Source organism: Anabrus simplex, chromosome 1, assembly GCF_040414725.1.
Source record: "Anabrus simplex isolate iqAnaSimp1 chromosome 1, ASM4041472v1, whole genome shotgun sequence".
In the NCBI taxonomy this organism is placed as follows: domain Eukaryota; kingdom Metazoa; phylum Arthropoda; class Insecta; order Orthoptera; family Tettigoniidae; genus Anabrus; species Anabrus simplex.
This window is the reverse complement of record NC_090265.1, coordinates 612422112-612494200: the sequence shown is the minus strand read 5'-3', so window position 1 is coordinate 612494200 and position 72089 is coordinate 612422112.

Genomic DNA, 72089 nt, shown 5'->3' with positions numbered 1-72089 from the left:
GAGTAACTAAAGCCAGTTTCTGATAATCCGTACGAAGAACGGGTACTTCTGCTATTCACTAATATTTCATCGGATTTATTTGCATGAATTAGTATATAAGATCCAATAACTCAACTGCGTGTGAAGCATACATTTCGAGGGAGAACAGTCTTCAGCTGATTTATAATTTCTTCCTAATTTTACCAACTGGTATGGATCTTCATAATGATTTGAATATACATTACGTATTCGCTTCACATGGTAATGCATGCATTTTTATAAATCTCATAATAATTAAGACTATAATAATTGAAGATGTTCAAGCCCGAGGTGCAATTCATGAATTACATAGATGCGCAAGTGAGATGGTATTACTTAAATGACCTGTAGGAATAGAGTCTTCCTTATAAATGAATAGGGTGGATTTGAGATGCAGTAGCGTGACAATGAGGAAGGTGAGACTTGTGAAATGATCGAGATGAGGGAATGATAAAGAATTAGAATAATGATGGTTGTCGCGACATAATGAGTTAGGCTTTATATGGCCCGAACAGTAAAAAATAAGAAATGGCGGCTCTTGAATAATAGTGTACTTGAGAACGAGCGAAATGAGAAGAAAGAAAGAAAGAAAGAAAATAGAAAGTGTCTTTGTGGCCACAAGGTAGAACACTGACTACAACAAGAGAGACAGATTTATGATGAAAGGGATGGCTCCAGGTGCGGACAGTGTCGTCTTTAATGGCCTTCAGAAGTTCAGCCCTCGTAAGTTCCCTTCACTCACCACTGCATTAACAATCCCATGCTATTGATATATTATGACTAACGTTGAGAATTTTATGATTCTGTGAAGGACGTATTCCTCCCCATTTTTATTTATTAAATTAGCTCGTGATAGGAGTTTCAGATTTTTGCACCTTGGAAGCTGGAGAACGTGAGTTTGACCCGCGTCAGAACGATGGATTTGAGCCTACATCATATGGCTTGACTAGGCCATATCTTCAAGATGTATTGTTGCTAATGTGTTTAATATGTCTTCGTGCAATACATTCATGTATTTATGTTGTTATTAAATGTTTATGGTGATGGGTAAGAAACCAACGTTGTGTTGATCCGCTTCGTTTATAATATGGTCAGGTAAACCCAGAAGAACGTGTGAGTGTGTGTGTGTTCAGTATAATATGTAATTGATGTGGTCAAATAGACTATGTGTTCGATATGTGGTGATGTGATCTCGTGGGTGTGAAATGAACCCGGTTATCTTCTTCAATGCCATAACCATGACGGCCGACTAATAGTATGGCTTAATGAGATAGTGTCATTAGACCTTATAGTGAATTCATTCATTGAATAGATACCATCGAGTATCATTGTTCAGTGATAAATAAAACCCGAGTTTATGTAAAGTGAATATAGTATTACACTCGCTAATAAGGTGATTCAAAGAATGACAAGCGATAGCCAAAACAGTGACAATGATGTTGAAGCATACTGTATACAAATGATTTCACTTACTATTGTTTATTTTATGTGTAATAATATGGCATTATCTCGTGTAATTTATCGTGTGGTTTTCTCAGTTTTATAAAAATTTTAATAATTATTGGGTACAAAACTCTTCTCATTAATATATTAGTGTATTCCTCGTACATTGTAGAGAACCCTACTTTCGTTATATTTGATGTAGTGCCCATTCTATTTTACGAACATACCATTACCCGTATTCTTCTGAGATTTAGCCGTTGACGCAATGAAAGTAGGGAGGATGGAACTTCGAGCCCGGGAAGTAACTTCAGAATATTCTCATCCAACGAACTCCATTTATTTATTTATTTATTTATTTATTTATTTATTTATTTATTTATTTATTTATTTTTTATTTGTGAAGCCGAATTATTTGAATGGTGCCCTGATATGGCCGGGACGGGTACAATATATGCGTATGTTCCTAAATAGCTCTCAACGAAACTTTTTACACATTTGAGGTACTACCAGAGAAAACACTGTTGTGGGGAGAAAACATCCCCAGTAATCTTAGTGGAGGGGGTGAAATATAGAATACAAGAAAACGGCTGACATTAGTGCTGAATCCACTTTTACGAGGTCGCTGAGTTGAACTGTGGCATTCTGGATGCTAGTTAAGCCATACTTCGGCCGAAATCAGAATGAAGTTTGAGAAGGGGTTGAAATAAATGTAAAAATGACCGGTATTATGGATGCATGTGGTTTGTTACATAATGGCTCTGAACGAAACTTGGTACATATATGACTACCATCCGAAAAATAACTATGGTGATGAAACATCCAAACCCCCGCTAAGGGAGGGAAATGTGAGTGTATGGCATGTAAAAATAATAGATAAAAACCTTTTTAATATAGAATGCATTGTTTATTTGTCGCCGAGATGAACTGTGACGCTCTGGATACCATTTAAGTCCACGTTCAGCCGCAATTGAGACGGGGGTCTGAGATGGGCTTAAAAGTAAATAGTCTAAAATAACCGGGAATAGTGTTGAACCCACTGCTTTTGGGGTCGCAAGTCTGATTTCTGACATTATCAATGACAATTGAAACCATGTACGTCGTATCTATAGCAAGACAGGATCAAATACTTCCCAGTCAATTTGAGTTTTACTCGAAAATTAAATAATGTAAAACTTGAAATCATACACATCTAAATAACTCTAAAACTACATAATAGATGGCAAAATATTAATCAACATCTCAAAAAGGATTTCCATAAAAATTGACTTCACACAAAACTAACTGGTAATACAGGTTTTAAAGGTAAAATTTCAAGAACTTTCCGGACAACGCCGGGGACTATAGCTAGTATATATATACCAGGCGGCCCAAGAGCGCTATACTTTCTACTTACAAATGGCCCGCATGCAATTATTTTCGAAGGAGCGATACAACATGCTGTGTTTCGGATGCTGTGAAAGAAACAGGAGTCATTTTACTGCACACGTTCCATAACAGTGTGCATTTGCAAATATGCCAAGGATGCAGAAAATCTAATAACGTATTAATTTATACACGTGCAGACATTCCACTCTATTAAAGAGTGTTTGTCTGAAGCAAAAACTAACGCTGTTCGGCGAAATACGTGTGTATAAAGCAGACGTCTGTTTGGAAACTCCTGTGCAAACAGTCTGCGAGCTTCGCCTTCATTCCGACCAGATTCTTCCTAATTGGAATGATGTCTGTGTATTCGTCATTGCTGAACACACTAGCCTTAGCTGATATGCAGGAAGCAAATGTGCTTCTGTACCATACACCAGCCTAGTACTATGCGGTCGAAAACGAGATGTACTAATGCAAGGTGTTGTATTAGATGGGTAGCGCTGAGGAACATAGTGCGAGCGACCGTTGGGTTGTTATCCCTTCATATTCTGACGTAACCCGACTACTGGTAATGGTGCCTCTATTATAATCAGTTAGTAGGCATCCCATTCGTCATTCGTGTATGCAGGGCATTTATAAGTAGAAAGTACGGCGCTTGCGGGCCGTCTGGTATATAATCACAATGATTGCCGTCCAATACAGATGTTCCGAATGGATAGACCTGGAAGTTTATTTGTCAGAACGATACTGTTTATTGTAAAAACTCAAGAAGTTACCTTTGTACTTGCCTGGCATGCGGCTATGATCGTGAGATATTGTTTACTTATCGCAAAGAGTACAAGTGAAGATTTGCAATATTACGGGAACGGATCAGTACTGAAGATGCAATTGCCTGGATCATGTTATCGGAGATATTCAGTGTTTTTAGGAACTTCAGCATTTCGGAAAGGATAGTGCCTTTCGTATTAAACATCAACCCAACAACTTCCCGTCGATTTCTGTCATACTTCGCTCCCAGACCTTGGTAAGTTTCTAGCTTCTCTTCGCACAGCTCGCACAGCTCGCGCAGCTGATGATCGCTGACCTCGAAGCGGAATCAGATAAAGTTGTAACACATCACCGGTGTTTTAGACTTTTCTGTGGAATGAAGTTATTCGGAATTGACATCCATTGTATGAAATAAGCTAACAACATTGCACTATTGATTGACATACTGAAACTTTTTTATAAATGTTTGTCTACTTTGAGAACATTTTTTCAATAAGAATAAAATTAAAATGATGACGTTAGCAGATCACAACAAATACGCGGACTCAAAACTGGGAGAAATACGATAGAAAAAGTTGACAAATCTTCCTGTATAAGTAGATTAATTAAAAGTTAATGTATGAAAATGAAAAGAAGCATACCAATGGCATAAAGAACTTGAACATATGGAAAAACTCCATTAGTTAGGAGCATGAAAAGAAAGAAGCAATTTATAAAGACGTTTATTTGGAAAACTGTGGTCAATTCTTCGGTCACTATAGTTTTACAAGAAATATCTTTGAAGGGAACGTAATGGATAACAGAGGAAAAGGAAAATCACGCAAAAGGATGAAAACATTATGTAGCCTACTGAACGTCATCCGGTCACATAAACACCATGAAATCAAGAGCACATCAGAGAGCGCAGAAGAATTATTTGGAGTGACAAGGCACATTGTTAAGAAGATAATGTAAATCAACAAATTATTGTTGCTAATATATTTTTATTAATTTGAATGTTTCATAGTCTTCTTCGAAGTTTGTTTATTCGCAACGTACATCTGTCCTTGATAAAGCCATGTACTTTAGTATATTTGAATTCATTCTTGCGTATTGTAACGAGAGTTCGACCTGTTCCATTCTGTTCTGTTATTAAGTCAAGACGGCAATGGATAATGTTTCTGCTTGGTATGCTGACGATTGATCTCCTGATGTCGCACGAGCATTTAATATCAGCAGCGGAGATCCAATTTCGTCTCATTTCACTCTGTCTCCCTCAAGTGATTCAGCATCTCCTTACCCGACACAGCAAGGCCTCGGATTACCGCTTTGAAATCTGCAAGTTGCCTTTGAAGTGCTCTCTAATTTTACGTAAAATATCACAAGTTCTCCACGAACTTTGGTAATCGATTCAAACATTCTTCATTGTAGGTATGGTATCTCTTTGAATTACTTTGGATGTCTCCTCTCACTGCATGCATAGGGTGTTTCTTTAAAATTGAAGGTAAAATCAGGGAATATATGCATACGAGTGAAAGATTTATTTCAGAATTCATCATACCTCTACACGCCTTCAACACAATCCTCCGCAATATGCTGCACTGATGTGAAGAAGTGCCGAGCCTGTTCATGTCCGCGACGGAGCACCCTACCACTTGAAGTACGGTGCCTCATGCACGTAAACCCTCCCCTCGGAGCAGTTCCTTTAGTTTGGGGAGCAGATCCAAGTAGCAGGGAATCATGCCCTGTAATAATAATATAAGTAATGGTGTGTGGCCAGCGAAGAGGACTGGTGCAGTACTTTCGAGTTGACGCCGTGCAGGTGACCGTATCATCTATGAGGCTGGGGCCTACCGAAGATGAATTCTAATAATGGCACACACACACACACAGCCCCCCTAGGCATCGGAGTTAGCCACTGAAGGGTAAAATCCCATACCCGGACGGAAATCGAACCCAGGACCGCATGGACCAAAGGCCGGCACGCTATTTAGCCCTGGAGCCGGTCATGTCCGGTGAATAGGGCGGATGTTCCCGGACTTCCCACCTCCACCATGTTAATAATTCCCTCACAGAACGAGCGTTGTGACAGCCACCAGACGTGCAAGACAAGAGCTGCTCTTACGTCGAATACTCGAACGTACATTTCTCTATTAATTTATCTAATATAAGGGACAAGAATGGCAGTGCTATTGGTTCCTAGACAATCGGCAGCCTAGATAACCTCGGATGACAAGCTCGATTACTGTAAGTGGTATAGCGAGGCGGTAGATATGATATGAGTACACGAATAAACTTCAATGGTGATTTGGAAAGTAGAAATGACCATATTATGAAGATAACGTTAGAATTTTGAGGACAAATTGTGGCAAATATTCATTTGTAAGAACAGTAATTAGAGATTGAAACAATTTAAGAGAACACCTTACCTTAGATATATTTCTGTAATTCAGAATATATAGAGAGTTGATGTTTTACACCCAATCAATACCATTTTTATTACCCGTAGCGATTAATTATATTTAAAAAATATGCAGTGCATGCTTCATCTCCAATGAGACATCTTCAGTTGCTTCATACAGTTTAATTTAAAATAAACATAACAAACACAGACAACGATCTACTATATTTACAACCTTTTAAAGTCTTAGTATGAAAATAATGAGTATATACGAGTACGTTTTAAAAGATGCCTAGAAAAAAAATCTCAGTTATAAAAATAGAGTCTGAAAAATAGAAAAAAATCATCCACTGATTCTTCAAGTTACAATAATGACACTTTAAAGACATTAAAGATATGAAAGATTTGAAAGTGTGAATATTGTAACTTTAAGAAACAGTGGATGTTTTTCTATTTTTAAGACTCTGACTCGGATTATGTTCAAGCATCTTTTACAATGCACTCCTCTGACAAGTCTCGACTGAGCAAGGAGGTAGGAGTGTGAAGCCCACTCCATGAAAACAAAAAGGAAAAGAAAGTCAACTCTGTACAAGACGAACAGCCTCTAAAGGGGCGAAACTCCTGTAGTAATTAGGGTAGACTGGTTAGTTCTATATTCGGCCGCCTTTGCCTCCAGCAGTGTTATCTAGACATATAAAATTTCTTTCTGTTTGCACTTTTGAACATTAACCTGATACTTGGTTTTTATACCGGAGAGGGCAAATAATTATCTATTTCAGGTTCAGTTTAATTTTTTCGTCTGCCTATTTGTTTTTGTTTTTAATTTTACAATTTGCTTTATGTCGCGCCGACACAGACAGGTTTTACGGCGACAATGGGATGAGAAAGGCCTAGGAGTAGGAAGAAAGCGGCCGTGGCCTTAATTAAGGTACAGCCACAGCATTTGCCTGGTGTGGAAATGGGAAACAACGGATAACTATCTTCAAGGCTGCCGACAGTGGGGTTCGAACCCACTACCTTCCGGTTGATTCATGCGAAAACGGATACTTGGATATTCAAGTTCAAGGAAATAACGAGTAGGATATTAAGTATATGTTTCAGATGGGCGTTGAAGCAAGGACATATTTGTAGGTACATTTTCAGCAAAAGTATTAATTAAAAATGACAAAATTACGAAAAATACAATAATGACAAAAATTACAAAAATGGCAGAAATAGAATTTCATGAAATTTCACTAAAAATGTTTTGTTTTGTACCTCTTTCCGATACACGTACCCCTAGAGAAGGATATGTAATTTGGTTTATGAGGAAGCTCTGAATTAGAAGAATTTTAATAGGATCCAATTATGATAGCAATTGGGCTATAAATTCTGGTTGTTCTGCGAGTGCCATATTGTTTTTATTCTTAGCTTTTTATATTGCTGAGGAGTAACGTTACATTTAAGTATATTCAGTCCTGGGATGTGTTTTCCGAACTCTTCCTGGTTGTTCCTAACTAAATTCCGTATAGAATGTGTTTCAAAAGCTAGTTCACTGACGTTTACATCTACAAGCTCCATGTCAGAGAATTTAAAAGCAAATACCTGATGAGCTGCCTAGCTGGAAGAGAAATGGCTAGAACAGGAAATGTAATGGATGGTGAAACAAATAAGGTACGGCTTCGTTATTTGCCTGATGTGGCTTGGGTACCACGGAAGAGGATCTTAAGGAATGGCGATCGTAAAGTACGAACCCACTAACCTGTGAATGCAAACTTAGAGATACACAACCTGTACTGCACATTCACATTTCCCGAAATGGAAAATTCTTTGTGTGGATTTATTGTGGAGGCAACAATTTTTGAAGACCCGTTTGATATCTCCCTGTAGCATATAGCAGAGTGTAGGCCTATGTCTGTTGCGATCTAATCCCGAAGGATGGTTGTATCCCAAATAGCTCCACCATCAGCTATCATATTGCCGTTGAAGATGTGTTACTAAGGAATTGACTAGTGAAGCAATTTCTCGTGGCATTTCTCACTGAGCCAGGAGCTGCTAATATATACTTAGACGTCTGCCAAACCCACTGAAATCCACGCGCCATACAACCCTATAAATGACAGCTCCGTACCATTTATATCAGGGACTGTCAATTATAAGGAATAGAGTTATTAACTTTGATCATACACCAGTCACTTACATAAGCCAAGTATGGGAGCGAAACCGGTCAATGAAAGTAAAGCACCTCTTCTAGTACGTACCATAAACACTATGGCTCATCAGAAAAGGCAGATAACAGAGAGGTACAGGTGGTAATCTAGAAAACATTACAACAGTGATGATGATCGATTCTGATTGTTGTGAAAAGTGAGAGATAGTGGGATATCTTTCGTTTCCATAATCATTTAAAGTAGGCAGTATTCATTTGACATGTAGGCTATTCAAGCCTTGTGTTTGTCTACGAGGTTCGACTGAGACGTTCGAGGACTTAACACATAAAGCCTTACAGTGAATACTTTAAAGTGTCGATGTTGTAGATGTTTCCTAACTGTATGACTAATTTTACAAACATATAAATCTGCATTTAACTTGAAAAATCTGAATATCTGCATTTATAATGGAAAATCTGAAAATTAACATTCATTAAATAAAATACACACTCGTCGAACCCTGTACTCACACTTACTTGTTACCTGCTTACTTACACATACGTTATTTGTAGGGCGCCAGCTGTCACTCAGTACAGCAATAATAGAATGAGACTCTTGACCATCTCTAGGGTGTGGGGTAATAAGCTTACTTTTGACAACATACCATATAAGTTCAGGGAAAAGGAGATTGGCGTTCGGTTTCCCCATTAATTTTGAGGTTAAGATATTTTACTGTCAATGAAATGAAACTATGAATTCGTTTGATAGAACAATATATATTCTTTAAATAATATATCAAAAAATAGTGAGTCTTGTTGCGATAAAACAGATGAGAATGTGAAATTATGACATTGCAACTGAAAGAAACTAGGCATGAATTTGAATTCTTCTTGACCGGACATTTAACAATTTATACGAAATATTTCCCTCACTGATTCACTTGACTGTACCTTTAACACTTTGAGTGTAATTACGACGTAATCCATTGCTCTGGTGTTTACTGTAGATGTGTCACGCCTAACGTGGTAATACATCCTTGAGACTGCTTCTTCTCCATATCATCTGACTTCTTTGTAAGTCAATATGGTATGACCTCTTGGCAGGTCCAGGGTTGCCCTCTCTGACTCCTTGGTAAGCCTTGCGTCCGCGTCTTCCACTAAGTGACGGACCAACCATTTGGTCTCTCTCTCTCAATGATCAATAATGGCTCACTGAGTCTTCACCATCTCTCGTTCACACTGGTTGACTGTCCAACTAAGGCCTCTTGATCTAGTAGACTACTTCACTGTACTGCATCCGTATAAGTAATGACTGACGCTACAATGTGCATCCACCTTATATAGACGTTGGTTGACACAACTACGTAATCTCCAGAAATAACAATGACATACTCCCACCTACGCGACAGATATTACATACAGTGGTGAAATAGCCCTGCGGCGATCGACTCCGTGCGCGCATTGCTAAATAAATACGATGACGTAGCCAAGGCGCGGCGATGACTTGGCAGAATCGCCAGTGGTGTCGCAATATATCAACGTCACTTCCAATCTCTGATATATACAACAATTCTCACTGTACAGGTGTTTAATGATAATCTACACATACGTATATGTGTATACATCTAAGTGCAATCTTGCAAGCAACAGGCAATTGCAAAATTGAATAAAACGGATAATTACAATAATAGTAACAATATCACAGATAAAATAATAATAATACTGACATAATAATAATAATAATAATAATAATAATAATAATAATACAGATAAAATCATACAATAATAAAAATACAGATATCATCTTGTAACGGGATTTGAACCGTTACAATGTACAGCCACTTCAGAGTCACTTTATGTCTAGAGCTCTGCGCGGATGTACAAAATAATATCCGCATCCACTCCGCATCCGTACTTCCTTAATCTTCATCTGCATCCCCATGAGCGAATGGTTATCCGCGGATATTGTAAATATTTAACTATATTGCACCCAAATTATTTAAACGCATAGATCTGTTAACATAATACAACAGACCTGATACCTCACACCAGACCCCCTAGAGTGACAGGTATATGAGGGATTTCCTGTTGCGACAACTACCGATAAACTGAGCGGTTCCCTTTTGGAACCTTTGTTCCTTTCTTCCATTAATTGCGGGTATGAGGCAGTTAGACTTAGGTCAGATTCACGGCCTTATGGCCTCGCAGCTCTTTATATATTACGAACCTCCCATACCAATGTCATGGGTCACCTAACCACAAGCAAATATAAGAGTATACCTGAGTGAAAATCAATAAACATCATTATTTAGAAAGTATCAGCGAAATGATCCGCACTACCGTAGAGTTAGCATCCGCCAAGACATAAATTTTGCGGATATCCATATATGGACTAGGCCTTTATATACTACACTCGTATTTTTTCCAGAGGTGGCGAACCTTCTGTTACCACAGCTGGGAGCCTTCTCTTGCAATTTCTTGTGATGATGCTCATATATATTATTCATTAATATAACTTAATGTAAATTCTGAAGCCATTTTTTCATCCATACAATGAGGCATGCGTTGCAGGAGCCTACGTCAGTTTGGTCGTTGGGACCGAGCTCGAGTCGCTTAAGTGGTGACAGTATCCAGTATTCGAGAGATAGTGGGTTCTAGCACTGAATATGGATTTCTGTAGTTTTCCATTTTCAAACCAGGAAAATATGGCTTTTCCGTGCTCCAACGTTTCATTTTTTACGAGTTTCTTTACAGTACTTGAACCGACACAGATAGGTCTTACGGAGACCAGAATTCCATGAATTTGGAAATGAGTTTTCCGACTCCTCAGCTGAATGGTCAGTATTAAGGACTTCGGTTCAGAGGGTTCTGCGTTCGATTCCTAGTCGGTTCGTAGACTTTAATTCAGTCCGATTAATTCTCCCTTGTGCCAAAACTCTCTTCGTCATATTCATACAACATATCACATTACCATCCACTACAGAAACACGCAACAGTGATTACATCCCTCCACATATGGTTGGTATCAGGAAGGGCATCCGGTGACACAGTTCGCACCCGCGACCCCACAGATGTGGGGATGGGAATAGCGGTAGAAAAACACTTTTGACACTTTTTATTCTACGAGTAATATCACAACGGAGGCTTCAGTGGCATTCCATAATAACTAACCTGAAGTTTCGTTTACAGAATGGATAACGTGCAAGAACATCCTGCACCAAATATGAACTATAAGATTTAGTTAAAAGGTCCTGAAATTGAGGCTGGAAATATCGCTTGGCACCGCGGCTTGCCAGCAGCAATGGACGAACTTATCATCCTGGTGACTGAAAGTGGTGCAGCAGAGAGGTGTGTTAACATTCAGCTGAGGTCTTCTGTTTACTCTCCGTTGTATCTTCTGGGACAAACATCTGACGAATTCGGTGAATCATGCCATTTGTCTATCATGTGCGCATTGCACACCGTCCGGCCCTCATAGGGGCTGCCCAACCCGAACGTAATTCTTACTCTACGTTTGTCCACATATTCTAATGCATATTTCGGGAACTTTCAGTTACTGTAACACTCTCAGCTAAGTTTTGCAGGTATCTATTTAATTGTACGTAGATTATGCAAGTGAATTTTCTGGTAAGTCGAAATATGGTGTTACTGAAACTCTCCCGGCCGCTTCCAGTCTCAAACAAACAAGCACGGATATATTAAATCATTGATTTCCGTTCATCTGAAATACCTGTTAGAATGTTTGACTAGTATTTCCCTGCGTTATCAACTGACATGTACGACAAGATAAAGAATCCTTACAGGGAGTACCCAGATATATTAGAATATATTATTTATTCAGCCTGAAAGAATAACAGCAGTTTGATGAACTGCAATGTGATTGGAAACTAACATTCAAATTCAAGGAACAGCCTTATGATGTATTTTGGTTATCAGTCAATAAAGATCATCCTGATTACTGGCATAAAACTTAATACTCCACTTCTCCACATCTTATTTATGCAAACAAGCGTTTCAATTATATGTGATAAAATTTTGTTTTTTGTTCGGTATTGACTTGAATATAGACTACTTAAAAATTCTTAATAAGAATTTACATATATATAGTTCACCTTCCAATACAATATTACCACTTCAATGAAATGGTAAATTTATACATTGTGTTAAGGTCATCTTCATGTTGAGTTACAAGAAATAAGATGTAGGCCTACACATAAAACGGTATTACATAATAATAAAACATAAAAAAGGAAGAATTTTACAGTACACAATAAAAACTCAATTTTATTTAAAATATTAATAATTTTCCAGTCTTACTGTAATTAAAATTAGTGCTGATTTGACTATAAATAAAATCGAGAGTTAATAAAAAAACCGAGTGTCCTGGAGGAGTACCTCTGAAATCAGGTAGATTATTTACAATTATTTACAACGGAAATGTCGTCAACGGCGGAATAGAGTGAAATATTTTAGTTCTGTTTCACTTCAATGAAGAATAAAATTGTTGAGCAGATACATATGTAAAGGGAAATCAAAAATTATTTCTTTCTTATTAGTTTTATTCTTATGTACTGCTGTTTTATACCATGCGGCTCGCGAGTGACGTAGGTACGTTCTGATTACAACTGTCCCGCACGTACTGTTGATGCATGGGATGCCTAATTACCTGTTTCTGAAGGAGTGCTACAACGTACTGCATTATGGATGTTGTGAAACAAATAGCAATCATTTTACTGAACACGTTCCGTAACAGAGTGCGTTTGTAAATACGCCAAAGGTGCAAAAAAAAAGAAAAAAACGAACGAACATTGAATGAACTATTTTATAGGCGTGCAAACATTCCACTCCATAAAAGCGTTGGTGTATGAAGCAAAATATTGTTCGGCGAAATACGTGTATAGAGGCAGACGTATGTTTGAAGCTTCGGCTGCATTCTCAACAGATTCTCCACAGATTAAAATGATGTCTGCTTATACGTCTTTGCTGAACACACTATCCACTGCCACTGCCAATATGCAGACTATTCCAAGGGGTTGCATTAGACGGGTAGCGCTGAGGAAAATACTGCGTGCCTCTGTGAAAATTAATTGATTGATTGATTGATTGATTGATTGATTGATTGATTGATTGATTGATTGATTGATTGATTGATTGATTGATGTCAAGTTAAAAGGATAAGCTCAGTGCAAGATTCTGAACTCGGGCAATCAGTTCTATTATACTTTTCTTCGATCTCTTTGAAAACACCATAGTTCATGATGAATGACGTGACTAAAAAGAAGGACTTCTGAGAAATGGATAAATCAGATTAACTACGAGAGTACTCGCTCATTTCATGGTTATATATTCTCAACTATTCCAATCATGTGTGAGACATAATTTCGATGATGACCAGTGATCAGATCAACTATTGCCTATTAAGAAAATGCTCATATGAAGTCTCTTTTTTTTTTTTTGCTAGGGGCTTTACGTCGCACCGACACAGATAGGTCTTATGGCGACGATGGGATAGGAAAGGCCTAGGAGTTGGAAGGAAGCGGCCGTGGCCTTAATTAAGGTACAGCCCCAGCATTTGCCTGGTGTGAAAATGGGAAACCACGGAAAACCATTTTCAGGGCTGCCGATAGTGGGATTCGAACCTACTATCTCCCGGATGCAAGCTCACAGCCGCGCGCCTCTACGCGCACGGCCAACTCGCCCGGTATATGAAGTCTCCTATCAGCTCGACCAGCAATTGGCTTTTTTATAGTAGATTTACGTAATTGCATCGTTCAATTGACTTCCAACACCTTTTAATATTATGAATCCAATTTTTTTTCAATTATCCTTACTTTATCCGTACTAAAAGCCACATACCAGCTATGAAAACCCATCTTGGATTCAACGTGGATAATGGTGAATTATCATGAATGTATTCCAAGATTGCCAGCAATACTTATGGATCCGATGTATTGATATTTCCAGGGTAATGTTTGAACATGAGGGAATTAAAGCGTTACTAAACCTATATCATCCAAACGCTTCGCGCTTCCCTCGTGCAGAACGGCAAAATGTATATATTTTATGTTTGTTTAATATCTACGGATGGCTATGTGTTTCAAAATGAGAATGAGAATATCAACGGAATGAATAGGCTACATCATTTCAACAAAGCCGTAATAAAAATGTAGCAGACGTGTGAATAAGGTAAAACTGGTGAATGGCTGCCATAAAAAGAAATGGCCTTGCTCATGGGATATGAATTTTAGCATACGGCGAGTCTCCCCGAACGGCAGAGTTACGGGTCTTAGCTAACAAGCTAGTGAAACTATTGGTGACATTTATCGCCACACTGTTTAGCTTAATCAATGCGCGTAGCAAGTGGTGCGTAGGATATTCGAGGTCATGATTCTTACAAACCGTAATGGCGTACTGGAAGTTAATGAACTGTAAAATGAGTAAGCCTATAAGATATTTAGCTTCTCTAGCTGGTATATATTTTTTCGACAATCATGACTATTGAAATATTAACAAGAAGAAATAAGAGCATTTAAACTCAGGATTCTATTGAAGAACTGTAAAGGGAAAACGGTTAAAATCACACAGAAAATCTTCCAGATATACATCAATCTACATTTTTATTCACATTCCAAGAAATTTTGGAAAAAGTTTCTCTTTCATAATCCACCGCATACTGCAAATTACAGATGTTTATTCAAGATGATATTATAGGTTGGCAAACTATAAATAAGAATGAAGCAGGTAGTAACCTTACATAATATATTGGAAAGTGCCTCAGGGTACAGCCACTTTGAAAGCTGGCGTTGCACCATGATAGCATGTAAAAGATCTACGGTGACACATGTCGTGTTTAAGAGATAAAGTATACAAAAGAATCCACAGGTCACCCGAACATAATTACGGCTTCTCTGTCATTTCGTAGAGTAAAACTGAAAACCGAAATTGACACGCACGCAGATAAAAATACTTGCACACAGTAGATAAGTACATATGAGTATTATTTGTGAGAGCAAAATGAACACTTTTAGAGGTATAACATAGTGGAGTATCTCCGTTATAGATATTCGCAGTGTGTCCAATTCCTTTCTGGGTGATGGCTCAAACAATTTCTTTAAACATTTCTCCATTACAACCCACGCTCAGGCTTTTTTTGATCAAAAAGACATATTATCACGTTAGCACAAATGCGATAACCAACTCGTTCAGTGAACGGGAATAGTCACTATTTAATACTGGCACTATTACAATCAACACTTTATTTCAACAGATTACATTTTTCAAATTTCTGTCCCCTTCAAAGTATCCATTCAATCACTTGTTCCACCGCTTTTGCCATTCCTGGAAGGCGTTTAAGAAACCATGCACCGATATCTGTTTCAGAACCGTCTCGAAAGCTGTCACTGGCTGCGTTTCACTGTCGAACCGACGCCTCTTAATTTTTTTTCGTCATCATTTAGAGGAGAAATTCACATTGGGCCAGGCCAAGGCTATAAGGCAGATGGGCTACTGTGGAAATGTCTTTTCTTTTCAGGAACTCAGGAACTGCAGTAGTGGCCCAAGGTCTGGTGTTATGCAATGGAGCCTCCATCGCTCAACAAGGTTCCTCCCTTTTGGAGGGATGTGATCCTACATCATTTGTTGCATGACGTCCTTGCAGTACAGTACTTTCCGGTGATTGTAGTGTGTCCTGAAATCGTGTGAGATTTCACCATTCCTTCGTAATCGAAGTAAGTGATTCCATGGCATTATTCACCGACTTATTTACCGACTTCTCTAAACGTACTACTGTTCGGCCACGTTCCACCCAATTTCTGCTGCCCCACTTGGTCGCAGGATCGTAAGAGTACACCAACGGTCCAACTGCAGTGATGATATTTTGCCACCAAGGAACACCTTCATGTCAACACATTTTTTCGGAAGAGGTATACATCAACGCAAGCCTACTTCTCCACAGGAGTAAACAGTCGTGGTATCCATCGCACAAAAGTACGGGATATTTGGGAATTATGAGTTGTTTGAGTTATGTGTGCAAGCTGCTTAATAGTGAGTTCTGATTGAGTACAAATAATGACAGTCGCAGTGTTGATCGTTGTTTCTGTTAAGGCTGTGACAGGTGCTCTTTCCCCTCGCTGCAGTTCAGCACTTTCTAGGCCAAATTTGAAAGTTTTATTCCCTCGTAAGCAAGCTCAGTGAGACATTACAGAGTCTCCCATAAGTTCCCTTCAATACTCCCTATGTTGGCGAAGCGTTTGTCTCTAAGCGAAAACTAAAATTTGTTGAGTAACGCTGCTCATGATAATAAGCCATTGTGGATGTTCAGAGGCGACTAACATACACACCTGTTTTTAACGGCTGTCCCAGCTTGACTGCCTGAGATGCTGTTACGGAAGGATATTCTTCTTTATTCCACTGGATCACTCCCGCAGTCACTTATACAAAAGAAATACGGAGAGTGCTACTGTTAAGTTAACATTCTACAGCTTACCACTTCGATTAACTCCGCATGTTTAGAAAATTTGGATGACGGGGCGAGTTGGCCGTGCGAATAGGGGGTGCGCGGCTGTGAGCTTGCATCCGGAGATAGTGGGTTCGAACCCCACTGTCAGCAGCTCTGAAGTAGGTTTTCCGTGGTTTCCAATTTTAACACCAGGCAAATGCTGGAGCTGTACTTTAATAAAGGCCACGGCCGCTTCCTTCCCACTCCTAGACCTTTCCTATCCCATCGTCGCCGTAAGACCTATCTGTGTCGGTGCGACGTAAAGCAAATAGCAAAAGAAAATCGGATGTGATGGAAGGGAAGTGCAACAACATGGGGGAACTCGACGCTACCCATTTACAAACTGATATTATTTAAAACAAATATCTCTACCTTTATTAACCGTCAGCCTTCGTAAATATCGGTTCATAACATACAGTTTTTATCAATCAATCAATCAATCAATCAATCAATCAATCAATCAATCAATCAATCAATCAATCAATCAATCAATCAATCAATCAATCAATCAATCAATCAATCAATCAATCAATCAATCAATCAATCAATCAATCAATCAATCAATCAATCAATCAATCAATCAATCAATCAATCAATCAATCAATCAATCAATCAATCAATCAATCAATCAATCAATCAATCAATCAATCAATCAATCAATCAATCAATCAATCAATCAATCAATCAATCAATCAGTTGATCAATCAATACTGATCTGCATATAGGGCAGTCGCCCAGATGGCAGATTCTCTATCTGTTGTTTTCCTAGCCCTTTCTTGAATGATTTCGAAGAAATTGGAAATTTTTTGAACATCTCCCTTAGTAAGTTATTCCAATCCCTAATTCCCTTCCTTATAAACGAATATTTGCTCCAATTTTTCCTCTTGAATTCCAACTTTATCTTCATGTTGCGATCTTTGCTACTTTTAAAGACACCACTCAAACTTATTCGTCTACTAATCTCACTCCACGCCATCTCTCCACTGACAGCTCGGAACAAACAACTTAGTCGTGCAGCTCGTCTTCTTTCTGCCAAGTCTTCTCAGCCCAAACATTGAAACGGCTTTGTAACGCTACTCCTTTGTCGGAAATCACCCAGAAAAATCGAGCTGCTATTCTTTGGATTGTTTCCAGTCCTCAAATCTAGAAATCCTGGTGAGGGTCCCATACATTGAAACCATACTCTTCTTGAGGTCTTACCAGAGACTTGTATTCCCTCTCCTTTACATCAATACTACAACCCCTAAACACCCTCAAACCATGTGCAGAGATCTGTACCCTTTATTAACAATCCAATTTATGTGATTACCCTAATGAAGATCGTTCCTTATATGAACACCTAGGTACTTACAGTGATCCCCATTCACCCCATTAACGCAGTAATTAAAACTTAGAAGACTTTTTCTATTTGTGAAACTCACAACCTGGCTATTAATCCGCTTATCACCACACCATTGCCTGCTGTCAGACTCACAGCATTATTGAGGTCATTCTGAAGTTGCTCACAATCTTGTGCGATACAGTCCATTTGACTTCCTGAATCCAAGATATCTGCTATATCTTGCTGGAAACGTATAAGTTGAGCTTCCTAAATTCGAACTGCCTTCTATCGAACCAGTTATTAATTTCGGAAATGGTTGTTCAATTGACACAAACTGAGTTCATAATACTGAAAATAACTGACAGGAGAGCTAATAGGTGGCATCACCACGTTGTTTGGAGAGTTTGAGGTATTACTAAAGTGTCGCCAGTCAGAGACACGCGTCCGCTAATTAGAGCAAAGCATTGATCCAACTTTCGTGTTTAATGATTATACCCAAATGAATGTGGAATTATTTAGTTCTTGCACAAAGAAGGTGATTTCACCAGGGAACTATCACGAATTTTGTTGAAATGAAATGAAATGAAATGAAATGAAATGAAATGAAATGAAATGAAATGAAATGGCGTATGGGTTTTAGTGCCGGGAGATCCCAGGACGGGTTCAGCTCGCCAGGTGCAGGTCTTTTGATTTAACTTCCGTAGGCGACTTGCGCATCGTGATGAGGATGACATGAGGATGAAGACTACACATACACCCAGCCGCCGTGCCAGGGAAATCAACCAATGATGGTTAAATTCCCGAACCTGCCGGGAATCTAATCCATGACCCCTGAGATCAAAAGCCAGCACGCTAACCATTTAGCTATGGAGCCAGACACGAATTGTGTTTATGCTCCACAGTAACGCACGACAACAGACTGTCAACGCACTAATGGGCAGTCGGTGCTGTTTTCTCCGGGGTCGTATGTATCACCCACATTAGAGCCAAGATCTCTCCCCTTGCGACTGTCACATCTTCGGTCTGCTGAACACCCTGAAGAGTAAACGTTTCACCACTGATCAAGTGGTTACTGCTGATCAGGAAGACTGATTTCATTGTAATAGTCATAAAGGAACTAGTTGATTGTTGGTACAGATGCCTGAATGGTGAGGATGTTTATTTTGATGTAGTGTATGTTGTTCAACACATGTTGGGTAAATTTTTAAACACCAGTCTATATTTCAATTGAATAATTAGAATTATATTATTCAGCAATGGCGCACAATTTGGCAGCGTGAGCTGATGACCGGAAAGTGCAACTCAGTCCAGCATTGCATTCACTTGCTATTGCCTGTCCCCTGAATATCAGTTTCACCGAGCGAGTTTGTCGTGTTCTTTCGTGCTTTCTGCTCATCACGCTAGAAAAAAAGGGGCTATTATCTTACATAAAGTCACAGCCGCTTCCATCCTACTCCTAGCTCTTTCCTATCCCATCCTCGCCATAAGACCTATCTGTGTTGGTGTGACGTAAAGCAAATTGTAAAACAAGAGAAACTTGCATCTTCAGTAGCCGACCTCAGTCAGTCAACACTTATCTATCTACAGAACGCTATTATGATTACAAGGCCAAGAGATTCACTTTCACGCCATTGGTGGCTGCTTCCTTCTTGCGGATACCCTCAATATTCGAATCGTCGAAAACCTTTTGTTCTCTTCTGATAAATATTGGGAGGCGATGGTTATCTATTTTTAATTCCCTTTCAAACGATAATCACCGCACCTATACTGAATGGAATAGAAATTACGTGTAGATTAATTTGGTTTTTTTAGCAACAAAGGGAGATTTTGTTAATAATATGAGAAACCATAATACTAGTTGGTCACTACAACTTTCGGTTTACTTCAGTGGCTGAGTCTCTTTGTTATTGTTCACTTCTTAAACATGATGTCGACTTCGATCCCGACTGAAGTCAGTGCCCTTTTAGGGTGTTTAAATACAATTCCTCATTATATACTGTTGATTCATTAATGAAATCCTACGGGACATAATTTCTACACTTCACCGTCTCTCAAAATCGATAGAAGTCGAACATTAAACAAGAATATAATATTGAAGTTTGGAGACGAACATAAAATGGTATAAGAAAAAGGGTTAATGGATTAAGACGGCGCAGCTTGGAATTCCTCTTAATTTTTTTAAATATTTTTTTCTTTTCCCGTGACAGAAAGCTCCCGCGATACACCCCGTCTGTCTTAACCCTTTGTTGCCTCACGGTACTTTAAAGTACCATCCCATATTTTATGGCTTTGTAAGTATGCTTCTGTAATCCAATAAAATACTCAAATTGATGAAATTTGCAACTGGTGTGGATATATAGCTAGTAAATAGCGAAGTACTTAGAAGTACCGTCAGGCCATACGTAGGGTCTCATGTTTAATCACATCCAAAACCGAAAGTAATGCTTTACTGATGCAAAATATTCGGCATTTATGAAGTTTTCTTCAATAATTTAAGAATATTTCTCCAAATATTAAGACGTACCGCATCTCAAATAAAAGTACTAGTATCTACTTTGCAATATGTGTGACAAAGCAGCCGGGTTGACTGATGATGATATCTGTAAGATAATAATAGAGGACTTGCCAGAAGGTGATTTTGAAAATACTGATATAGAGGAGGAAGAAGATGACGAGGTGCAGTCACGACCAATAATTCTACTTTATTTGATGCCATTTTCGATAATGAAGTGGATGCAATAACTTGTGAAGCTGAGGGCGGAAATGTTGGAAACTTCCCCCGAGAATCGGACGTAGATGTGTATCCAGTCGCGTCTACCTCAAAAGCCTTTCCGATAATTAATATTGACAGGAAATGGAGAAAATTATATTTGGAAACCAGAAGTCCACAGTACAGTATGAATGAAGGTTTGTACATTATTGTGAGCTACCAATGAACTGTATTGTTACTTACTGTTGCTTGTATGCTAATAATACGTATTTCTTCCCCCAGGTCCAACAGAGGATGTATTTTCTCCATGTAAAACAGCAACAGATGTCATAATAGCCGTGCTTGAAGCGGTAATTGAAAATATGATGTTTCAGAGTAATTTGTATGCCAACGCAGAAGGGTAAGACCCTAAACTTAAAAAAAGAGGAACTATTAGCATTTTTAGGCATTAATTTCTTTGTGGGTTATCATAAGCTTCCTTCACGGAAAAACTACTGGCCAACAAGTGAAGACTTAGGAATCCCGCTAATTAGAAGAACAATGAGTCGTGACAGGTTTGATACCATACTCACCATGTTACACATCAATGACAATTCTAAAATTCCGGAAAATAACAAAGACAAGCTTTACAAGGCCATTGGTAACAGCATTCATTGGTCATTTTCCAGATATTTACAAGGGAACAAGGGAACTTAGCATCGATGAGTCAGTGATTTTGTTCAAGGGAAGGAGTAGAATCAAGCAGTACAATCCCATGAGACCAATAAAAAGGGGGTTATAAACTGTAGTGCATTGCAGATCAGTGGGGGTACATTCTGAAATTTGACATCTATTAAGGGAAGAATCAGGACCTAGAACAAGAATTCCAGAATTATGGTCTTGGGGAAAGAGTTGTGCTGAGCCTGCGAAAGCCATTCGTGGGACAACACAGAAAATTGTACTTTGATAACTATTTTACTCCACTTCTTGAAAGGTTGAAAGAAGAAAATACTCGAGCAGGTGGAACCATTAGGATGACTAGAAAGGGAATCCCATAGAATGTTATGCCTGAAAAAAAATGAAAAGGGAGTGTTCTGACCATAGAATTTCTTCGATGGACATCAGTGTTTTTCTATGGAAAGACAGTAAAGGTGTGTACTTAGCATCTAATTTCCATGGAACAGAAGCCACAACTGTTTCTAGGAAACTGAAGGTTGGAAGTAATGTCACTGTTGATTGCCCGGTTGTTGTGCAAGACTGCAATGCCCACATGGGTGGAGTGGACCTAGGACTGATGAACCAGAAAGAAATTCCTCTTCCAGGAAAACTTTCACGTGATATGAAGTTACCAAAGTCACCACAGCCAACTTCTCTACCAAAAGGATGAAAACAGAAGATTCTGTGCCCAAGTGATGTCAGACTAAGTAATTTTGGAAATCATTTTGTTGCTTTTGTAGAAAACCGTGGTCGATGTGAGGTGTGTTCGAGAAAGAAGATGCAGTCAAGACCGCATTCAAAGTGTACTACATGTAGTGCTTTTCTTTGTTGCAGTGTACAAAAAACTGCTTTGCAGAGTATCATGATGTGTCTGATGTACAGGATGTATGCAAGATGTTCTACACATGAACAATAATATTAGGAAACGTCACTCTTATTACACATATTTGCTTTAAATTTTGCTTTTACATTTTTGTAATATTTTTAGGTGTGAAAAACATGTTCTACTAATATGTTGAGACAATAAATGTGATATAATTAAAAAATGTGAACGTTCTTATCTACCGAAATATAAAGCCTTCTATGTGCCCGACGGTACTTAAAAGTACCAGGCCCCAAAAACATACCAAAATTTAAATTATGATTTGAAAGTATTAGCATTTACTATTTGAAAATATTCCATTAGAATAAGATGAAAAAATCAAGTATACTTATTATATTTCACTATTCAGGCAACAAAGGGTTAAGATGTGACTATGAGGTTTCCCTTCCCTGGATTAAATTTTGGAATCCTGACAGACGACCACAACTCCTTCATTTACCGAGTGGGTTAGCCGTGCAGTTAGGGGCGCACAGCTGTGAGCTTGCATCCGAGAAATAGTGGGTTCGAACCCCACTGTCAGCAGCCTTGAAGATGGTTTTGCGTGTTTCCCAAATGCTGGGGCTGTACTTCCATTAAGGCCACGGCCGCATCGTTCCTACTCCTAGGCCTTTCCTCTCCCATCGTCGCCGTAAGATCTATCTGCGTCAGTTTGATGTAAAGCCAATTGAAAAAAACTTCTTCACTTGACGCTAATATTGTTTCCGTTTACCTGTCCAGGCTCATCACTTTCATTCTTATAATGCGAATGATATTGTTAAACTCGGGTTCTCTTCCGACTCAAAAAGTATTGGATTTCCATTGCCTTAGGAAGCGTTCATTTTGCGCTCTTTGTTGCATCTTACTTTCTTTGGTCAATACTTCCATTCTACGGAGGGAGGGGGCGACATACTGCTTCCTATTTCCCTTCTGATTAGAAACCAGAGGGGATGTACACGCAGATATTTTTAATGCTATTTATTCGGGGCGTCGACCTAGAAAGATCTTTTGCCCCTACTTGCACCATATGTTATGAAGCTGCATGTATTTGGAAATCACGGAAGTGTAAAGTGATGAATGTGAGGAAAGGAACGTTGAGGACGACACAAACACACAGTCCCCAGGCCAGGGATATTAATACTTTCCAGTTACAAACCCCTAATCCTGCCGTGATTCAAACCCGGTGCCACCAGGTGATAGGTGGACGCGTTGCTCCCCACACCGTGGGGCCGCACACACGCAGATATACTTCCATATAAAACAAAATACACCACTAATGGCTGCCGCATTCCAAGTCTTAGCCCTCACCTTATATCACTACTGCCAAAACTTTTACATGATAGTGCCGCGAAGAGAAAAAGAAGAAATATAGTTAATTTTAAAGATGTGAAAACGTACAAAATGTATTATTTTCCATTTGCTTTATTTCATCGTACATTTATATTTGTTCTTTTTCGTTTTTTTCGATATTTAGTCATCTTATAAATGGCTGAGTATTCTGACATTTTCGCTTGCTCTATTGTGGTATAAAATTATACATTGTAAAAATTTGTGAAATAAATCACACAAAAAAGGTAATTAAACGGACGTTCGCCGATAATGGCTTCAGAGACAAAAATTATTCTTCAGTCATTTGGTAGGTTTTTATATCGGCTTCCAAACGATAATTTGTTTTTCGAAATCGAACATATGACTCCGATGTTTTAATGATTGCCTCAAGCCTAGTACCGCCTGAATGGGGCCATATTTGGTGGCCATCTAGTTTAGACGGGTGAAGTCAAGGAAATACTTTTGGCTTCATATTTTAGTTTAAGAGTTCATCTTAATAATAATGTTATTTCTTTGTCCCACTTACTACTTTTACGGTTTTCTGAGACGCCGAGGTGTCGGAATTCAGTCCCGCAGGGGTCCTTTTACGTGCCATTAAATCAATCAACACGAGGATGACGTATTTGAACGCCTTTGAATACCACCGAAGTGAGCCAGGTTTGAACCTGCCAAATTGGGCTCAGAAGGCGAGAGCCTCAACCGTCCGAGACACTCAGCCCGGCAGAAGATGTTCTTTGCAACAATATAATTATAATGACGACATGGTGAATAGATATGGAGGTATGTACGTTGCAAAATAGCATCACGTTTTGTGACGGGCGTTTCAGGGCTAGTATACGCCCAGCGCCGTACCAAAAAGAAAGACGTTTTTCTCATCAAAGTAATCTATATTTAAACGAAGTAAATTCTTAATTATTTGTCCTATCAGTAGGAATAATAATTTTTTTTAATAAAGCTGAATTTCTATATTGTTGTGTGCTGTGTTTGTGACAATTGAATATCTCTGAGCAAATGTAATACAACATAAACTTACGGAAACTTGGCGCGGTATCCTCTCACAGCCCCGTGATGAGTATTGTTTATGCAGCTAGTTCTACCGTATTGTACTGCTGGTTGCATACAGGACGTTGTTGTGAGTCTGAATGCTTTACTTGTAACTCATGGAATGTTCCACAGCTTGTACGGAGTAGACAACATTGTCTCGTGTCCTATTCCTGTACAGACAATATGTAAGCATGCAGCCACATTCCTCACTCTACGTTAGAGTTGAAATCTTACGTACATTAAGCTTCTAAGAATTAGAATATTGCTTACGCATGAGGTACGTGTATTGTACATACATAAAGCTGAATTTTTGTAGGTCAAGCGTGTGATCAAGATATGATCATTTAAAGTGGGGGCGGGGGAGGGGGTGTAAATTAAATTAATGGTATTCGCTGTTTGTTGGACGAGGTGACTAAGTGGGTGGGGCAGGTAAAACGGGTTTTGAACTTTAGAGCCTGGGACAATAATCACAAGACCCCTCGTTGAATTATGACTTTCTTTATTGCTTGTGCCTGGGGGTCCTCACTTCAATCATTCTCATCTGAATTCCCCTGTTCAACTCTTGCGCTCTTCTGACCTCATCTGTATTACTGTATATTCGAGAGGCCTTAGAGTGTCTTTCAATTTCATGCCCTTCACGACATTTCCGTTTCCTCAAGCCGATATCCCCGTTACTCTCCTTCCTAGGTTAGTGTTAGGAGAGGAAGGTTGCCAGTTGCACTTCCTCTTAAAACAATAATCACTATCTCTATATTTATAAATAGAATAACTATAAATTTAATGTATTTACTGTTTTAAAATAATGCTGAATAATATTATTGTTAATTGTGTCCTCAGCCCAGGGATGTCATAGAAGTTGGTCTACCAAATCTACTGAAATATGTACAATAACTGACCCCAGAAGACAATTTTCACACCGTTTATTTCTTCTTTAAAATATGCTTTACGTCACACAGACACAGGTCTTATGGCAACAATGAGGTAGGAAAGGCCCAGGATAGGGAAGGAAGCAGCCGTAGCCTTAATTAAGGTACAGCCCCAGCATTTTCCCAGTGTGAAAATGGTAAGCCACCAAACACCATCTTCATGGCTGCCGACAGTGGGGCTGGAATCCACTATCTCCCGGATTCAAGCTCACAGCCATGCGCCCTTAACCGCACAGCCAACATGCCCGGTACAATTTATTTCAAACACTACCTATACATGGAATGACACAAGCAACATCCATAATGTGTCAGTCAGTTTCATATTATCAAAGCTGAAGGACCCACAGAGACTGGTCAATGAAAGTAACAAACTTATCAGAGCTTTTACCAGGAAACACATTGCACTGTAAACACTATATCTCACTGGACATGAAACTTGGTGTAATTATAAACTGTTATTATGAATTATTAATTTTAATTTGTTTACAATTTCATTTACGCCGCACTGTCATATATATCTTATGGAGACAATGGGATAGGAATCGTAAGGAAGCGGCCGCAGCCTTGATTATGGTGTCGAAATTGGGAAGCCACGGAAAAAATCGGCAGGGTTGTTGAATTTGGGGTTAGAACCCACTATCTCCGGAATGCAAGAAAATATTTTCATGTTATTTATTATTTACAAAACCTGACACACAACGGACTTACCGTAAGGCACAATGCGTGTTACCAAGCATAAAGGTACTTCGTCAGAAAGGGGACTGATCTTCTAATCTCGCATTTAACAAGGTCCTTCTCGTAGAAACCGACATTAGTTGGAGAAATTTGCCATTTTTAAGTCCAAAACTGATTTTTCGATAATCATTTAAATACAGTGTACTTTCAGGTCCACAGTTACAGTACGTCAAGCCATTATATACCTACTTCTAGTCTGGACAGTGTTGTAGTTCTATAATTATAACTTACAAATTGCCAACAGATGCGTACTAATGCAGTGATTTTTTTTTATTTTTATTTAAAATGCTATTTGTTCGGGGCGTCGACCTAGAAAGGTCTTTTGCCCCTACTTGACCATATATGAGGAACCTGCGTGTATTTTCTAAATGGCGGAAGTGTAAAGTGTTGAATGGGACGAAAGGAACGTTAAGGACGACACAAAAACCCAGTCCCCAGGTCAGGGATATAAATAACATATCTAGCTATATCTAGCCGAGTAAGACAGACCCTCCGATGAGGGTGGGTGGCATCTGCCATGTGTAGGGAACTGCGTGTTATTGTGGTGGAGAATAATGTTATGCGTGGTGTGTGAATTGCAGGGTTGTTGGGAACAGCACAAACACCCAGCCCCGGGCCACTGGAATTAACCAATGAAGGTTAAAATCCCCGATCCGGCCAGGAACTGAACCCGGGACCCTCTGAACCGAAGGCCAGTCCGCTGACCATTCAGCCAACGAGTCGGACATGGATATTAATCATTTACAATTAAAAAACACCAACCCGGCCGGAAATCGAACCCGGGGCCGCCGGGTGACAGGCGTACGCGTTGCCCCTTTCACCGCGGGGCCGGACAATGCAGTGATTTAATATCCGGCATTGTTCTAGAGTGTTCCTTGTTCGAATTATTGTGTGATCAATGGTGATATTATCAAAAATCTACAGTTCTAGCCTTCAGGCAAGCAACTCAATGTCGAAAATACCCTAGCGATATGAGATACGAATTTTAGGTAAAAAAAAAAAGTTACGTAAAATATAATAAAATATGATAACATATTCTTTACTTATTCCTCAAGTTACAACCTTTTCCCTAAGTATCGTTATCCCGTCGATTAGATTAGCAGATTCCATTTTTATACCACTACGAGTGCTAATCTGTGTCAATGCATGTTTTCACTTAAGCCCCTAAGAACACATTACAGAAAGAACTATGTAAATATGTTAATTTAGCTAAGATTTGAATCAAAACGCGATTTTAGGCTGTTTCTTCAGAACTGCAGTTAGACCGGAAGTGATTTTTAGAAATTTATTTTTTAATTATGATAGAGCTATCCAAGGCTCACAATCTGAAATCTTTCCGGGTTCTTTAGCATATTAACTTCCGGCACAATTAAGGAAATGGCTTAATTTTACGTTTTTAATGTTATCGGGACATCGCCTGCTAAGAAATATTCTCAAAATTATAACTGAAAGGATCAGAAGCGTGATAACGGGAAGTATGTTCATCCTCAAACACAAGGCGAAGGGTAAAATAGATGCACTTTCGACAAAGCATGAATACTGAAAAGAAAATATACAGATTGTAGATTTGAATTAGACCAAAATGCTTATTTTACTCTGGACTGGCAAATCACTGCCATTATCCAAGATTTTCTGACATTCTCTGTTGTGGAACATTAGGTATATACTAGTACGCTCATAGTTTTCTACTTGGTTAAAAGATTTTCTTTACCGGGCGAGTTGGCCGTGCAGTTAGGGGCGCGCGGCTGTGAGCTTGCACCCGGGAGATAGTGGGTTCGAATCCCACTGTCAGCAGCCCTGAAGATGGTTTTCTGTTGTTTCCCATTTTCACTCCACGCAAATGCTGTGGCTGTATCTTAATTAACGCCACGGTCGCTTCCTTCCAACTCCTATCCCATCGTCGCTATAATACCTATCTGTATCGGTGCGACGTAAAGCCACTAGCAAAAAAGAAAACTTTCCTTGCTCAGTTTCCAAAAGGGGGAAAACAATATTGTAAGGATAGGAATACAACGTCCATCCTGATGATTAGGGTGTACTCTCTGAGAAATATAAAGCGGGCCGTTGTCTCTTTCATGAGTAGCCACAATCTCTCAGCTCGTTCGTTACAATTCAGTCGGGTCTTCGTGTAATTTCGAGGGGATCAGAAGTGTCAGCAAGCTACTTTGTATGTAATGGGAGAGTGGTGGATTAAAGGGCTGTTAGTGGTGCCGTGTTGCATACCAAGTGAAAAATGTTCTTGTTCAACCGGACTCTAGGGACTCATTCATGTTCCCGTCATCCTCCTTACATGTGAGGTAACGCACGTTATTAATATATTACACATTTCTTTTGCTAGTGGCTTTACGTCGCACCGACACAGATAGGTTTTATGGGGACGGTGGGAAAGGAAAAGCCTAGGAGTTGGAAGGAAGTGGCCGTGGCCTTAATTAAGGTACAGCCGCAGTATTTGCCTGGTGTGTATATGGGAAACCACGGAAGAACATTTTCAGGGCTGCCGACAGTGGGGTTCGAACCCGCTATCTCCCGAATACTGGATACTGGCCGCACTTAAGCGACTGCAGCTATCGAGCTCGGTAATTAAGGTACAGCCCCAGCATTTGCCTGGTGTGAAAATGGGAAAACACGGAAAACATCTTCAGGACTGCCGACAGTGGGATTCTAACCCACTGTCTTCTGGATGCAAGCTCACATCCGCGCGCCTCTAACCGCACGGCCAACTCGCCCAGTTATTACACAATTAATAATGTAAATAGTTAAGGGACTTGATTGGTTGCAACTTATAACAGTAGAAGAACTTCGGTTTTTCTATATTTGTCCTCAAATTCGCGGGAGATCTGAAGCCACTATATGACCCCTGTGTGTTTGTATCTAGAATGAACCTGCAGTATTCCATACGAGTCATAAAAGGCGACTGAAAGTAGGCGAGTCTCCATTGATCCCAAATTTGGTGCATTACTGTCCACAGCTTCCTCATAAGGAACTTGCATTGTTTCCACTCATTTGTGCTTGGCTCCGCGTTTTCATCCTTACTGTGTGACCTCCCTTGTTCAACTATGGTTCTCGCCCTACTGCGGTGCTATAAGATTTGGGAATCCTGCGCAGGCTCCAATTATCTAGAATTTTGTTGTTGCACTTCCCATTCTTTCGCTGATACCTTCATTTTTTCAAGATTCAGGCCAGTTTCTTCTCAGATAGAAGTTAAGGGGGGGATAGTTACGAAGTTATACATCTCCTTCAAATAAACCCTGAGTTACAGTTTACAATACATTGAATAGCAACAATATTGTTTTGACGATTTTCAGAAATGCCGAGGTGCGGAAATTCAGTCCCGAAAGAGTTCTTCAATGTGCCATGCCAGTAAATCTATCGACAGCGATGACGTATTTGAGCACCTTAAAGTACCACCGCATTGAATAAGAATCGAACCTGACAAATTGGGGTCAGTAGGTGAGAGCCTCAACGGTGTGTGCCACTCAGCCCGGCATATTACATAAAGTAATATGATTTCCCTCATGAGTAACTTCAATTTTGGTAATAAAGCTACCCGATTACTCACCAAATAACTAGATTTAGAGCCTCAAGAGTGTCATATGTTTGAAAATTAATGAACTACGAAAAGAAAGTTTCTAAACGAGGGTGATTTTTGGAAACAATTTTCATCTATATAAATAAATTTGTAAGTGGTCCACTTCGTCTGTTTTGCCAATTTTTCAGATATATGTCCGTTTTAGGTCAACTCAAGACGTATCAGTGGCTTTTAGTTTTCGTGTCTGTTTGTTCCACCATCATGGCGAAAGGTTTATAGATCTCGAACAATTTTTATATTTGGAGTATACTTATCCCGGGGAAGGTTCTGATATGCATATTTTTGTTAAATCTCTGAACATACGGGGGGGGGGGGGTATAGGGAAACCAGAAAAGTTTTATTCCATTTTCTCTTATATTATTGGTTTGCTGTAAAAGCCGTGACCTATATGTGAAACGTCCATCCATTATAAAGAACTTTTGTTCTGTTCATAATACGCTTACTGTTCAAATGACGGAGAAATTACTATTTTCTGCGGGTATCATGCTCTGCATTGAGTTACCCACAGACCGACAAAGAACTTATAGGTTACCATGGCAAAGTCTGTGACGGTTTTCCAGCAAGGAAGTAACGCACTGACATTTTCCTCATCATTAATGCAAACTCATGCTTGTTCCTTGGGTAGAAAGCAGGATAGACGCCAATTGGCCATTCTGCGGGATATTGGTAGAATACCTTTGGACGTTACAATCCTCCTCGAATAGCGGTAAGGAGCGCTGTTTGAATATTGCCGCGAAGTGCAGCACATTATTTCACGCCGTAAGGTGTTTACTGGCATATGCTATAATTTTTACTGTATTTCTATTCTACTTTTGTTTTCCGCTTTAATTTCTTGCCTCTGACTTGCTTCTTTAGGCTTAAGTAATAGCACTCTAAGTCATCATCTTATTTGTTTACCTAGGAATCCCTACGCCTAAATTTGTCCCCTTTTCCCGCCTTTTTGTATCTCTAACTCATACCATCACAATTTATTGAGGGACATTTTATTATCTAACACATCCTCTTGGTATTTACATATTTGTCCTATCCTGTTGTCCTCAGTTATAATTTTATTTTCTACAATTTCAAATTACCTAACTGTGTTATTTTGTTCTGTAATTACTTCTTATGTATGCGAGTGATAATCCCGAAACCTGGACACTTTTCTTTGAGGAAAAATTCCAAGCTATTCAAATGTGTAACTTTGGTCCCGGAAAATATCGAAATATGGATGCATTTTAATAACGGTGCAGATCTCCGTTTCGGGGTAATTGGTGGCCAAAAGGTAAATATCATTACAAAACAGATAGCACAACCGCCGTTCAATTTGGATCTGCAACTTTGGTCCTATGACTTATTGTTGTGTGCCGATAGTTGATACGTTAGGTAACGCTGTATTCCTAGATTAAAATCAAATCTCTCCAAATTCGCTGTGACTGGCATTAGGAAAAGTGTTCTGTCTTTATAATGAAAACTCTCGATCTCTATTGTGAATGGCAGTTGCCAAGTGAGCCTGCTTTTATAGTAGAAACTCCTGAACTCGACTGTGATTGGAAATTGGAAATGTGTCCTACCATTATACTCAAAACTCCCCCAATGCGTTCCTTAGAACGGAAATAACGTATGGCGTCCACTGTGTTTTTTTCTCGAATGGGGCTGAAAGTCGTGCAAATTAATGTAATCTTACTCGCTGCCTTTACAGTAATTTACGGAGAAATCCATATAAAATGTAGAATACTGTAGCGGAGCATGGGTACATTTACTAGTTCTTAATATTTCAGATAACAGAAATGTGTTGAAAACAGAAAATTATAGTTTTAGTGAAACACTGTTTCCTTATGTATTTTCAGGCAAATCGTACATGGCAAAATCCCGAACGCAGCGCGGCTTGCATCCAGTTCCAGTTCTCACCGGCAGAGCTGGCCAGGCGACCAGCTGACACTCCACGTCACCGCTCGAGACCCTATATAAGCGAGTGGGCCGGGAAAGAAAGCAGTCAGTCGTCCAGCGGCTAGCTGCACTTTACTTCAGGAGTGCAGAGGATGCTCTGTATAAGAAGCTTACTGAACAGGTGGACTGAAGCTAGCTCGTGAGGTTTCTACCTCTGGACTCGCTGACATCTCTCCAAACTTTACATTCTCAAGTATTCAGCTCTTGAATTAACACTTCGACTTTGCAAGTCAGTTTCTATGCCACATTACTCCCTCAGCGAGTCTTCATTTAGTTTGGGTACTGGCAACATTTAAATATAGTATGGACCACAAGTGATATTTTAATTTGTTTATGTGACAAAACCATCTGTTCTACGAAAATAATTTGTCTTCAGCAGAAGCTGGACTTATAGTTTAATGTGCAAGTGGCACATATTTCGCAATACTGTATCAGTGCAATTCTACTTTAATGAAATTTGGTTTAGTGTGTGTGAAATAACTCTCTTAATACACAACAGTCAGTGGACAGGTAAAACGCTATGCCGGGCTGAGTAGCTGAGACGTATGAGCCCCTGGCCTTCTGAATCCAACTTGGTAGGTTCTATCCTGGCTCAGCCCGGTAGTATTTGAAAGTACTCAAATACGTCAGCCTCGTATCGGTAGATTTACTGGCACCTAAAATAACTCTTGCGGGAATAAATTCCGACACCTCAGCGTCTCCAAAAACCGTAGTAGTAGTAGTAGTAGTAGTAGTAGTTAGTGAACTTTAAAAACTTTTTTACAATTAGCTTTACGTCTTATGGCGACGACATTTTAAAACTATTATCATTACCATGTAAGCCATTATGTAACCATACGTTGCACCGACACAGATACGTCTTATGGCGATGATATTTAAAACAATTATCATTATCATGTAAGCCGTTATGTAACCATACGTTGCACCGACACAGATACGCCTTATGGCAACGATATTTAAAAACAATTATCATTATCATGTAAGCCGTTATGTAACCATACGTTGCACCGACACAGATACGCCTTATGGCGATGATATTTAAAAGCAATTATCATGTAAGCCGTTATCAAACCATACGTTGCACCGACACAGATACGTCTTATGGCGACGATATTTAAAAACAATTATCATTATCATGTAAGCCGTTATGTAACCATACGTTGCACCGACACAGATACGCCTTATGGCGACGATATTTAAAAACAATTATCATTATCATGTAAGCCGTTATGTAACCATACGTTGCACCGACACAGATACGTCTTATGGCGACGATATTTAAAAACAATTGAAGGGTACAGAGAAAGAACGCACAGAGTCAGGGAAACCACATTTTCAAGGAGAGCATTTTTAAACTTTGAAACGCTTTTATGATTGTAGTTTTGAATATATCACAGTTTTAAACATATTGTTGGGTGTGTGAACTTGTTGGTGATAAGCTTTTAGTAAAACACATCATTATTGGAAGTTCATACTGTACAAAATAATTTTTTTTGTCCACCTCTACATTGACTCTGATCGTTCTTTCTCTGTATCACTAGGCATAGAGATTGTAGATCACTCAAAATACTAGCAATAATTTCTGTTATTATGTTAATGATAGCAGTTATAAACTGAGGATTTAACTACATATATATTATAATTTGAATGTTAAATTTTCCTTGAATGTCCAGTTTTCTTTCTTTCTTACTACTGTTTTAGAAGAGACGTCTTCATTTTTGTGTCTGAAATGGAAACAAAAATTAATATTACTTTTTATTATCTGAGAAGTTCCGAGTGATGAAGAAGTGAAGAGTGACGTAAAATTTCATACCTCTAGTAATCGCTGTCCCTCTCCTCTGGGTGGTTCTTCTCGGTTCCGACTACTGGAAGTGTGTCGAAAAAATGTTGTGCTTCCTGTCTGCAGAATTTCTTCAAGGATTGAATGTCTCTGTATTTTGCTGCATTCAAAGGAATACGTTCTTTATATAATATTTCGGGTTCTATGTGCCGTAGGTGATCAGGTTGTTTGTTACTTTGTTTACCTGTTTTCTTTACAATGACTGTTGATCTGTATGCACCACTGTACGTGTCCCGATGCTGAATTGTTTGAGTATTTTCAGCTGTAACCACAATCTGCTTTATAGGGCGTGTAGGAACTGCCAACTTCTTGCTGTAGTTCTGTTGTAAGGCATTTCCCCAAGCTTTGAACATTTCCGAAGAACATTCCACGACCCCAAAGGGTGTTGGTTTGACTCTGGCACTAGAAATTGCGTCCCGCAAGTCTCTTGGAGTTTCGGCTGGCGTCTTTTGGTTAATGAGGGCCATATTTCGGTCACACTCCATATATGAATGCCCTCGCACAGGGTAAGTCACTGTAATTTTGTCAAACCTCTTTAACACAACCGTTGTGTAATGCAGAAACCGAATAATTGTAAAATTATTATTCTGTCCCCTACAGGCATCGCAGAAAATGTGTAATTCACGGACTTCAGGGCTTAGAAAGTTTGTAAAGAAGTGGTGAAGCATAGATACCACATCATCACTTCCCTTTCTGGCAACTGTTTGATCATAAGTGTAAAAAAACAGCTGATCCATTTGAAAGAATGTGTACATTAAAAAGATAAAAAGACAGTTGTCTTTTGTAGTACACATCATTCGTCGTTATATTTGGAACAGGCAAGTTTTTACCAAAGTCTATAGTGATTGCTTCGTATCCTTCAGTCTTCTGTGCATGCTTTCTGGCATTCCGTTTCACACGGTAACACCAGTCAGCATTGCTCTTATGAAGCTGCATCTCATTGTGAAGGGTTTTCAATTGTTGATCAAATTCCTTAATTTTCTCTGGATCTGCAGTGTTACTTTTGGCTTTTTCTATATTAACTTCTTGTGCCTTTTGAACAGCACAGGTGCCACAGGTGTCGGAACGTGGGTACCCGAAGGAAAAGTTGTAATGCGTTACAAAATATTCTCTAAATTTTTCGTATGAATTTTGAATACTAGGGTTACTTTGAAGAAACATTCCCAAAAGCTTTTTGACAGTTAAATCCTCAGGTAGGTATACCTTCGGTGTGTCACTAAGACTGTAGTGTGCTTTACGCCCTTTCGGAGATTTGAAAAATGTGTCCATTGCCTCATAAGTTGATTGAGGTAATTTATTCCCCCCTCGATTCTCATGTTTTCCCCTTTGATCCACTGGAGCTCTTCCAGTCCTTGATAATGATGTTTTAATTGTATGAAGCCGACGGGGTGTTACACGAAATATAGACAAAAAGCCCTTAAAACAAACCGGAATCTCAGCAAGTTCTTCATCTCGGGAAATTCGTACCTTGTAAGTGTAGGAGAAGCTGTTTAAATGGGCATTCTGTTCATCCTGCATAGGTCGCCTTTGTTTAACTGCATTTACACTGATCAAACCTGGTAAGTAAGCATTTTGAGAATTTCTATCTCCAAGTGCATTAAAATCCCTAATGAGGGCATCTCGCTCACATTCTGAAACATTTTTAAAACATTCATAACGCTTACAGCCGCAGTCACTGCCTGTTTCATGCGTTGTGTCTCTTAACTTTTTTGATGCACTAAATAAACAGATACGTCTTATGGCGACGATATTTAAAAACAATTATCATTATCATGTAAGCCGTTATGTAACCATACGTTGCACCGGCACAGATACGCCATATGGCGACGATTTAAAAACGATTATCATTATCATGTAAGCCGTTATGTAACCATACGTTGCACCGACACAGATACGCCTTATGGCGACGATATTTAAAAACGATTATCATTATCATGTAAGCCGTTATGTAACCATACGTTGCACCGACACAGATACGTCTTATGGCAACGACATTTAAAAACAATTATCATTATCATGTAAGCCGTTATGTAACCATACGTTGCACCGACACAGATACGCCTTATGGCGGCGATTTAAAAACGATTATCATTATCATGTAAGCTGTTATGTAACCATACGTTGCACCGACACAGATACGTCTTATGGCGACGATATTTAAAAACGATTATCATTATCATGTAAGCCGTTATGTAACCATACGTTGCACCGACACAGATACGTCTTATGGCAACGTCATTTAAAAACAATTATCATTATCATGTAAGCCGTTATGTAACCATACGTTGCGCTGACACAGATACGTCTTATGGCGACGATATTTAAAAACAATTATCATTATCATGTAAGCCGTTATGTAACCATACGTTGCACCGACACAGATACGCCTTATGGTGACGATATTTAAAAACAATTATCATTACCATGTAAGCCGATATGTAACCATACGTTGCACCGACACAGATACGCCTTATGGCGACGATATTTAAAAACAATTATCATTATCATGTAAGCCGTTATGTAACCATTCGTTGCACCGACACAGATACGTCTTATGGTAACGACATTTAAAAACAATTATCATTATCATGTAAGCCGATATGTAACCATACGTTGCACTGACACAGATACGTCTTATGGCAACGACATTTAAAAACAATTATCATTATCATGTAAGCCGTTATGTAACCATTCGTTGCACCGACACAGATACGTCTTATGGCAACGACATTTAAAAACAATTATCATTATCATGTAAGCCGATATGTAACCATACGTTGCACTGACACAGATACGTCTTATGGCGACGATATTTAAAAACGATTATCATTATCATGTAAGCCGTTATGTAACCATTCGTTGCACCGACACAGATACGTCTTATGGCAACGAAATTTTAAAAACAATTATCATTATCATGTAAGCCGTTATGTAACCATACGTTACACCGACACAGATACGTCTTATGGCGACGATATTTAAAAACAATTATCGTTACCATGTAAGCCGATATGTAACCATACGTTGCACCGACACAGATACGCCTTATGGCGACGATATTTAAAAACGATTATCATTATCATGTAAGCCGTTATGTAACCACACGTTGCACCGACACAGATACGTCTTATTGCAACGACATTTAAAAACAATTATCATTATCATGTAAGCCATTATGTAACCATACGTTGCACTGACACAGACACGTCTTATGGCGACGATATTTAAAAACAATTATCATTATCATGTAAGCCGTTATGTAACCATACGTTGCACCGACACATACGTCTTATGGCGACGATATTTAAAAACAATTATCATTATCATGTAAGCCGTTATGTAACCATACGTTGCACCGACAGGGATACATCTTATGGCGACGATATTTAAAAACAATTATCATTATCATGTAAGCCGTTATGTAACCATACGTTGCACCGACACAGATACGTCTTATGGCGACGATATTTAAAAACAATTATCATTATCATGTAAGAGGTGATATAACCATACGTTGCACCGACACAGATACGTCTTATGGCGACGATATTTAAAAACAATTATCATTATCATGTAAGCCGTTATGTAACCATACGTTGCACCGACACAGATACGTCTTATGGCGACGATATTTAAAAACAATTATCATTATCATGTAAGCCGTTATGTAACCATACGTTGCACCGACACAGACACGCCTTATGGCGATGATATTTAAAAGCAATTATCATTATCATGTAAGCCGTTATGTAACCATACGTTGCACCGACACAGACACGCCTTATGGCGATGATATTTAAAAACAATTATCATGTAAGCCGTTATGTAACCATACGTTGCACCGACACAGACACGCCTTATGGCGACGATATTTAAAAACAATTATCATTATCATGTAAGCCCTTATGTAACCATACCGAAGTCGGCCGGGAACATGTACTGTACAATAAATGGTATATTGCACAGTTAAACTGGAAACAAATTCGAATTACGAAATATTTTCTTCTCCTTGGTAGGAATCCTTTGTTTCGGGAAATCGAATAATTTGCTTAATGGAATTTCATGTGATACGAACATAAATATACGTAAACAATATGGCAAACAGCTAGGAAATTGAAGTTCCTTCGAGATACTGAAAATTCGAGTAATGGAGATTCAAAATATCGAGGCTCGACTGTGATATGAATTCATCGTCCAGTCTGCATGAATGAACTAAGCATCTACGTACTCTTTTTTTTTTCAAATGTCTTTGCAGCCTTATTATATTATGGGTGTTATACCCCCGTTAAATAGCCAAGACTAACCTTTATCACCTACCGTGATAGATTAGAATTCAATGATCAGCGACACGATTAGAGTAGAAGAATTTTTTCGAACTTGGAAGTTGTGGTACAATTTTATTAATAGTGCCTGTACCTCCCAACAATTCACTAGAGACTGCGCACATCAATTTCAATGGTCCGCTCTCTCCGTTGGTCTGTAGTAAACGGATTAATACTATCGCTGTGAAAGTGACGAACGAGCACAGTAAGTGTTGACACTAGCCAAATTATAATAATTCGTTGACAGCATCTCATGCACCTTATTTGCAAATTTTCAATTCAATATTAACCTGTTAGCAGACCAGAAACGTCTGGTTGTACATTCGGAGACAATATGAAGGCTTGAATTCTTAACTCTTCATCCGTTTTAGCTTCAGTTTTATAGTGGGTTCGAACCAAACTGTCGGCAGACCTGAATATTGTTTTCCGTGGTTTCTCATTTTCACACCCTACAAATGCTGACGCTGTACCTTAATTAAGACAACGACCGCTTTCTTCCCCTGCTAGACCTTTCCTATCCCCGTAAGATCTATCTGTGTCGGTGCGACGTTAATCAAAGTACGAAAAAAATCTCGATGCGTCGGTTCTGAAGAGATAACATAATCGTCATTATGATAGATTGGCCACTACAGACCATTTACATTCATGGAATTGAATCACACCTTAATGTCAACTCGAGCCATCTCGAAATATGTCGAATGCTAAAGTTTTCCGTGCATATACAAGATGGTTGGAAAGAAAGTGATCGGGGTATATCAGCGTTAGAGGGTTGGCCATGCGGATAACTATTTTGGAAGAAATAATAATTCGATATCTCGCACCGTTGTCATTTTATCAGCTGCTAAATTTAGCCAATCAGATCACTTCACGGAAGAATTCTAATGGGACTTTGAGAGGCGATGTTGATAAATCCGCACGTGGTTTAAGAACGACTTGAGAGCCATACCGAGAAATCTGAATCACACCGTTGGTTTCAATCAGTGTCATCGTAGTGTACTTACTTTGGCGCGATCCTGTCGGCACGGGGATCTGTGTTCAAGCCCCTCCTCTAGCGAAGTGTTGTTCTTCGACTGGTGCTCTCATGCCGGTCTCAAGCCGCGCACAAATTTAGCAACACCGCAAAGGCTTTTTGAATTCACCCGCGAAGTGATCTGATTGGCGAAATTCAGCAGCTTATAGAATGATAAAGGTGTGATATGTCGAATATTCTTTTTTTCAAATTATTTATCAACATGACCAACCCTTCAATGTTTATACAACCGGGCGAGTTGGCCGTGCGCGTAGAGGCGCGCGGCTGTGAGCTTGCATCCGGGAGATAGTAGGTTCGAATCCCACTATCGGCAGCCCTGAAGATGGTTTTCCGTGGTTTCCCATTTTCACACCAGGCAAATGCTGGGGCTGTACCTTAATTAAGGCCACGGCCGCTTCCTTCCAACTCCTAGGCCTTTCCTTTCCCATCGTCGCCATAAGACCTATCTGGGTCGGTGCGACGTAAAGCCCCTAGCAAAAAAAAAATGTTTATACACCCTATACACGCCGTTATGTTTCAGGGCACTCTGTATAGTTCATAACTTCCACCAACAGACAGAAAGTGACAAAGTCTATTATAAATAAACAATTGGTATTCCACAGTGCTTACTAAAGAGTAGATACTGTAACTTGCGTTCTTGGTGTTTATTTTTGTGTTAAACGTAAACGCGGAGACTGAAATGTTTCTTTGTTACAGCACGAATGAGATTATAATATATAATTTGGTTCGGGAGCATTTAACATACAGTTCAGCAGCTACATCACCTGGAAAGGAAGAAGAAAAATTATACTTTTCAACAAAGATGAAAAAGTTGGGAATACCCAGTATATTATGCATGTTGAAAATAACGACTATAAGGGAACACCTCAGTTTCGTAGCATGGAATGCTATTCACAGTTTGACCTTCAATGTGCAATTGCTGTTCTCTTACGACTCTTCAAATCTGAAGGTAAAAACTTCCATCAGTCATAATGCCGATACCAAAATTGTGGTTAACACTTATGGACTAAGAACCGTAGTAATATGCGATGAAAGATAACTGAATCCCAGGCCATGTAGTTTTTCTGATGCATAAGCCTCCTTTTTAAATTTCTCGTCTTTCGAAGAGGTAATCAAACCCCTGTCCTTCTGAGTGAACGACGTTGGTCTTTACTGGCTCAGCTGGACGACAATACGGTCATGAATAAAGTATGAAGCTGTTGCACTGTTGAGTCACATTTCTGAGGTAATTGACTCCATAATGAGCAGAATGGGGTGGTTGTGGCTGTCACTGGAAGAGCGCTATCCTGTCCCAGAGGGCAAGCCAGCCAAGACAGGTCGATGGCTCCAGAGTGGGAAGTCGGAAATTATCTGTCAAGCGAAGTGAATGGTCCTGGGAGACTTGTCGTAACATCATTATATATCGTGATAGCCCCATTTCAACTCCATTACATACCAGAAGAACGTCACGAAAGTCTCAAATATAATTTGTGTCGATATGTAGTCCACGAAGATAATTGTAATGCAGAAATATATGACAACAGTACACGTAAGACAGGTTCTCTAACGAAGTCGAAAAGTGTGAGAATACGCAGAGTTATGACTCAAATTCTATTACTTAAAATGATATGTCATGCCTAGGGCACAGGTTCATAGGTTGTATAGACCTTCATTTTATTATTATTATTATTATTATTATTATTATTATTATTATTATTATTCTTTCTTTTCACCCTCTTTGGGGAACGTTAAATCAATCATTTCTCTGTGTTTTTTTTTCTTTTCTTAGTGCCCAGTATTTCTTCATTCTTTCTGATCTTCGTTTCCTCCCGTCTTCCGAGATATTAGGTTTGGCTTTTAATGTAGATTTGTCTTGGAATCTTATATTTTCGTCTTTAGTTATTACTTTAGCTGTTCAATCAAATAGTGGAAATAAAAGTTACAGAAAATTTTGTTTTGCTGTTACGGAAGAAGTCAAAGATTTCTTAGCTTAATCTGTTAGATTTAATTCTGGGAAGATTACCTAAAAAATTATCCTTCTTTTTCGCATAATGTCTGAGAGTGTTTCAATTTTATTGCTGTATGCTTCATTCTTGATGCATATAATCATGAAATTTTGGCCCTATGATCTTTCTGAAATTTTTCTTTCTTTTAGGTCTAGTTTCTCCATCAGGCCTTTGAAATTCATGTTTGGCGTTCCTGATGCGTATGGTATTTCTTTTTTAATCAGTGTTTTGAAATGTTTAATTTTGGACCTCCATGAAAGAGATTTCTTATTGTATGTATCTTTTGTTAGTTGGAAGACCAGTTCAAGTTTCTTTTTCCTGGATTCCATTACTTTGCATTCCACAACATTCCAACTAATCCATTCTCTGAGATATTTAACTTCTTTTAATATTTCAATCCTTTGTTCTTGGTCTTTGATGATTTATGTGGGTGTTTTTTGTTTGTCATAATTTTGCTTTTTCGAAGGAGATGTAAAGATATATTTTAGCTGCTTATTCCCCTAATTCAAGGATTTGATCCCTTACTCCATCTACTGTTAGCAAGTTTCATGGAACGTTTGCATTCCAACAGCTGACAGTTAGAATTATCTGCAGGATTGCCAGCTGAGGAAGAAATAAACTGCTGGACTTATTTAATTCTAGAAGCTACACTAGCAATTAGCGCAGATGCAGATTTATGCTTTTCAAGGGAATTTCTGCTGAAATAAAAAAATAGATATCTAAATTTTTCTTCAGCGGCCGTGAAAAAGTATTGCAGTGCAGTTTTTATGTTAGTTACGGGAAAGTTACTTGCTTGGAGCACGTCCGGCAGAAGACTACTCGACCATCCTTAGTAAAGTTTTGATCTGAATAACTGTAATATAACGCAGGACGACACTACACTGCTCATCAGCCTCACACACCAACACGAAATTCGTTTTACAAATTACGTCTTAGTAGGATGATGATTATGATGATGGTGATGATGATGATGATGATGTTTGTTGTTTAAATCCGCCTAACAGCTAGACCATCGGCCCTTGATGGTACTAGGTGCAACGAGATGAAAATTAAAACTTATATCCACTGACTATAAGATAGAGCGAATGGTGATGAGAAAATGGTCGTGAAACAAAAAAACAATCGGTGGATACAATTCACAATGTATTCATTACTGGGATGATACGCATTACCTAAAGGGGTCCAAAAATCCAGGTCATAGTCCCCTCATAATGGTACTAACTACTGCTAAAGCAGAACCATAGTGTGCCTCCTATAGTGGTACAAAGTACAGATAACGTAGACTCATAGTGTTTCTGGCATGGACACACTAATCACAGGAAATGTAGACCCATGGCATGTTACATACAAAGACACTACTCGCAGGTAACAAAATCCTATGGTGTTTCGTACATAAGGGTACAGCTCACAAGCAACGCAGACCCGTGGTGTTCCCCACTTAGTGTAACTAATCACAAGCTGCGTATACTCATGGTGTTGCTCAAATATTGGTACTAATCATAGGGAATATAGACCCACGGTGCATTACACATTATGGCAACGCGCACAGGCAACACAAACTCATGGTGTTCCTCACATAATGGAACTACTACTCTCAGACAACGCAAACCCACAGTTTTACTCACAAAGTGTTACTAATCACGGACGTCAGCCAATCCCGTGGTGTTTCTCACTTAGTGGCACTAACCACAAGCAACGTAGACCCATGGTGTTTCACATAAAGTGGTATTAGTCATAGGTAACGCAGACCCATTCTGAACACAGTGGAACGGATCGGTAGAATACAGACGAATACCATTATCACAAACAACGCCCAGACTCTTAGTGTCTGCCGGCTGCACTCACTGTGGATGAATGGAGTAGTGGTGGAAATAATTTTACAGTAAGTTTCAACGGAAACATTAAATCAATCGTTTGAAGAAGACGTTATTTTGTTATGTTACTTTAGGTGTCAACCCCTCATTTAGTACAATGAAATTCACATATCTTGCTTCAGGAGGTGTGAATCGAATATATATCTTGAAATTTGTTAATTACATAACGAGGAAAACATTACGTTATAACGTAATGATCCAGGCCCTAGTCATGACTGTCTTCTGAACACCCAATTCAACTGACGAAACTAAGAAACTTACAACTAGGGATTGTGTACCTTATAAAATGTAGGCATTCTTAAATAAATAGCCTATTTAAGAAAATTCAATTTCTAAGGAATAAGAAGCGAGAGCGCCCTTTGAGGAAAAAGCATCACGTCCAACCCGCTGTACGTTGCGGGTTGTGTACTCCCCTTGTGCAATATTTTTTATCTTCATATTTACCTTCTATTTATTATTATTTTTCTTTCTTATCACTTCCTTGACCTTTATTCTACTTTTTAAAATTTATTTACAATTTTTGGTTGTTAATCAAGTTACTGTTTTCCTTTGACGTTTCTTGATATTTTTATGTACTGTATTTTAAATTTCTCTCCTCTATCTTACTTTAATGTTATTTTTGTATCCCGCAGGAGTTCCTTTACGTGCCAGTAAATCTACCGACCCGGGGCTGACGTATTGGAGCACCTTCAAATACCACCGGACTGAGCCAGGATCGACCTGCCAACTTGGACTCTGAAAGCCAGCGCCTTAGCCACTCAGCCCGGCGAAACAGGACTCCTTAATACAATATGGACAATACACTCAAAAATAAAATAAGAAAAAGAATAATAATTCAAAATATTGGTGGGGATAATACAGATAGATAAATTTAAATCCTATAAGTTTAAGGGAAATGTTGGTTAGTTCACACTTAAAAGAAGGAAGATTTTTGAAATGTAGTTACAAATACACTATGGACGTGGAAAATGTTACACCCAGAAAGAGACACCAATTTGTTATAAGATCAAAGTCATTTTGAGACGCAATTTTGAAATATAAATCATGAAAAGGAAGCGGCAGAAACTGTGACATATAACATAGGTGTTAGTATTTGTCACAACACAGTCCGTGAATGGACCATGAAATAAGCTGAAAATTTGAAAATATGCGGGGGTTACGGGACATAACTCTGCCATGTTATTTACTCAAGGTTGAATTAATATCATCACATACACCCATATGAATGCTTTTGTATTGTCAGAACACACCGAGCTGGAATATGTGCCGATGTGGATACGTAAACGTCGTACGTCACATAGGCCATATGTTAGTCCCATCAGACGTGCTCCATACGGAGAGGTCACCATAAGTTAACTGCCGTCGTCAAGTAGCATGTGGGGGGTCCAGAGAAGGACCTGACTTGCATTTACGGATCTCAGCTAAAGCCATCAGACACCGTTTGCATGATTCTGGACAACACGCACAATGTTCTCTATGATATTTGTCCCTGACTTCTATGCATCGTGCGGTACGTCATCAATGGTGCAATGTAGGTCGTAACTGGCCAAAGGTATGGGAGTTTATTATCTTTTTAAGTAGTTCAATATCAGTCTTAATACAGATCGTGACCTGATGATCCCATTTATGATGCTTGACTAAATGTCACCCAAACTGTAGCATCTTTTAATGTTAAGCCAATACATATAAATCACAAGTAAACTGAATCAGCAATGAGAATATCTGTGGGGGAAAACGTCAGTGCCATCTTAGAAAGAAAAATACGTTTAGAAACACATTCCACCGCTTCAAGACACATCGGATACTATTCCTGGTTGCTGCTTCAACCCTTCTATGCTCGCAGCCTAGTTATAGACGCGCTTCTCATTCAAATATTTCTTTAGGGGATCGAACAAATGGAAGTCCATATATGAATAGTCAGTGTTGTAAGATTTGCACTCAAGAAACTGCCAACGCTTCTTCACTGACACCTTTTACATGATCCTTGTAAGAAGTGGACGGGCGTTGTCGCGAGGAATAATGACATCAGACGACGACATACGGAGACACTTCCCCCTGAAGACTTGATACAGTTTGTCCAGTTTCGGACAGTATCCGACAATTGGGGTAGTAGCATGAAAAATTTCCAAATGCACGGGATGATATTTCCTCGTAAGGTGGTCCTACATTTCTAATGTTGAATAGATTTTTAGCAGATAAAATAGAGATCTACATACCACAAAAACGTACAATTAAGCAATTTCCTCACTTGTACCGAAAGTTTAAGGGTTAAAGAGCCCGAAAAGTTTTCAAATTGTGATTCTTGTATACCTTTATCGAACTACGAAACATCAAATTTCGAAAAATCACTTCCGACCTAAATGCAGTTCCGGAAAAACGGCCTAAAATCGTCTGTTTCTTTACTCGTTTTCTTCCTTATTCATACCCTAGCCAAATAAATTTTTTTGCATAATTCTTCATATAATGCGTTCCTTGGTTCGATACCCTAAAGCGTTTCTCGAATTTTTTTATTCACACGAAATTTTGTTATAGGGGCTTAAATAAAACTCTGCATTTACTAGCATTAGCGCTCTTAGTGGTAGAAATAGGCAAACTACTAGTCTGATCGACCGGATAAAGATGACTGAGAAAAGGATTGTAATTTTTAGGAATAAATAAATATTATCATAATTGACTATATTTTATTTACCTAAAATTCGTACCTTATATTCCTGGAATATTTTCAACATTCAGTTACTTGCCTGTGAATATTTTAAAATTATATATTGCCGTATCTGATCCTGGTTAATTTTTAATTTCACATTATTGGTTTTTGGTAATAAATAAACATGGAAGGTTTTCAGTTGAATACATCTCACCACAGAGCCTCCATGGCTCAGGCGGCAGCGTGCTAGCCTCTCACCGCTGGGTTCCCTGGTTCCTATCCCGGTCAATCTTCGTGAGAATGTTTCTGGACAGAGCGGAGGCGGGACAGGCTTTCCTGCGGGTACTCCCGTTTTCACCGTAATCTTTCCATCCAGCAGATCTCTCCAATATCACTTCATTTCATCTGTCAGACATTAATCACTGCCCTAGAATAATGCGACAGTCTTCGGCAGCCGGCATAATTCCTATCCTCCAGCCTTCTTGCATTCGATCCCTGGCCCGGTTGAATGACTGGAAACAGGTTGCGGATTTTCATTTTCAGATCTCAGCACAGACAAGTCTACACGCATATATACACTTCCATGCCAGTATATGTAATCAATACCAGTAATTAGAATGAATCTCTATCTTCTCAGAAGTAACATTTTCCTTGATTTCCAAAATACACATAAACCACTTTGAAATATATTGATAATTTCACATTCCGTTGGAGTTTAAGGGTTCTTAAATTTGAATGACCCAATATCAACACTTCACAAAATACGTTTTCTTTCCTTACAAACTAACATTTTACATTACAAGAGCACGCTCACGATAAAATCAACACCAGTTCTAATTGAGATCGAAGGAAATTAATAAATGTGTCTGCAGAGATGTATAAACTTCCGTACGTGGAAAACGGTTCCTTGTAGCAGAATATGTAATTTCTTTTACAAATAATGGGCAGCTCCCTCATGGCATGGAGACTGTCTTACTGATATGGAGCCGGGATCAGTGGCTCAGACGGTAGTATTTGAAGGTGGTCGGTCAAATACGCCAGCCTCATTTCGGTAGATTTAGTGGCACGTTGAATTACTCACGTGGAACAAAATTCTGGCACCTTGGCATCAACGAAAAGTGCAAAAGTATTTAGTGTAACGTAAAGGTAATGACATCATTATTAATGTGTATATGGAGAACGCGTGCTTGGTTTATTCGAAAGGTCTTGTGTTCCATTCCCCGTTAAAGACATCGAAGACTTCGAAGACGAGAACACTACTTGAAGAGAGGCTTGCGGCCATGGAAGTCAATCAGCCTACTTGCTCTTCAGGCAAGCAAGTCAATGTTGAAAACGTCCAAGGGATATGAGCTTTGAAGTTTAGCTAAATAAAATAAGAGAATATATTTTTTATTTATTCCTAAAAATTACAATACTTTTCCTAATCTCCGTTATCTGGTCGATTAGATTAGCAGATTGCCTTTGTCTACAACTACGAGCGCTAATGTGAGTCAAAGCAGAGTTTCACTTAAGCTCTTATAACTACACTCGGTGTGGACACTTTTCAGAAAGTCTTTAACGCCTGAGGGTATTGAACCAAGGGATCACATTACGGGAAAAAGTATGTAAATAATTTAATTTGGGTAAGATCTGAATAAAAAAAGAAAACTAGTAAAGAAACAAGCGATTTTTATCTGTTTTTTCGGAACTGTATTTAGGCCGGAAATAATTTTTCGATATTTGTTTTCTATAGGTAATATGGTGATCCTAGAATCACAATTTGAAACTTTTTTGTGATCTACAGCTCTTGAACTTTCTACACAATAGGGGAAACTACCTAATTTTAAGTTTTTTGTAGTATGGGGACCCCCACTTTGTCTGCCGAGGAATTTTATGAACATTAAAACTGACTACAGGGTTAAATTCTGAGGGCAAAGGTGGCCAAACATATTGGTAACCCCTCTATTTCACTCAGTGTAAGGGTTATGAAGAATGGAAACCTTTGTCTTTCACTTCTCACTTCTCCAAGGCCTTCGTTGCCCAAAAGCAAAAAACGTCCAAAAGATGTAATACTTTCAATGCGTTCTTTAAGCACTCATAAAATACTTAGGAAGCAAGAAAGCAAGCAAACAATCTGTAGCTTTACGTGACTGTTGATATCGTGATAAAAGGTAGAGTACCTCTAAAGGATGCGAAATTTTATTTCAGAATTCGCTCATTCATTGGCCAGCAATCGAACCGCGGCCATATAGATGAAAGATTGTCACTTGGCCCTCACGACACCTAAAATATTTATAGAAACACTGGTAATTCTGTATTAAATAATGGCCTGGAAGCTGGAAAACAATATTGTGTGTATACATTACGAGAGTTAAGTGGTAACATCAATGTTGCAACAAATACTTTCACGATTTTCACAAACATGGAGGTACCGAAATTGCCTCTTCAAGGAGTTTTACGTGTCAATAAATCTACCCGCACGAGGCTGGCTTATTTCGGTATCTTCAAATACCATCGAACTGAGCCGAGACCGAACACGCCAACTTGAGCTCATACGATCAGCGATCTACCATTTGTTCCATTCAGACTGCCGTTTAGAGGTAAGTATATGAGGTGTTCCCGCTTTAGAAAGCCAAGAGTAATGGCCGAGAGGATTCGTCGTGCTGACAACATGACACCTCATAATCTCCAGGCCTTCGGGCTGAGTACTGGTCGCTGGGTAGGCCATGGCTCTTTGGGATGTTTGTGCTATGGGGTTTGGTTTTGTTACTGAAGTATTTGTGTTAATTTCATTCAATGAAACATCTGCCAGCACCACCGTTATAGAATAAGTTATCTTGCGAAGACTCTTGAATGGAATTACTTTTAACAATTTGTTTTACGTCGCACCGACAGTGATAGGTCTTATGGCGACGATCGGAGAGGGCAGGGCTAGGAGTGAGAAAGAAGCGCCCGTGACCTTAATCAAGGTGGTGTGGAAATGGAAAACCTCGGAAAACCATCTTCAGAGCTGCCGGCAGTAGGGTTCGAACCCACTATGTCCCAGATGCAAGTTCACAGCTGCGCGCCCCTAATCGCATGGCCAACTCGCCCAGTAAATTGATTTTTAATTCTGAGCAAGGACAATCCCTGTTTAACCTACTTGTTGTCACCTCTCAGGAAATAATAGCGTAACAGCTTATCCTTTCGACCGTAAGCTGATACAAAATGTGTATGTATTGTATTCCGCTCGATGTTTCATTGAAATGCCTTTGTTATGGTAGCTTTAGAGAGCTTCCCGTTAATATTATTCTGCATGCCTTCAACTTAGCGACGTATTCAAAATCAATGGTATAATACCGTCTGGAATTGTTCATACCATAAACTCGAGCGTTCCATTCTGTGTCTTGTTTGAGAATGAATATTATCCCCACTTGCATAGTAGCCCACTGTTTAAAGTAGAGGCAAGCTAGGTTTCCTAGCTAAGGTTGCTTTTATGAGCACCCATTATTATTGTTTACGCTCACAGTTGAATGGAATAAGCCTCCCAGATTTCAACTAGAGTGAAATATTAATGACGTAATTATCACCAACATCGTGCTAATACAGCTGCAGTATTTACTAGAATTGAGTCCATGTGAATCCACTCTCCTGTACATTGCAGCCAATAATGTGCACTAATCCTTTGATATCAAATCTCCGTATTCAAGAGGTAAATTATTCTTAAATTCTCTGTAATATCTTCCAAAATTGTCGGAATTTACTTTAACAAAGAATTGAAATGTTCAAAACCTTAGTGAACCATGTCCATCTTTTTTGGGCGAGTGAGGGTTGATGTGTTAAATCAGCGAGGTGGTTTTTTTTTTTTTTTTTTACAATTTGCTTTATGTCGAGCCGACACAAATAGGTCTTGTGGCGACGATGGGGTAAGAAAGGTTTTGGAATGGGAAGGAGTCGGCCGTGGCAGCTCCAGCATTTGCTTGGTGTGAAAATGGGAAACCACGGATAACCATCTCAAGGGCTGCCGACATTGGGGTTCGAGCTCACTATCTCCCGATGCAACTCTCAGCTCGGCGCCCCTAACCGCATGGTCAACTCGCCCGGTAAAATTGATTTCTTCTTTCTAGGTGTGGGATAATAATAACTAATCTCGCAATATATTACCCTACCATATGCAGTTCCTCATTATCACTTGAAGGGAGACAATTATTTTCTAAGGATTTTGAGGCTTCATTTATTCAGTTGTTATTAAACGGACTTGGTCCACTATATGGTGAACCCCTCAATTACACCGCTCGTTTCGGCCAAGCCTGAGGTCGGTAGTATTCTAGGATGTTTATTGGGAGTAGAAACAGTAGATATTGATATATTTAAATTTTTATATTTAAAAACATAATTTTCATCATATGAAATACTTTAATATGTTAGCAACTGAATTGATGTTGTTATTCTTTATGACATTCAACTCCTACGGTTCACGGGGTGACGGGTTCGATTCCCGACCTGGCCTAGGATTTTAATCGCGTCTGATTAAATTCTCTTGACTCTGTGGCTGGGTATTACTGTTTATCTCGATACATACCTCTTCATCTACACACGATACACCACTACCAAACACCACAGAATTCATCCCTTCATAATTATAGGTTAGACGTCAGGAAGGCCACCTGACAGCATTAGAGGTCCGAGTTCACATGTGTGAAACATTTCAAATCCACGAATCCAATAGGGTTTAGATAAGTTGATGAAGATGAAGCTTGTTATTTAGGGAGCCTAATATGTAGGTCATTATGATTTAATTTTACTATCGTATTTTAAATTTAAATATGTCACCTTCGTCACTCATTGAGAGGAGATAGGTATCAGTTATTTTGCATATTAAACTTCATACTGACGTGGACCTGGAAGGAGGGGAATATAGCGCTTGGAAAGCGTCAAGTACTGGACAGGAGTTCGATTATTAGAATGGGTTCTCTGAGCAGCTGTAAACAGGCGTTAACTTACCAAATGTGTTACAACCATCCGGGAGACGTGATACGGTATATAGAAGGAGAAAATGAGGACATTAAAGTCATCACATTCTTTAAATGCATGTTGAAACTGAAGTATACAGTATATAAAATCACTTGAGATTGGAGGTTGTGGTTCACTCAAAATTGCGGTGTAAACTTCTTTACATAGCTTGGTAACACTACACTAACAAATTATTATTATTATTATTATTATTATTATTATTATTATTATTATTATTATTATTCAACTTCTTCTAACTATTTTTTACGCCGGGCTGAATGGCTCGGACGGTCGAGTCGCAGGGCTTCTAATCGCAACTTGACAGGTTCGATCCTGTCTCAGTCCGGTGGTATTTGAAGGTGCTCAAATACGTCAGCCTCGTATCGCTAGATTTACTGGCACGAAAATGTACTTCTGCGGGACAAAATTTCGGCATCTCTGCATCTCCGAAACAGGTAAAAATAGTTAGTTGGACTTAAAGGCAATAACATTATTATTATTAACTACTTTTTACGGACCAGTATTTGAAGATGCCGGAATGCTAGATTTGCATCGCGTATGAGTTATTTTGTGTACGAATAAATATATGACACGGGGATGATGATTCTGAGCACCTTCACAAACCACCGAACGGAGCCAGTTGTGAAAACCAATGTCTGGCTCTGTGGTGTAGTGGTTAGTGTGATTAGCTGTCACACCCGGAGGCCCGGGTTCGATTCCCGGCTCTGCCACGAAATTTGAAATGTGGTACGAGGGCTGGAACGGGGTCCACTCAGTCTCGGGAGGTAAACTGAGTAGAGGTCGGTTCGATTCCCACCTCAGCCATCCTGGAAGTGGTTTTCCGTGGTTTCCCACTTCTCCTCCAGGTAAAAGCCGGGATGGTACCTAACATAAGGCCACGGTCGCTTCCTTCCCTTTTCCTTGTCTATCCCTTCCGCTCTTCCCATCCCTCACCAAGGCCCCTATTCAGCTTAGCCTGGGAGAGGTACTGGTCATTCTCCCCAGTTGTATTCACCAACCCAATGTCTCACGCTCCAAGACACTGCCCTTGAGGCGGTAGAGGTGGGATCCCTCGCTGATTCCGAGGGAAATGCCAACCCTGGAGGGCAAACAGAATAAGAAAGAAAGAAGAAGTAAAAAACAATTACAAAACTAATTTGTAATGCGATATTTACCATTCCACGGTTTCATTCTACAAAAAAGAAGGTCATTGTAATGTAAAAATTCGAGAATGAAACTGAAATCTGAAAACGACGTACTTGGGTTAATAAAGTTGAGTGGAGTTTTTAAAAATAGGAAAGATCATAGGATGAAGACAAAGTTGGAACTCAACAGGACAAAGTGGGGCAAACATTCATTTATAGGGCGTGGATTAAAAGACTGGAATAAATTATCAAGAAAATATTATTCCAGGTTTTTTCAAAATATTTTAGAAAAAGGTAGATAAACAACTAGTAGGGAGTCTGCCCCCTAGGCGACAGCCCTAAATTCAGATCATTAATGACTGATTGAGTTCAAAAATGGAATATTATTACAGTATAGTAGCTTGTTTGAACTGAAGATAATTAGTTACAGTGTTGGAAGGGTGTAGTTCTGCTGTAAATATATTATTTTCTTCGGTGTCGCAGTATTTGAAGCAAATCTAATATATATATATATATATATATTTTTTTTTGCTAGTTGCTTTACGACTCACCGACTGAGATAGGTCTTATGGCGACGATGGGACAGCAGAGGCCTAGGAATGGGAAGGAAGTGGCCGTGGCCTTAATTAAGGTATAGCCCCAGCATTTTCCTGGTGTGAAAATGGGAAACCACGGAAAACCATCTTCAGGGCTGCCGACAGTGGGGTTCAAACGCACTATCTCCCGGATGCGAGCTCACAGCCGTGCGCTCCTAAACGCACGACCAACTCGTCCGGTACCTCTAAAGCTTTAAGAACAAGCCAATGCTTATTTTTGCTATTAAATTGGTCAAAATACTCACATTAAACTGATAACGCGGTGGTGACTTGAAAGGAATTACAACAGGGTGACCATGATTCTAGTCCGACCAGACTTAATTCATATTGCAAAATACTCTTTCGACCGATGCATTACTGCCAGGTAAGCACAGAAAGAGTTCAACAATATTGGCGTGTGGTATTCTGTATTCTTTCCTTTATGCTCTACTGGCAATAATCCATACTTGTCACATGGTCTAGCAGTGGCCAAGGAGTGAGGAGGCTATGATCTCAGTAGTATTTAGCAGGTTTCTTTTTTATTAAAATGGTAAGCATATACACACATTAACCTCTTCATATTTTAAACCGAGCAATTAATGTAAAATAACCGAACAAAGAAATATCCACACACTGAAGATATCGTGCTAATTTATGTCATTTATTTTGCTTGCGGTTCAAAGCCGCACCAACACATCGAATGTTTTCGGCAACGAAAGAATGAGTAAGGGCTAGGATAGAGAAGGTAGCGGCCATGGCCTTAGTTAAAATACAGCCCCAGCATTTGCCTGGTGTGAAAATGGAGAACCACGGAAAACCCTGTTCAAGACTGCCGACAGTGAGATTCGAACTCACCATTCCCCGAATGAAAGCTCATAGCTACGCAACCATAAGCGTTCTGCCAACTCGTTCGGTACATCGTTCTGATACCATGAAACACCACCTCCGGCTCTGTTAACCGTCTTGATTTGGCGAGGAAGTGGGTCCAGAAGTTCCTGCATGTTTGCCATATCCAGCTACTCGCTGATTTTAAGATCCCGTACAGCCACTAAATTGCGGGGATGGTGATGTCTACGTTTCACTTGCTGTGCCCAAGTGTACCATGTATTTTCTGCATGATTAAGTTCGGGTGATTAGTGCACCCTGTGAGGTATGACAGGGTGCGTGTGTTCTTGAAACCTTTTTTTGCTATTTGCTTTACGTCGCACCGACACAGATAGGTCTTATGGCGACGATGGGATAGGAAAGGCCTAGGAATTGGAAGGAAGCGGCCGTGGCCTTAAGACACAGCCCCGGCATTTGCCTGGTGTGAAAATGGTAAACCACAGAAAACCATCTTCAGGGCTGCCGACAGTGGGGCTCCAAGCATCTTCCGATTACTGGATACTGGCCGCACTTACGCGACTGCAGCTATCGAGCTCGGTGTTCTTGAAACCAGTTACTTCTGTGCGAATCTCTGTGAATTCGGCTACTCTCATCTTGATGAATGAGTTTGTCGAGTACGTCCTCATCATGATATTGAATGAAGGGAAATTCAAGGTAACTGAGAATGCTGAAATAAATATTCTGGTTCATGTTCACGGTTATCTGAGAATGAGAGGGCCAAGTCATAGTACGAAAGATACCCCAAAATATCACAGAACTCCCTCCAGCCTAATCTACACCATCCATATACACATTGCTGGTTAAACGCCTCATTAGACCATCGGTGCACATGATGACTTACGTCATTTGAAAACGGGAAAGAGTGGACTCATCAGAGCACACTGCTCGCCTCCAGTCAGCTACTCTTCACATTCGATGATATTTGGTCCCTTTGAAAACGTTTAACTTTATATGCCGCTTTGCCTCACTCCAAATGTTCACTTCATGCAGTAATATTCGTTATGTTTGCTCGAAAACTGTTCGGGATTGACCTGCATGCCCTCACAGCAGCAATTCCTGCCGGGTTTGAAACAGATCTTCATTGAAAATGCGTGACACTCGTCTTTGTTCCCCGTCGATTATGGTCTTTTTAAAACACAGTTCTTACTCTGTGTTTAATGGCCTTGAGTGGTATACTATTCCCGGAAAATATATTGGACATTTCGCGTTGACACACCAACAAATTGGGCAACATCATTTACTGTGTGGTTATGGTTACGTCCAGACTCGATGATTCCCTTTTGCCAGTCTGTCACGTCCTTGCTTCTATTCAATCTGATTCGCTGTTTTCATATAACTAACTGGCACACACACCCCGCTTCACATTTATGGTTATATGTCAGTGGTGAAGGATGTCATGAACGCCTGGTACCAGTACTACATCGCTCCAAAGTGAACAATTGTGCTCTTTCAAGGGGATGCCTAATTATTTCGGGTGTGATTAATTTTGAGCGGTTGTTTGTATGCATTTTCTGAATCTGAGAAAAGTGTTGTGAAACGGTTTATTTGTGAAAGTTTACGTTACAAAACTTAGCAGTGTAGGTGTTGGTCATTGGTACGTAACCTAACATTTGTGTGTCCATGCAGGACACAACATCCCAAGCTTCCATGCAACGTAAAAGAATAATTTTCGCACCAGTAGGTGTTCATTTAGAAACATTTTATGTAGATGTTGATTATGTCTTAATAATATTGGTAAACTTGTTCCAGTAGGTAACTGAGGATGACAGGTTCAGGAGCTGCAATAAAACTCCTGTTCCTGAAGCCAACAAATTCGTAATTGCAAGCGATTAATTATACCTAAATAAACATTTTCATCATTAAAGTGCTGAGAATGTGTAATTGATTAACATTCTGTTATTCAGATTATTATTAATTCACATAATCATCATGGCTTTCACGGAGAAGAAAATACTGAAGTACTCTTCACAACAGATGGATGGTACAATTCAAGGTGTTAAGACGGAGAGTCCTCTTGCTACTGCAGCAAAGGTTATCCGAGTTCCTGCAATTACTATCTGATGTAAAATAACATGACAACAGCCATACAAACTGCGATATCAGAACCTAAGGAATTGGTTGTTAAGTGAATTTTTCATATTGCCAAGGCTGAATACCTTGTAGCAAAATCCATTTACTTTACTGTGTGTAACTAAGTTATTAATTAAGAAAAATATGCCTAAATCATCCACAGACAACCTACCAAGGAGTAAATGATAAGAAATATCCACAAATGTTTCACAGAACCTACAACTTCAGATCATAGTTTGGAAAAATTAAACAATTATTAACAATTGTAAACAAAATGGATATTCTGGAAGACTTTTTTTTTTGCTAGTTGCTTTACGTCGCACCAACACAGATAGGTCTTCTGGCGACGATGGGACAGGAAAGACTATGAGTGAGAAGGAAGCGGCCGTGGCCTTAAGGTACAGCCCCAGCATTTGCCTGGTGTGAAAATGGGAAACCACGGAAAACCATCTTCAGGCCTGCCGACAGTGGGGTTCGAACCTACTATCTCCCGAATACTGGATATTGGCCGCACTTAAGAACTGCAGCTATCGAGCTCGGTCTCTGGAAGATTTTGACCAAATATTCTGTTGATGTAAAACTGCATATTTTTGTGGGGTTCATGTTCAGGAGGGTGAAAAGGCAGTCTATAATTTCACTAACAATGACCAAAAATAGTGCTTCACGACTGGTCCCTATGGATTATGGCCTTTTTAAACCATACCTGGTAAATTAGCACCACTAAAAGTGAAAATAGACAGCCCATTTCCAGTCATCCGGCCGGGTCAGCATGGAGTGAATGAAGTCCCCTATCGTGTGACGAGAATAGGAACTTTGCTAGCTGCCGAAGCCTGACTCACCCCACTGGGGCAATGATTAATGACTAACAGTTGCAACGAAATGTTATCGAAGAGTGTTGCTGGAATGAAGGATGACAGAGAAAACCGGATTATCCAGAGAAAAATCTCTCCGCCTCCGTTTTGTCCAGCACAAATCTCACATGGATTGACCGGGATTCGAACCACGGAACCCAGCGGTAAGATGCCGGGGCTCTGCCACCTGATCCACGGAGACTAAATTTATATAACTACGGTTATATAGTTTTCATAGCAGCGAATCCCAGCTTACGTAAATAATTATACGCCCAATGGATAGGGAGTAGGGAAATATGAATTAGATAACTGGATAAATATTCTTATTGTGTTCCAACCATGGTTTGTGAAGGGTAGAATAAAGCTCCCAGTGCTCCTCCTCGTGGACTGACATGTTTCATATCTTACAGAAGGGCTAAATAGATTTCCTTCCGAAAATTGAGTAATTCTTGTATTCCTTGTATTATCACTTTCTGTGTTTTAGTCCAGTTTGGTGCCATTATAGTTCTATCATCAGTATGTATAAATTATTTTATGCAACTCACTGTACATATATCAGTGTTTCGTTGCAGAACTGCAACTGAAAAAATACAGTTGGTTTCGTATGTAATGAGCTCTATTTTCATCTACTGTGCAAATACATAACACATTTGAATTATTCTCTAGTATTTTATAATCCGTATGACAGTAGTTTTATTTTTGTCGCTGCTCTTGATGTGTGGAAATGAACACGGGTGATGACATGCATATTCCTTGAATAATAATACAAAATCCAGCTTGACACTTCAAAATAAAATAGTTGTTTGCAGAAAAGAGGTACATCATTTCAGCATCCAATGCCTACGTATTAGTGTGCTGATAGCTGCCTCTGTGGATCAGCGGTAGAGTGTCGGCCTTGGGATCCCAAGATAGCGGGTTCAAACTCGGCAGAGGTAGTCGGATTTTTGAAGGGGCGGAAAAAAGTCAATTCGACACTCCATGTCGTACGATGTCGGCATGTAAAAGATCTCTGGTGACAAATTTGGTGTTTACCCGACAAAATTCATTAAATCTCAGCCATAGACGCCCAAGAGAGTTTCGGTTTACTCGGTCTGCCATCTAGTGGGGGCCTAGAGTAAAACGGAACGTCGAAATTGACGAGCAGACAGCCAGATGGCGTCAAATTGAAACGTCTGCACACGGTAGCTGAGGCCATACGATTATTATTATTATTATTAGTGTGCTGATTTTTTCAGTAATATACAATACAGGCTGGTTGGGACCAACGTGAACCAGTTATATGAACGTTGAAGAGCTGGCCATACTGATACATAATTTGAAAAAATAATTTTGTTTCATCTGGTGTCACCGTAGCGTACTTGTTACGAGGCTATACTGTCAGCTAGGAAGTCCGTTTTTATACCCTTCCATCGGCGAAGTTTTATTCTCCAACCGGTGTTGTCTTGCCGGTATTAAGACACGTACAGATTCAGCAACACCGCCTCGCATTTGAATTCGCCGCAAGGCGATGCGATTGGCTAACTTCAGCAGCAGAAAAATTACTACGGCGTGAGTTACCGAATTACTTTTTCAAATTATTTATCAGTATGACCAATCCTCTAATGATGATGTACCTGGCCAGTTCACGTTATTTCTGACCATTCTGTATAATACGTACACCAAAGTTTCACCCACCATATCAAAATATGTGTACGTGATGTATGCATACACATGTAGACCATATTGGGACACGCATGTATTCCATAAGCCGGATCCGTGGTATAGGGGTAGGGTGCCTGCCCCGTGACCCGGAAGACCTGAAGACGTGATTACAATTGAGGAGCTAACTGACGGTGAGATAGGAGCCTCCGTCTGGAAAGCCAAGAGTAACGGCCGAGAGGATTCGTCGTGCTGACCACACAACACCTCGTAATCTGCAGACCTTCGGGCTGAGCAGCGGTCACTTCGCAGGCTAAGGCCCTTCAGGGGCTGTAGTGACATTCAGTTAGTTTAGTATGTATTCCATTAATATTATATTTTCTACAGAGTATCGTGAAAATATATTACAGTTAATATGCTACGTAGTTAGTTTTAAACATCCCAAATGAAAGTAACAGTATGTTTATTTTTCGTGCAACATTTACAAAGCAACATTACTGCGTAATGGAAACATTTAGATTAAAAAATCGTAAAATCATATCAAGAGCACTCTGCATTTTCGCGTAATATAAAATTTATCTACTTCAAAATGAAACCATGGAAGTCAGTACAGAGACTGCACCTGAGAGCGATAGTATGTTATTCCAACGTAGACTTGCATTCCTCGACAGTGGGTACGAGGAAAATAAATGTTTCAACGCTTTTAGTGTTTGGGTAGGACACGTATCCTTTCGAGAGTATTTAACTAACGATTATGTTTAATATATCAATTGGCATATAAAATAAAAATTGATATTAATAACGTAATTTTCATTAAATAGCGCTTCAGTGTAAGGCAAAATTAGTGCTAAATATGTAACGTCAAACGCCTATTCTCTTATAAGATGGCGCTATGTTGACTCGCGCACTAACTTGGAGGTTTTGTGAATACTCCGTGGTCAACTTCTAATGAGTGAGTCTACGAAACCCTCAAAAACCGACAACCGTTTCAATAGTGACAGCCTAAAGCCATTATATTTCTTAAATTAGCTTTACACACAATTTTCGATGCTAAATTTTTATGTACGCATGTTACTTTCTTATCTTGCTTTCTTAATTTATTGTCTTCGCTGAACCTTGCTCACTGGTTCATGCGTCCATGAACGTAAGATTTGTTGGTAATTTTTACTATTTTCGGTACCTCTCTTATTTGTCTGAATTTATGTTGTATGTTGTTCTTAACTTAATTGTTTCGGTCTGGTTACTTTTCGTTAATTTATAAGTTCTCTTCGACGTGCAATCATGTCACAGGTTATAAGAACACTGCTTGCCTATTTTTCTTTCCCTTCATCGCTGCCTTACGTCATTCTTTCTTGCTTGTTGATTGGTTGCACCACCTTGACATGACTGTTTGCGTCATCGGCTACTTAATTTCTAATTGGTAACGAAAGTGTATTCTTCCACACATTTCCGTTTTTCATTGGTCATTTCTGTTATTAGTTTTTAGCCTTTGTTATATTAATTAATTGCAATTTTTAATATATTCTTTCCGGACTCCATTTCCCTCACTATTTTTTTAAGATTTTCATGTACTTGTTTGTAATTATTTCCGTTAGTCTTACAGCACTCTATCGCGTCCTATCTGGAAACTTCTACAGCGCTATTTAAGGGATACCTCAATCCAGTTCTACAGGAATGTAGCCCTCACTCTCAACACGATTTCACCGTAATCGCTGCTCTACGGCAGTCTAAATGGCCTCTGTCCAGGCTGAACTTCGCCGCACACATTGAAGCCGGAAGCTTGTCGACATGTGTCTCGCTTCACCTTACTAAAGGCCGTTCACACCGGGCCTGGCTTGCTGATTCGATCTGCGGCATGTCAAGACAAGCGCTATTTCTGCACTACTGAAGCTGGCATGACCGGCGCTTTTAAATTTTCTATGGAATTATAGTTATCATAGCCTGGACTTTGTACTTTGCACGAAACTGTGATCCAACCTCATGAATTTTATACCACGTTTCGGCCAGCCATGTGTAACTCTCGAAGACGACTATTTTATGCAGCTGGTTTGCCTTCCAAAATTTCCAATAGCACTGCAGTTCGGGACTCTTAAGTGCTAGTCTCATGCTTGGAAACCATATATTTTAATTATTACTTCATGGTGGATAATTTGGTGGTGTAAAATCTTGCTTAAATTTTGAATATTTGTTCATTTATTGGTTTTGGAGACCACTTTTTCACAATTTTTGATAGCTTTAACGTCTAGTCATGACTATTTAAGTTAATATCGGTCTAGCTTGGACTAGCCTTCAAACTCAATATATGTAATTATTTCAGATACTCTGAATTTTTGTCCGATTTCATAAGACAGCAGTCTTATTTATATTTATTATCTTGTGCACAGTCGGCGGCCTTTTTTCAGCTCATGGATATGTGGTCACTGCTCTGATCTTAGAGCTTAGTTATTGCTAATGTTCAAAATCATTCGAATCATTTATTGTTATTTTTTGATATTCTAATAAATGTTGTAACTGCTGATCCCTCTATTCTCATTTCCCGAGAAACTTCGAAACCCTCTCCGGCCGTTCCTTGTTTTCGCTACATGGTGCCGAAACCCGGGACAGCAGGTTTCTTTTTTTCTATTTTGTACTAAATTAAATTATTTTTGTTTCAGAAAATCATTTTGAATTTACTTCCTATCGGTTCCTGATGCAGCCTGCAGTTGCCCCAGTTAACCCGGATGCCAGCATGCTGCCCGTGGACAAGCTGATACGAGCTCGCGCTGCTTACAAGGGACAGGTAAGCTTGTTTCGTAAGTTCCTTACCAGCTGGGAAGACGAGACTTGCAATGTTGACAATCTTGTTCAAAGGTTGAAAAGTTACGAGGTGGCTTGCAGTCGTTATGACGAAGCACAAACGAATTTAGAAATTCAATGCCCGAACAGTCAGTCGATCGGGAGGAGGTTGAGAACCTTTATTATGAAATACACGCTCAAGCAGTTAAGATCATTAGACGTCTTACTCATTCCTTGAAGCAGAAAGAACTTTCATATTCTACTCCCCGTTCAGGATTGTTGAAAACTCCTGATAGTTCCGCTCAGGTCTCTTTGCCCAAAATTCAGCTTCCTCAGTTTCGCGGTAATGAAGAAGAATGGGATTCCTTTTTTGAATTGTTTGACTCTTTAGTCAACCAGTACGAGTCACTTCCTGACATTCAAACCTTTCATTATCTTCGTTCTTCGGTACAAGGTTCGGCGTTGAAAATCATTGAGTCTCTTTCGCATACCGGTGATAACTATAAAGTGGCCCTAGGGTTATCGAAGGAGCGTTATGCTAACCCCCGTCTGAGGATACATAGACATATGTAAGCCCTATTTAATTTGCCTGCTACTAGAGTAGATAAGGTTCAAACATTCAGAGCATTATTAGACACTGTCGAACTGTATGTTAAGGCTTTGACGATTTTAAATCAACCGGTTGAACACTGGGGTACTTTCTTAGTATATTTGATTTCTTACACATTTGATCAGGACACTTCAAAAATCTGGGAGTTTGAGATTTCCAATTCTCAAACAGTTACTTATAAAAATATAATTCAATTTTTAAAGCAGAGATGTCAGATTATTTCAGCTGTTGATTTTCAAATGAATGGCCAGCCTTTAAAATTGACGAATAAAATTCCGCTGCCGTCAAAAGTCTAAGTTTAAATCTTTTTCAAATCCTCAGGTGTTGAATGTTCAGACCGACGTTTCGAAATGCGGATGTGGTTCAGAAAGCCATTTGTTGTATGTGTGCCCTAAATTTAAATCGCTGTCCGTAGATGACAGGAGGCTATTTCTTCAAGCAAGTAAGCGTTGCTTTAATTGCCTATCCAGCAATCATTTGCTAAACACATGCAACTCTACTAATCCTTGTAAGCATTGTGGCTCTAAACATCACTCGTTAGTACATCGCCACAACAAAACAGGAGTTAATATTTCATCGGCAGACTCTGTTCATAACAGTATTCTATCTGCTAGTGCACAAACTCTTACTCAAGTTTCAACCTCTTTGCGACGTTCTCAAGTATTGCTTTCCATAGCCGTCGTTCAAATGAAGGATTCTGGAGGTTAGTGGAACTCGGTTCGATGTCTGTTGGATAATTCCGCCACTCTCGACCTTATTAGTGAGAATCTGATAGAAAGGCTAGGATTACAAAAAATTCCTACCGATGTGGAAGTCACAGGCATCAATAACAACAAAACAACTTCTTCTAGTTTTTTGAGGATCTGTATTGGGATTCTATTCAAAGCAATGTACTTTTCAATTTGAATTGTTTAGCTATGAAAGTTGTCGGCAGTAATACACCTCCTCTTTCCTTTGACATTCAAGACTCGGCTATTCAGTCTCAAGTTAAATTAGCTCAGACCCTAGCATTTTTAGAGTGCACCTATAGACCTTTTATTAAGTGGTGATATTTTTGGCAAGTATTATTAACTGAGAAGGTACAAATTATGCCTAATGTGTTTGCCCGTAAAACTAAGCTGCGTTGGATTCTCACTGGGCGACTTCCTAAGAATTGTATAACTGTTAAACCTCAATGTCATTTCATTTCCGCTCAGGATCAACATAATCTGGAAAGCTTTAGGAAGTTGGAAGAATGTTCTTCAGATTACCTTCAACTCTCTGAGCAGGAGTAAGTTTGTGAACAACTTTATAAACAAACTACTTTTCGTAATTGTGATGGTAGATTCGTGGTCCAACTTCCTCGTGTCTCCAATCCCCCTCTCTTAATACTAAGCCTCGTGCTCTTTAGTCCCTGATAGCTATTGAATCGAAATTTAAGAATGATCCTTGTCTTAAACTTCAATATACTCAGTTCATGGAAGAGTATGAAGCTTTAGACCATATGGAAGTAGTAAAGAAAATTGAAGACACTAGCCTTACATATTCTGTCTATCTTAATCATCATCCCGTTTGGAAGATCGAAAACGAAAAATATAAGAAGATTCGAGTAGTATTCAATGGTTCAGCTCTGGATGACCAAGGAATTTCTTTAAATGATACTCTTTTGATTGGTCCTTCTATTCAAGTTGATTTATCTATTATCTTGTTAAATTTTAGATTATTTCCTGTTGCGGTGATGGCCGACATCCAGCAGATGTATAGACAAATTCTGATTGATTCTGCCCAACGTGACCTGCAAAGGATTCTTTGGCGGGATGATCCTAAGAAACTACTAAAGGTCATCAGGTTAAAAACTCTAACATATGGATTGAAACCTTCCGCTTTTCTGGCGATCAGAACACTTCACCATCTTGCTAAATTCGATGGTCCTCTCTTTCCTTCTGAGGTAAGTCAGGCTCTAACTACGTCATTTTATGTGGATGATTTCTTGTCCTCTTTTTCTTCAGTCTCAGAGGCTACCCAAGCTGCTAAGGGTTTGGTTCAATTACTTGAAGGTGGTGGATTCGCCTTACACAAGTGGTGTTCCAATCACGACCAATTTTAAATGCCTTTAAGGATAGAGATCTGATTAACGATTGCGTAGAATTGTTTAAGGGAAGAAACTACCATCAAGGCTCTTAGTATATATTGGGGTCCTAAGGAGGACATATTGACTTATAAATTGACACTCTCCGCAAAGTCGCCTACAAGTAAACATCAAATCCTTTCAGAAATTGCATAAATCGTTGACCGTTTGCAATATTTAGCTCCTATTATAGTCCTGGCTAAACTTTTCATGCAGGAGTTGTGGACATTGAAAACTACTTGGGATGAAATTGTGCCCACTAGTTTTCTTCAAAAATGGATTAAATATAGAGACAGCCTTCTTGAAGTTTCTACTATTCTCATACCTATAGGTCTCATGAAGCATCCCCCTGCTGATATTCTGCAACTTCATTTGTTTGATGATAGTTCTGAGAAAGCATACGGGTGCTGCGCTTACCTTGTCTCAAGAAACGAACCATTTTTTTTTCCAATCTTGTGTCTTCGAAATCCAAGGTGGCTCCTTTAAAGGTTGTTTCGCTACCTCGATTAGAACTCTGTGCCGCCCTACTCGCTGTAGAATTGTCCTATAAATTACTTCAACATTTAAAGGTCCACATTTCTCAAACTTCTTTCTGGACTGACTCGACTATCGTCTTGTCTTGGCTCGCTAATCCGTCATATCATTGGCAACCTTTTGTGTTTCACACATTTGCTAAAATTCAGGAACGAACTTCAGTGGACTCCTGGCGTTACGTTCCTACTCACGAGAACCCTGCTGATGTGATTTCGAGAGGTTGTAGTTCTAAGCGTTTAGCTAACCTTGCTTTATATTGGCACGGTCCTACTTGGCTAACTCAGTCCACTTCTCAATGGCCTAGCTATCCTAGTTTAGAGTCTGTTGCGCAAATTGAAGTTCGCAGAACTTTGATTTCTGCGCATGTTGTCATTACAACTTATCCATTACTTCAAAGACTTTTCACTCTCCACAAACTCGTACGAGTAATGGCTTATGTTCTCAGATGGAAATTTTTTGTACTAGATCAACCTCTAAGGCCTCAAGAATTTCTAACTGCCTTGGAATTAAGGGCAGCCACTAATAAAATATTGTTTTTAGTGCAACAAGAAACATTTATGGAAGAGTTGAGATTACTCAGTAAAGGCATTCCCTTGAAAAAGAGTAGTAAACTTTTGTCATTGTCCCATTACCTTGATCACGATAATCTTTTACGAGTGGCTGGTCGGTTGTCTTCTTCTATTTTATCAGAGGATAAGAAGCATCCCATCATCTTACCTTCTAAACATCACGTTACTAAATTGATTATAAGACAATTTCGTTATCAGCATTTGCATGCCGGTGATCACACTTTGTTATATCTTATTCGTGAACATCATTGGATCATTAACGGGATTCATGAGGTTAATTCCGTGATATGTAAATGTGTAAAATGTTTTCGTGCCAATCCCATTCGTTCATCTCAGCTTTTGAGCGATCTACCCTCATTTAGATCTCAACCTTGTCGTCCTTCTGAGTTCACCGGTGTTCATTATGCTGGTCCATTTTCCTATAAAACTAATCCCCGGAGACCTGCCTCTAAGACTTTATGTAAGGCTTATGTTGTTTTGTTCGTTTGCATGCTTACTGGAGCTATTCATCTTGATCTTGTTACCAGTGCTTCTACTTCCTATTTTTTGCTGCCTTGTCTCGATTCTCTTCTCGTAGAGGGATGCCCTCAGAAGTTTTTTCGGACAATGTTAAAACATTTTGTGGAGCTTCGAAAGAATTAAAGCGAGCCATTGATTCTTCCTCATCTCAGCAGGAAATTCAAAACTTTGCCTATCTAAAAGAATTTAAGTGGAATTTTATCCCCCCATATGGGCCCCACCATGGAGGCCGATGGGAATCCTGTGTCAAACTTCTTAAGCGTCATTTAAAGAGAACTTTGAATTAATCTTTCCTTTCTTATGAAGAATTTAATTCGCTCCTTGTTTTGATTGAAGGTGTAATAAATTCTAAGCCACTTACCCCTTTGTCCCAAGATCGTCAAGATGATCTTCCGCTTACTCCTTCACATTTTTGATAGGGCAATCTATGGCCTCCTCTCCTCCGGCGCTGCTCCGGAGAATTGATTTATCTTTGCCAATTTTATGGAAGAAGGTAGAGGCTGCTCGTGATAGATTCTGACAGCGTTGGCGCTTGGAATACCTGGGACAGCTTCAGGTAAGGAGTAAATGGAAATTTGAACAACCCAACATCAAAGAAGGCGACTGGGTTCTTCTGCGGGATCCAAGTCCTCCTTTAGTTTGGCCATTGGGTAGAGTTGTTCAAAATTTTCCTGGACAGGATAAGAGGATTCGGGTGGTAAAGGTCTGCAGTAGTGGTGGATTCTTTATTAGACACGTCAGTATCGTCGCCATACCTATCTGTGTCGGTGCGACGTAAAGCCCGTAGCAAAAAAAAGACACGTCAGTGTGCCCTCTCCCTCTTGATTTTCTTGATTAATTTGTAATATTTGTTATTGCAAGCCCATAAAGAATAGTTTTTTCCGCCCTTCCCCCAGTATGGTTTATGCATCCATGAACGTCCGATTTGTTGGTAATTTTAACTATTTTCGGTACCTCTCTTATTTGTCTCAATCTATATTGTATGTTGTTCATAATTGTTTCGGTCTGGTTACTTTTCGTTAATTTATAAGTTCCCTTCGACGTGCAATCATGTCACAGGTTATACGAACACTGCTTGCCTATTTTCCATTCCCTTCTTCGCTACCTTACGTCATTCTTTCTTGCTTGTTGATTAGTTGCATCACCTTGACATGACTGTTTGCGTCATCGGCTACTTAATTTCTAATTGGTACCGAAAGTGTATTCTTCCGCGCGTTTATGTTTCATCATTGGTTATTTCTGTTATTTGTTTTTAGCTTTTGTTATATTAATTATTTGCAATTTTTAATATATTATTTCTGGACTCCATTTCCCTCACTATTTTGTATATTTTTGTTAAGATTTTCATGTACTGTTTTGTAACTATTTCCGTTAGTCTTACAGCACTATATCGCGTCCTTTCTGGAAACTTCTACAGCGCTATTTAACCCTGGAACCGGCAAGCAGTTCACCTTCAAGCGGCAAGCTTTTAGGCGAGTTTTGCAAGCAACTTTTGAAAAATTCATAAAAATGTTGTTTTTCAATTTATTTTTACGTACAACATGTCATTTTATTCAGAAAAGGACAAAGAATACTATAGTATGAAATTAAAGTTACCAATTTTGTATCCTGAAGCAGTATGGACGAAGTATCCAACACACACTATGTATTCCGAAATAATCCGAAAGTTATGGGAAACGTGTACGTAAAAAGTAATATTATATGACAATTTTACTATATACAAAATTTGCACAATTTTATGCTGATTAAAAATATGTGCAAAAGGTTTCACTACATTGAAGTATTGTAAAGTAAAATAGAACTGAAGTAATACAGGCACATCGCACCAAGACGTGAGTCTACTTAGATTCATCCTCGCTACCTTCGAAGTGGCTCATCTTTCTTCCTGCTTTCATAGGCCTCCAAAAATGTTCTAATTTATGATAGTACTGTTGATGGACATTACAATTACATCCTGGGCACAAGAAGTGGTTGCGTGACTGTTTTACTGCAGTCGAACAGACAGGGCACAACCGCAGTTTCTTTCCTGGGAGGCGTACCAGCTGATGTCCCTTTTTTTCCTGAAGGTCCAGGTGGAATGTTTTGAAGAGTTTCTTCATCTACAAGACCTTCGGCAATAATAACCATAAATTCCTCCTGTTCAAGGGGTTTGTCGGTGTTCAAACTGTAGAGTATATAGGCATCAAAAATTACCATTACCAACAGGTTAGAATATTTCTTTCCAGTCGAAACGTTTGAGTGTCATGACTTTAGAAAAAAATAGAAAAAAGTTATTTGCGATTTTGAAGTGTACCACTATTTTTCAATGTTGTTATTAGGGTTCAGACCCATATTTATAACTAGAGAATTTTTTTCATTTCTTATACTGTAACGTCAACCCATCTTTACAGGCGTGAATACCGACCCATATTTCCGGAATTCGTTTTATTCCGTATAATTTCCTGTGCGTATGTATTTATTAGTTTCAGTCACTAAAAGATTCCGGATAGCATTAGAGAAAAACAAATAGAAATATGTTAGAGGAAGACTGCTCCTGGGAGGGCAATTTCATATACCTGCGTTTCTAACCTTGAACTTCTCTTCCCCTTTTATTTCTGGCTCTGGAGGATAAACTTTTGTCCACTTCGGTTCTGTTTTGTCAACTGCATTACCGTCATTATCACTATTATCATCAGTGACTGGTTCATTATGTTCCACATCATCGTCAATACCAGTGCCGAAATCACTTGCCACTACCTGACGAATTATTGTCAACATCATCGTCAATTCCTTCTACAAGTACGTCACTATCACCTTCGCCGTCCAGATCAAACAAACAATTACGAATTTCACTACTTCCCTGGCAATTCATTCATTTTATGCCTCGAAAGCTAATGCACATCGGACAATCACAGCAAGCACAACAGAATGACCGTCTGCAAAGCGTTCCCGTTTTTTCACGTGTATACCGCACACTCTGTCACAATAAATTACTTTAGAATTGTGGTGTATTTGTAGAGTAGAGTTTCCTCTTCAATATGATGCAAGATATGTCATAAAGATGTTGAGTTTCAAGGCGCTATCTCAAAATTAGTCAGTGCTGGCGTAATGCATCTCGATAGCGACTCTGCCGGTTGAGTAACAGGGAAATGAGTCGCGATCGCGACGATTGCCGGTTGCAGGGTTAAGGGATACCTCAATCCAGTTCTACAGGAATGCAGCCCTCACTGTCAACAAGACTTCACCGTGGGCCGATGACCTCGATGTTAGGCCCCGTTAAACTACAAGCATCATCATCAAGACTTCACCGTAATCGCTGCTCTACGTCAGTCTGAATGGCCTCCTTTCGTCTAGGCTGAACTTCGCCGCACACATTGAAGCCGGAAGTTTGTTGACATGTGTCTCGCTTCACCTTGCTAAAGGCCGTTCACCCCGGGCCTGGCTTGCTGATTCGATATGCGGCATGTCAAGACGAGCGCTATTTCTGCACTACTAAAGCTGGCATGACCGGCGCTTTTAATTTTCTATGGAATTATAATTATCATGGCCTGGACTTTGTATTTTGCACGAAGATGTCTAATTTTCGAAGACGACCAGTTTATGCAGCTGGTTTGCCTTTCAAAATTTCCAGTAGCACTGCAGGCCGGGACTCTAAGTTCTGGTCTCATGTTTGAAAAACATTTACCTTAATTATTACTTCATGGTGGTGAATTTGGTGCTGTAAAATCTTGCTTAAATTTAGAATTCTTTTCATTTATTGGTCTTGGAGACCACTTTTTCACAGTTTTTAATAGCTTTAATATCTAGTCATGACTATTTAAATTTCGGTCTAGCTTGGACTAGCCTTCAAACTCAATATATGTAATTATTTCAGGTACTCTGAATTTTTCGTCCGATTTCATAAGACAGCAGTCTTATTTACATTTATTATCTTGTGCACAGTCGGTGGCCCTTTTTAGGCTAATGGATATGTGGACACTGTTCTGATCTTAGAGCTTAGTTATTGCTAATGTTCAAAATCATTCGAATCATTTACTGTTATTTTTTTGAAATTCTAATAAATGTTTTTACTGCTGATCCCTCTATTCTCATTTCCCGAGAAACTTGGAAACCCTCTCCGGCCGTTCCTCGTTTCCTCCACTGACAGCACGTGGTCCACCGAAAACGCTGACTATATTTCCTTACTTTAAGAAGAGCCCATATATCATTGTTTTGTCCCTAATAGCAACAAACATTACAGTCCTGTTATGTCATTAATGGTTAATATGTTTTTTTGTATGCTCGATCAATTGATTAATGAATTAATTGTGAATGTTGGAAAGTGATATAAGAAACTGTTGAATCTAGAAGCATGGAAGCGTACATGAATAACTTTGAAACAGTGTTAGCAAACCAAAACGAAGCTATTTATATAATAAGAGAATTGGTCATTAAATTGGAGAATCTCTGTCATTGGAATAGTTTTAATGCGTTACTTAAGGTTTAGGCTAAATTTAATATACAAGTTCAGTGACCTCTTTTATAGATCCCTTCTTAGTTGAGCCTTTGGACTGATGGCTAGTATAATTCACAAATGTTATATCAAAGCAAATATTTCACGTCTGAACTGCAGTGGAGAACTAAGCTTAGGTAATAAGGAGATGCTTCGCTTACCCCCGTTCTCGGAAGATACTATTAAGTATCAGTCAAAGCTTAAAAGAATGTGGACAGTTCATTTTATAACCTCCTTTACTACCCTATAGAATTCGAGATGTTATTTAGTGAAAATTTATATAGCAGGTAAATCCCATGGTGTTACATCCCCGTAGACCTTGTCCTACCAAGCGACCACAGTTCAAACAGAAGTTCTGCACGTTAAGAGATGAGGGCGCGGTCAGCGATTTGAATCCCCTCAGCCGCTATTTTTGCCTTCTAGACGGTTGTCGCCTTCTTACCATTAGATAGCTCCTTAAATTTCCTCACATAGGCTCAATGGACCTCAAACCAACCCTCATATCCAAACAAAATTCCCTCTCCTGGCCGGTAAACAAACCCGGATTCTCCAGGTAAAAGAGAGAAGTGCTTCCCTCAGACAACACGGCTAACGCTTATTAGTATAATACACCTTGTGCATTTTCAAAAATTTTAACTCCTGAACAACAAGGAGTTGGGGTGCAGGTTGTACCAAAATCCCCTTTTGTACTCTCTGTTCGTCGTGATTGAAATATGACCACCGTACTACCGAAAAAATTATTGTGCGAGTTTGTTCTTTCCAGGCAAACGTCAATCAGTCATCAGTGATAATACTAAAAACAGCTTATGGACCTAACATGTTACATAAGGTACTGAATGCTTACAAATTTGAAAAATGTTCTAATTAGTAAAATGAGGGGCTGATTTATCCAAAATGCATCCGCAGTGGATTAGCCTGGATTATGAGTATTGTAAGATTTCAGTTTAGGAAAATAGTTGAATAATCCTGTTACTTAAAAGTCTACGGAGTGTATTTTACTTTGGATACCACGCTAGTTTGGGAACAATTATCTTTCTGTGTTTCAATTTACAGTCAAAGCAAGTGTAGCTGAATGGATATCGTGGCGGAGTTCCCCCGATAGTTTCTAGGTTCTATCCTCACACAAAGAACATTTTAAAATATTAGTATTGTCGTTACCGAGGAGTGTTATTAAAGTTCCATATTTTCTTAGTTCTAGATAAGTGAATTTTGCCAAGGTGCTCTTTCCATCTATCTGTTTATACCACATGAGTGTAATATAAGATTGTTTTCATAACTGAAGACGATTATCTACTAAATTTTGAATGATCACAAAATCAGCTAATTGTGCATGAAATTCCTTGAGGTCTTAGATTGTAAAAAAAATGCATAAATTTCAATGGCATAAACAATTACTGTGTGGTTTTTATTATTAAAGTGACAGAGATCTTCAATAATGTTCTAAAATCCAACAGACTTAGAACTGTTCTGTGATAAATTTTGTTATAGAATTATAGTAAGGTGGGATGCAAAAATCTCACATTTTACTCACTTTGGATTCAGGTTCAAAAGTCCATAGTGAATTCCACGGGTATGTATATATGCAGGGGACTTTTTGATTGTAACAAAAGGAGGTGAAAAGGAGAGCGCGTGTTTTAAAAACTTCTCAAAGGATTACAGATAAATAGCAAAACACTACATTAATGGATGCATATCCTGTGAGCAGAGAATATACTGACACACGATTTCGCTTTAAGCTGTTACCTGCTCAATGATGATGATGATGATGATGATGATGCTTATCTTTGAAGGGGCCTAATGACTAGGTCATCAGACCTGTGCATTAAGGAACGCCACCGTCGCTTCCTTTCCACTCCTACCCTTCTGTTGTACCTGTTAGGTGCAATTATGCTATTTCCTCTGTAGATTAATGACTGCGAGTTTCTTCCAATTAAACCTATACCTGAGTAAAGACTTCTAAGTGCAACGAGCTGACGAGCTCTTTGTTAAATGTGACTATTCTCAAGTAATTTTTCAAGTCCTATGCTTTTTTCCGATTCTTGTTAAATCATTGATTTACTCTACCTGGATATTAAGAGAGGGCAGTAATACAACTTCTAATATGTTTTGCTATTTGCTTTATATCGCACCGACACAGATAGGTCTTATGGCGATGATGAGAGAGGAAAGGCCTAGGAATGGGAAAGAAGTGGCCGTGGCCTTAATTAAGGGAGAGCCCCAGCATTTGCCTGGTGTGAAAATGGGAAACCACGAAAGATTCAAACCCTCTATCTCCCGGATGCGAGCTCAATTTATAATTTTGTTAGAGTATTGTTTGTACTCTAAGTGGCCCCCTGTCCAGCCCACGCGCTTCATTACCTCTGAATTCCACGACAAATCCCTGCAAAAGTCCTTGAGGATAGGGAATCACACCTCCTGTGAATCTTACTTACGATAGAGAAGGGAGACGAAAGTTTATAGAGCATAAATAATATGCGTGGAATAGCAGCTATACTTTTACTGGAGGAAGAATTGAACATGCTTTTTTCAAAATAACAGCATAAACTCCGAAATAAATGTAATGTACTGACACTCGTTTGGAACGTATAAGTATTAATTCTGAGAGAGAATTTTTAACATGGGTTCTGGAAGTAGAAGAAAATACTGGTACGACGATTTAGGTACATTCGAAAATGCTGCCTGCAAATGCAAGATCCACTTGAACGACTACATGATGATGTTCATTTCATTACTTCACCACTCATCAGCTTGAAGAAATAACGACTTCCACTATTTGTAATGAAGAATCAATTCTCATTAATAATCGTATGCTTCAAACTTTATTTTAAGGATGAGGTAGGCTACAAAAGTGTCGAGAGAGTTGTGAAAGATCTTGCTTACACTGGAAAATTTCACATAAGTCTATTTACAACAGGGAAACTTCCACATAATTTGAGAATA